This window comes from Hippopotamus amphibius, chromosome 12 (assembly GCF_030028045.1).
Source record: "Hippopotamus amphibius kiboko isolate mHipAmp2 chromosome 12, mHipAmp2.hap2, whole genome shotgun sequence".
Lineage (NCBI taxonomy): Eukaryota > Metazoa > Chordata > Mammalia > Artiodactyla > Hippopotamidae > Hippopotamus > Hippopotamus amphibius.
Genome location: NC_080197.1, coordinates 73,573,846 through 73,626,890, shown reverse-complemented (window position 1 = coordinate 73,626,890; position 53,045 = coordinate 73,573,846). Strand labels below are relative to the sequence as shown.

General features: G+C 37.9%; 1 protein-coding gene and 1 long non-coding RNA gene across 5 annotated transcripts; both read left to right on the top strand.

Moving 5' to 3' along the window:
- Positions 1-2,489: 2,489 nt before the first annotated feature.
- Positions 2,490-34,627, top strand: RIMKLB (ribosomal modification protein rimK like family member B). 4 transcript variants are annotated; one of them, XM_057701874.1, is made up of 7 exons: positions 2,490-2,548; positions 2,817-2,898; positions 13,855-14,090; positions 28,553-28,783; positions 30,668-30,754; positions 31,949-32,152; positions 33,136-34,627. In XM_057701874.1, exons 3-7 carry the CDS (start codon positions 13,916-13,918, stop codon positions 33,597-33,599), a joined length of 1,161 nt encoding a protein of 386 aa, XP_057557857.1. In that variant the 5' UTR covers positions 2,490-2,548; positions 2,817-2,898; positions 13,855-13,915; the 3' UTR covers positions 33,600-34,627. The 4 variants fall into 4 exon arrangements, with proteins under 4 accessions (XP_057557857.1, XP_057557854.1, XP_057557855.1 ...); XM_057701872.1 differs by lacking the exon at positions 2,490-2,548 and adding an exon at positions 3,949-4,048 and having other exon boundaries at positions 2,763-2,898; XM_057701873.1 differs by lacking the exon at positions 2,490-2,548 and adding an exon at positions 12,022-12,106 and having other exon boundaries at positions 2,875-2,898.
- A 3,062-nt stretch (positions 34,628-37,689) lies between these two features.
- Positions 37,690-43,722, top strand: LOC130832873 (uncharacterized). The gene is made up of 3 exons (XR_009048391.1): positions 37,690-39,948; positions 40,365-40,516; positions 42,948-43,722. It is a non-coding gene; the product is annotated as an uncharacterized LOC130832873 (long non-coding RNA).
- Positions 43,723-53,045: the final 9,323 nt, after the last annotated feature.

The window sequence follows — 53,045 nt, the reverse complement described above, 5'->3', positions numbered from 1 at the left end:
CCCTCATTACTTCATACAAAAATATGAAGTATGAATTTGATTATTATTCATGTAAATATTATCTTATACAGGGACATATCATTGGCTTTGTATTTTACCTTTTTTTTTTTCTTTTGGCACATGGGCTTAGTTGCTCCGCGGCATGTGGGATCTTCCTGGAGCTGGGATCGATCCCATGACCTCTGCACTGGCAGGCGTACTCTTAACCACTGCACCACCTAGGAAGCCCTGTATTTTAAAATATACTTCTCGGCTGCTTTGTTTGTTTCCCTGACTAGAAAAGTGAAAAGCAAAGTTATGGTTTGTGTTACGAATTTCTTAGGATGTGTCTGGCACATAGTGACAGTATATTGAATGACAGCATTTTTTAAGAGACAAGCAGCCTGTTAGTTATAGTCTAATACTCCCTATCCACAGTTTCACCTATACAGCCTGGTCTTCTTGGGCAGTGCATGGTTACCATGAATTGGAATCCTCTTCTGGGCCTGTCTGAGACCGTTTCTCTGTGCCAGTTTCCCTTTGTATCTTGTGCCAGATTCTCACTGTGCTCATATCTCCGTGATCAAGCTTTCTTGATCACAAATGATTCTCTTGTTTTCCTCTTTAAGTTGAAGGGAAGTACTTCATGTTCCAGGCGATAATATCAGAGTGGAATAAACAGCAACATTTTAGTTCTGTAGACCTTTCCACCTTTCTTCTGAAGGTAGTATATCATTTAGCACTTTTGTATCTTTGGTGAAAATAGTTTACTCTCCTAGGTTACGCTCAGTGTCATAACATGTGGTATCAGCAGGTAAACACCCTAACTACATTTCTCAGTCAGCAGACTCTCAGTCCCCTGAAGTAAACCAGCAAAAAAAGTAGACCCTAAAAATTGGGAAAGGAATGCTGAAAAGAATATGCTGGCTTCGGGGACTGAGAAGCAGTTGTGATCTGCAAGAAGGCAAACTTGTTAGGACATACTCTCTCACATCTGGGATATCTGGCTTAATAAATGACTAACGTTATTTGGAGATGAATCATCCACATAAAGTATGGTTTATCAGAGGATATGGAATATAGTTCTTCCTTGTGCAATGCAGTAAGACCTTGTTTATCCATTCTATTATATAGAATGCACCTGGTACTCCCAAACTCTCAATCATCCCTCCCCTAAGCCCCCTCCCCAAAGTCTGTTCTCTATGACTCTGTTTCTGTTTTATAGATAAGTTAGTTCATTTGTGTCAGTCATATTTTAGATTCTGCATATAAGTGATATCATATGGTATTTGTCTTTCTCTGTCTTGCTTCACTTCACTTAAGCCAGATAATCTCTAGGTCCATCCATGTTGCTACAAACAGCATTATTCCATTCTTTTTTATGGCTGAGTAATATTCCATTTTATATACATACCACATCTTCTTTACCCATTCATCTGTCGCTGGATATTTAGGTTGTTCCCAACATATTCGTATTCTTACCCTCCTTTTGGAGGAGATTTTGGACCTTCCTCACCAGAGGGAAATTACCAGCAACATCTTAAAAGTCTTCTGCCCCTTCTCAGCCATACTGCAAAGAAACACTAAAGTGAACATTCCTTTTTACACACAGTTTGAGAATTTACAAAAATGCTTGTAAGTATATTATCACCTTTCATTCTCACATCAATCTCTCTTCATAACAAAGGATCCCAGGATGTTAAGTAACTAATTTTGCCCAAGGTTACAGTGGTTTGTTTCTAAGTGGCAGAGTTGGCTCTATCAAGGTGCCCCGCCTGTATCTTAACAGCTGCCTAAAGCCTTGAGAATCTATGATGTAGCTTAAAAATTGGCCTCACAGTATACAGAGGCATTGTCCTTACTCTGTACACGGAGAAGGACCTTATCGGTATTTACTACCTTTGTTCCCAAACCTTTGGCTCCGGAAGGGAGACCACGGTTTGAGAGGGCTCGGGGGGAGGCGGTCCTCCGGGCTGCGCGGGAGGTGGGCGGGGCCCGGCGGGAGGTGCAGAGGCGCGGACACGCACACCGCACACTGCGCCCCGGAGGCTCGGTGGGCTCGCGTCCGGGTTCAAAGTGTGGATGCATGGGGCCCGAGGAAGGACTGTGAGGGCGGGGAGGATGTACAGCGGCAGGGATTCACCACGCGGTTTCGGGATGGGAACAAACCTCGCCCCGCCACCCGTTTCCCTTTCTCAGAGAGGACGGTTTGGGGGCGGGTGGGGAAAGCGCGTCCTCGAGGCGCTCTCGCGCTCCCCTTTCCCTCCCGGCGCGCGCGCGCGCTCCATCGCCTCTCCTCGGCCCCAGAGGCCGCGAGGGCTGCGAGTGGGGACGCGGCGCCTGGAGGGGGGCCGGGTCCCGACGCAGGTGTCAGATCCGCTCGGCAGGGTTCGGCTGGCTGATTGGCCGGGCCCCTCGCTCGGCCGGCCGCCCCGCGCCGCCCGCTGCGCCCCCGCGCCTGGAGGGCGGGGCCGGGGCGCGCGCGGGTCCTCGGCACGCGGGCGGGCGGCGCGCGTTGCCTCGGTCTGAGGGAGCGAGGGGCGGCCTCCGCCGGCGTCGCGCGCGCTGTGTGAGAGCGGGGTCGCGCGCGCGCAAGCCAGGCGAGTGAGGGAGTGTGAGGGAGCGAGTAGCGACCGTGTGTGTGTGTGTGTGGGGGGGGGGTGAGTGTGTGTGGGGTGGGGGTAAAGGAGAGCCACAGCGACCGCGCGGCTGAGAAAGGGGGCGAGTGGGCGAGGGCGCCGGGCCTGGCTGCGGGAGCCGCGGCAGCGGCGGCGGCGAAAGGAGGCGGCTCCCGGCATCCCGACTCCCTCCCCCTCCTCTCCTTCTCGGACTTCCAGCCCGCCTGGCCGCCCGCGCTGCCCTCGGAGGCCCCAGCGCGGCACCGCCTGCCGAGAGCGAGGGAGGAGTCGCCCCAGCCAGGTGAGCGGGACCCTCGCGTCCCTCCCCAGGGGTCGTGGCGAGAAGCGGAGGCGCGCCCCCCCTCCCGCTGCCCGCCGCGGCGGAGTTGGGCGGAACGGGCTCCCGAAGAGCGGCGTAGGGGCCGGGCCGGGCCCGGGAGGGGAGGGAACGGGACCGGACCGTGCGCGGTCGGGGCCCGGGGCTTGCGGAGGCCGGTGGTGGCCTCAGAGCCGGGAGCGGCAGGGCGCGAGGCGGACCCCGGGTTGGGCGTGCGCGCCGGGAGGGGTTGAGGATGCCGGTGCGGAAGGCTGGAGGGAGGCGGCGGCGGCCTCTGGCGGGGAGCAGTCTGGTCCCCTTCTCGGCGAGGGGGTGTGGTGACCCTGGGATGCGCGTCGGAGCCACAAGCGAGTGGCGCAAACCTGCCTCGGGAGCGTGGTGATCTCTGCCGCCCCTGCTGCCATCAGACAGATTCCTGTGGTGTCCGAGGCGGGCGCGGGTGGGGTCGGCCCCGCAGTTATTCTGTTTTAATTCCACGTTTTCCTCCTTACGTGTACATTTTAGGAAGAGTGATAGAAGTTCCTGTTTCCTTTGACAGCCCTCTGAATAAGATAGGGTGACGATGATTGCTTGTCTGGTTTGATATTTTTTTAAAAGCATTTGACCATGGTGCAAATCCCCTCCCCCCACCCCCCCATAAATCCAAAATAGTAAGGGGATAACAACTTAAGGTTTGCCTTACTAATTTTTCCTTATCTCTGGCAGATTTGTTACCCCCTGTATTTTGTCCCATTTGTGTTTATGAATAGAGGTGGGGCGTTATTTCTCTAATGTGAGTGGGATTGTTAAACTCGCCGTGTTGAATGTAACCTCGATATAATTTCTTTCATTGTGCTATTTTCCCATTAATTACAGGAATTGTTCCCACATCTTTGTGGAGCTGGGTAAAATTTGAAAGCTGCAACCTAATATGGAAGATTTTCCTTTTGTGGGCTTGATATTTTGATTATATTTATGGACGACAGTTAAAATTTTTAACTGTTACTATTAAAATGTAAATGTTACTTATTTTAGATCTCACATTATTTCATAACATCGGATAGCTTGAAGGTCATTTAAAAAACAAAACCAAAAACGATTTCTTAAAGAAATGACTGTCTCCGAATACTTTCAGGTAATTCATTTGGAATAAAACACCCTGAAATTTCAGTCATGAAGATTCACCATTTATTTTCTAACTTTTGGAATGAAAAGCTCGAATATAGTCATAATATGGTCATGGTTAGGTTTTTTTGGTAATGGTTACTAGATTTGGTTAGTGTGTCAAAGGGGGAGGAGGCCTGTTTTGTTTTGACGTAATCTTTTGTTTATTCCACTCTATCTTGGTTAGCTATTAGTTTCCTTCTTTCATGTCATAGATGTTAGTTTTTAGTTTGGCGACATGGCTGTTGATGTTTTTCTCTTTCTCTGTCTTCCTTGTTTTCTCTCTTCTCTTAACCCGGCCAGGTGCTGGAGTCTGCTTGTCGGGAAGGGGGGAGTCTGTGATTCTGAAAACAGAGCCAAGAAGGGGAACAGCAAATTGAGAGTCACATTCAGTCCTCTACTCAGTCAAGAGCCACTTTTCTCTTCTTCCCTTTCCCCCTGCAGGGGGTAAGGAGCTGTATATCTAACCTTTAGACTTTTGGCTACCAGTTAAAATTGCACTTAACTTAGTTTCTGGTTGGATAGCTTTAAAATTTTCTCATGTTTCCTTTTTTTGTTTTTCCTTCCTTCCTTTCTTTTTTTTTTTTGCTACATTGGGTTTTCGTTGTTCCCCCCAGGTTTCTCTAGTTGCAGTTTCTCTTCATTGTGCTACCTGGGCTTCTCATTCCCGTGCTTGCACAGCACAGGCTCTAGGCGCCTGGGCTCAGTAGCTGCCAACAAGAAATTATCCTTTTTTTTCTTTTCCTTTCTTTCTGTCCCCTCTTCCTCACCAGAGGGAAATTACCAGCAATATCTTGTAAATCTTCTACCACTTCTTAGCCATATTGTAAAGAAAGTTCTAAAGTGAACATTTTTTTTTAAACTCTTTATTGGAATATATTTGCTTTACACTCTTGTACCTGTCTCTGAGGTACACCAAAGTGAATCAGCTGCATCTACACACATATCCCCATATCTCTTTTTCTCTGAACACAAACCAAACTTCACACATTACTTTGTTGGGGCTCAGGATGAAACATACCTTTTAAATTATCTCCCAACTCTGTCTTTCCCCAATTGTATTCACCTGGGGTTTGCTGCTGGGATAAGTCACTAGACTAATCCCTCCAATCATCTCCCCTCCTTATGAGCTAAAGACTGAACACCATGAAAAGTGGAACATATTAGGGGAACGGGACAGAGCAGTGAGTTGTTCCACACTTTGGAACATAGCTTTTATCATCTTCCCTTGGGGAGTAGGCATAGAGACCTAAACACAGAAAATGGGTGGAGGAAGAACTTGTGTACCCACAAACAGCCCATGAAGAGTGAGAAAACCAAACATAAAGTAAGGAGGGCGAGTTTTATTGTATGTTGGGTGCTGACAGCTGTTTTTTGGGTGTACTTAAGTAATGTGGATTTGTAGAGAAACTTCATGCCTGGTTAGTTTACAAAGAATATTCTCTGCAAGTCATAAGCATTTGAGAAAAGAGCCTTTAGAAATTACAATAGTTATGCTCTTTAATTGAGGGTACATTGCAAGATCAGTGAAGAAAGTTATATTTTTAAATGTTGGCTATACTGGCATGTGCAGTTGTTTCAAGAGAGGTTGACTAGGGGAGATTAGGTACAGATATTGGGTAAATTGTCCTTCATTACCTGAAAATTTTCCTGCTTATCATATTAAGGGTTGTTAAAAAATAAGATGGTACCCTCAAAAATATCTATATGTAATAGATTTTAGATGCATGTGCCATGTGTATCTGTGGAAATGTTTGGTTTGCAGAAAAGGACTGATTTTCTGACTTCATGGTAACTGATGCCATGGTGTTATTTTCAGTGTTTTCTTTTCCAGTGTTTTTTCCCTTTCAGAATTGGCTTGGAGGACAAAAGCCACAGAGCTAGCCAGCTCTACTCCCTTAGAGCCTGGTCTGATTGGAACCCATCTGCTTAAGTCTTTTTTCCTCTCCTTACCAACCCTAACCCTAGCCCCCACTGTAATTGTTAACAGAAGTGATTATTTAAAGATCAGGTGTATAATGATGATGGAAAGTAGCAATAGGTTTGGGTTGTTTCTTTTTCATAAGAAACTGGAAATGTTTTTAAATTTTAAACAACTGCGTTTAGATATTATGTGGTACAATTGGCCTGCTGTTTAGTTTTGAAAATAGCTGTGGTTTGTTTTTGATATTCTGTTATAATTCAGCATAACAAACTCCTTTAAATTAACTCCTAACCCTTAACCATGGCCTTTCTGAGGTTTTATGCTACCCATTGGGGATAATAGTAGCGAATTAGACAGATGAGGATTCTGTCCTCATAGAGTTTACTGTCTAATTTCATTGGTCCTGTTGTTTCAAGAGAGATTGAGTAGGGGAGATTAGGTACAGATGTTGGGTAAATTGTCTTTCATTACTTGGAAATTTTCCTGCTTGGCCCTTTCCCCTGTCAGTCATTTCTCCCAGCAATGTCTGGAGGTATCTACTGGATTGTGAATTGATGAATTAGCGAATTTGTATAAATATTGATATGCCAAGTTTGTTTTTAAAACTACCTTTCTCCAAAAGTGGCAGCACACCACCAAGTTGTGATAAAGAAAAAAAAAAAAAAAAATCCAAACCCACCCTTCTCTCTCTATTCAGCTCCTTAACATTCCCCACCCCCCCCACCACTTCTGATACTAGCTCTTATTCATGTTCTTAGAAATATCGAAAGAAGGTCTCCAAGGTAGAGCATGGATTTGCTATGTAAGATCAGACCGGTTCTCTGCTCTGCTGTGCCATATTTTGGCAGTATTTCAGACTTTGATACTTTATCAGTAAACTACATCTTGAAAATTCATGCACGCTTGCCCAAATATAGCAACCTTGGAATTCTTCCCTGGTGCTTTGGCGTTCTCAGTTGTTAGCTTATTTCAGCGTAGTGTCCAGAAAGAAAATTTGGAAGGAGGGCCCAATATTTAACATGTTAAATATGATGAACTTTGAGCTGTAGTGCGCATTGCATCTGAGGAACATTTTTGAAATTTTGTGCCACGTTCCAGAGATACTCTGATGTAACATTTCTCTGTTAAGTGAAATCATTAGAAATGTTATTTGCATTCCAGAGAATACTTAGGTTTGGTTTATACCACAGACTGTTTTAGGAACTTTGGTAACAAAGCTACAGGTTATTTAAGTAAAGGTAACATACTTTTCTGACCCTTAAGTTGTAAATGTGTAAACGTTTGCATGTTAATTTGCTCATGACATTTTTTTCCTTTTCCAGTTTTCTTTTTATTGTAAAATACACACAAAATTTGCTGTCCTAAAAAGTTAGTGGTATTAAGTACATTCATAATGTGCAACCATCACCATATCCATCTCCAAACTCTTTCTATTAGTCCTGCATAACTGAAACAATGTATGCATAAAACAGTAGCTCCCTAAGCTCTCAATGCCCCAGCCATTAAGGACCATCATTCTGCTTTTTGTCTTTGTGAATTTGAGTACTTTAGGTACTGGAGTATAATGTCCTCAAGGTTCACTCATATTGTAAGCATGTATCAGAATCTAATGCCTTTTAAAGGCATTATTCATTATTTATTCATCTGTCAATGTACACGTGGGTTGCATCTACCTTTTAGCTATTTTGAATAATGCTGCTCTGAACGTGTGTACAAATACCTCTTTGTGATCAGCTTTCAGTTCTTTTGGGTATATACCTAAAAGTGGAATTGCCAGATCGTATGGTGATTCTATTTTTAATTTTTTAGGAACTGCCATACTATTTTCCACAGCAGCTGCACCATTTAACATTCCTACCAACTGTTTGCAAGGCTTCTCTACATCCTCCCCAAAGCTTGTTATTTTCTGTTTTCTTTCTTTCTTGATAGTAACAATACTGTGTGAGGTAGTTTCATGTTTTTATCTGCATTTTCCTACTGCTTACTGATGTTGAGCATTTTCTCTTACTCATGGCATTTTAACATCAGGTCATTTTTAGTTCCATCGGGGCTGGGGCTTCGTCTTTGTTTACCATGGTATCTTTAGGTGCATAGTAGGCAGTCAGATATTAATTGAATGCAATTGAATGCTTAGTTTTGGGTATTTAGTAGTTTATCTTTCTTGACTATAATAATAAAGAATCCCCAGATATCATTGAGTTAGAAATTTATTTCTTCCTCATGAAAAAGAGATAGTAGGGCTTCCTAGGTGGTGAAGTGGTTAAGAATCCGCCTGCCAATGCAGAGGACATGGGTTCGATCCCTGCTCCAGGAAGATCCCACATGCCACGGAGCAACTAAGCCCGTGTGCCAAAAAAACAAAAAAAAAACAAAAAAAGAGATAGTAAGTAGTTTAAGGCCAGGGCCCTGCGCAGTTGTCAGCTATTCAAGTTCTTCTAACATGTAGCTTGTGCTTTTCCAAGGGTTGACTTATGTCCTCAGTCCAGATGGTTATTAGAAGTGTAGCCATGACATTCAGACTCCAGGTAGCAGGATGGAGGAAGGGCCAAGGAAGAGTATATCTCTTTAGTATGCTTCTTGGAAGTTGGAATGCAGTACTTTGACTCTTTGACCATATCTAGTTGCAAGAAAGCCTAGGGAATACAAATACAGTCTCTTAGTACCTGTAATTACTCAACGTGAGTTTATTTTCTTTTTCCAAATTCCCTTTGATATCTTTAGGTATAGTAGGAAAGAGTACAAGGGATCCTATTGAGTGTGTATAGGAAAATGGTTATCCTCTCATTTTTTACCCAAACTGATGTATATATAGCTTTTTTTTAAAATTGGTATCATAGGTGAAAGTTGTAAGGAGAGAGTATGAGTGAATGTGTCATGTAAAAGTTTGGAAAATTAGATATTTGCTGTTTTTGAGGTATTATCTTTCAAGAATAAAGAGGGGACTGTCATACATTTTCTGTTGCTGTAAAGTGAACTTTGATTAATACCTAACCTCCTGCTCCTGCTTTCACAGCATTCCAGTCTACCTTCAAGTTCATGTGCTAAGGAAAATGGCACCCAGACAGTTAGGTTTTTAAAGTGACATTGTAGTTAAAGGATGAGATTGTAGAGGAACTACCTGAGTTTCAAAGGGACATTCTTTGAGTGAATAAGGGGGTAACAGGTCTAACACTATAATTGGTTGTTTCTAAGACTTTTATTAGACTTTCATTTTATCATTCATTTTCTGCATCCCCCCCCCCCCCCCCCCCCGCACCGCGCGCGCACACACACACACACACACACACACACACACACACACACACACACACAATGAAGTGTTTCTCTTTCTCCCATCTTTGTTCTTAAAGCGTTTGTCCCTCTGCCTCTTAATTCTCAATTCTTTCTCATTTCTAACAGGAATCCAGAGCCATCCCCTAAAGATACTTTGGATAAGACAGGGAAAGGAAAGAGGATAAAATTTCATATATATTCCAAATTGTGTTTTCTTGTGTTTTAGATTTTGGGGAAGGCGGGGAAGCATTAGAACTTATTGAGAGAAAAGTCCTGATAAGCAGATTCTTGTTTAAAAACTTTAAGCATAACAAAGTAGGTGTTAAAAGGTACAATTAAAGTCAGTATAGGCACATAGTATGATTTGGAAGGAGACTGTTGGGACTTAGAATCAGAAAATCTCTGGAAATACAGGCTATGCTATTTACTATTAATTAGTAAAAAATTTTTAAGGTGCATTTCTTAACTCTCTTAACCTTTATTTCTTAATCTGTAAAATGGTTACTGTAATATTCAGGGTTTAATTTGAAATAGTGTTCATTCAACTTATGAATGTTCATTCAACTATATTTTAAAAGAATTTTATTATATAATTGATATCCAATAAATTGCATATATTTAAAGTGTACAATTTGATATTTCTTATTAGTCATCTATTTTATACATAGTAAAAAATATATTTAGTAGGGCAATGATAGTAGCTGAAACTGGGCTGAGAATGACTTTTCTAGAGAAAGGAAAGAAGGGTTTAAGAATGAAACCCTGGGGGGGCTTCCTAGGTGGCACAGTGGTTAAGAATCCGCCTGCCAATACAGGGGACACAGGTTCATTCCCTGCTCCAGGAAGATCCCACATGCTGTGGACCAGCTAAGCCCGTGTGCCACAACTATTGAGCCTGCGCTTTAGAGCCCGTGTGCCACAACTGTTGAGCCCATGTGCTGCAACTACTGAAGCCCATGCGCCTAGACCCTGTGCTCTGCAACAAGAGAAGCCACAGCAACGAGGAGTCCGCGCACCACAGTGAAGAGGAACCCTCACTCACCGCAACTAAAAGAAAGCCCGCGCACAGCAACGAAGACCCAACACAGCCAAATAAATAAATAAATAATAAATAAAATAAATTTATTTAAAAAAAAAAAGAAGAATGAAGCCCTGGGGATTATTATATACAGGAGGAAAGCTGTCAGGAGAAAAGAGTTACAGAAAATAATAGGGAAAGAGTACCTGTTCACACATTTATTATTTTTCTATACAAACCTGATCCACACCCAGGGCAGAATGAAATCACTGAAAGCACATGTGTAATAATTGCCAAATGGAGTAAATTCTAGTTTTTATATTTAAGTATATATATTTTCTCCAGCGTTTTTTCAGTCTTTTATTCTGAGTTCATTTTGTATATCTTATCTGGAATAAAGAATTTTTCTAGTAGTAAGAGATGCCCTTAATATCATCAGGTGGTAGATTGTGATTTTGCTTTTTCTGTACCAGAGTAATTACCATTGGGAAGGGGCCTCACAAGAAATCACTTTATGATTCTCATTTAAGTAGCCTTGCCTGGACTGTTTGAAGATGACAGTCATAAAAATTGGTGTGCTTATCCAGAACTTTTCATGGGAAAACTATCTCTAATATTAAATTTTTTAATAAATTTCTCTATTTCAAAGAGGCTACTTCAGCATTTATTTAGTATCTGATGTTTATGTATTGTTTTCCTTGGTACTTTTGGAGAAATAAAAAAAATAGAATTAATCGATTTGATTGTATATTCTAAGAGGGAAAATAAGCTCCTGTGTATATATGGACATTTACAAATACTGTGTTTATCTTACACTTGGAGAATAAACTGTTTTCTTACAGATACTTTATAGGGTAGCCAAACCTACTACATTAAATATCAGGGGAAAAAAGAGGAACCATTTTACTTTACAGGGGACTCTTTACTGTCATTGATTGATTGCTATGCGGTGGGGTATGTGGAATCTTAGTTCCCCAGCCAGGGATTGAACTCGTGCCCCTGTAGTGGAAGCACAGAATCCCAGCCACTGGATCACCAGGGAATTCCCTTCTGTCTTTTAAAATAGTGGATATGATATGAACTTCAGTACTGACCTTGGCATACTTTGGGCTCCTAGGCTGTGTAGATTTACTATTATGCTTTTGACTTTTTATTAGCTTTTTTGTTTTGTCTTTTTCCTTGACATTAACAGATGGGGGGAAAAAGAAACGTTGATGTTTTAAAATAATAGGGGAGGAAATACCAACCTGTTGGTCTCTGCCTGGCTTATAGGAATACATTGGCAGCCTCTCAGGCCAGGAGGGCTGTTGGAGATGCACAGCCTCTGCCTTTGTGTCTGGTGTCTTCGCCTGACTGCTTCCTGGTTATTGTTAGATGTGAATCCCAATGGAACAGCCTGAGAAAGGCAAACAGCCAACTGCAGTAGCATCCCTGGGCACCAAAGATGGTCAGCCACTTATCCTCTCTTGGAAACTGGAGTGGCCCATTGGGCAGAGAAGAGGTTGTGCCCTTTCACTCCCTGGAAATAAACTGGTCTCTGGAGATGACTAAAATTATAGTAGATAAAAAATCTAGACAGGTGTCACTTGAAGATAACAACACCAATGGAAAAGTAAGCTGAGGGTTGTTAAGCACACTTTGCGTTTTATAAACTGGTGATGTCATTTACTTGGTGTACAGGAAGACTGAATTGGAACACAATGTCACATACCTCTACAAATCTTTACAGGAAAACCAGAGCATAATACAGAAATCTTTTGAAGGTGATAAGTATTCTACATGATCAAACTGAAGACACCTCAGTTCAGGACAAGGTGACAACCCCCATGTTGCCTGCCACTTCTTCTGCAGGGCAAGAGCATTCTTCTAATTCCAGATTAGGGATGCAGGCATCCCCCCTGAAAAGGATGAGGTCCAGTTGTGGCAAATGATGAGCTCTCTACCTTTGCTTCACCTCTCCCAGACAGAGAGGGAAGATCATTTTCTTTCTTAGAACCCTAGGTTCATGAAGATTTAGAGCCCTTCCATTGAAAAGAGAATGAAAGGACATGGGGAGCCATACCTGAGCCAGTAGTTAGTTGTTGGTTGCATGTCAGTGTAGAAACACCCAAACTGTCAGGGCTGTAACTGTGAAGCCAGACAAGATGGATATGCCCACAGGCATCATCTCTCAGGAGTTGCTGCATGACTGTTGAGATTGCAGCCCTGGAGTGTTCTTATTGTCTGGTTATAGAATCACTGAAAACACCATGCTGTGTTACTTTGTTGCCTGGGCATGTTCCTGAAAGCTGACATGCCATAACTGCTTCCCAGTTGCCAGTAGCTGTAACATTCCATCCTGATTTCTAATGGGGCCACAACTGCAAGGCAGTAATCATATGAACAGATGCTGGTCAAGGGGAGGCACAGACGTGGCTTCAGAGTATTGGAGGTCAATGACAGGTTGTTTCAAAACCTACCCATTGTAAACAATTTAAGGTCATTTTTATAGTTCCCCTCTCAAGGGAAACTGGGCGTCTCTACATTAGAGACTGTGGTGTGACTTGTGGAGCTTTTCCTTCTGAGTGAGACCCTTTCTTAAGGCCACATTCAGTGTTCCTGGTGTGTAAATGGATCTCCAAGCCCCTTTCTTGTGTGTATTTCCCTGCTGTCCAGTGACTGATGCCTTTGAGACTGTAGGTCCTGGGGCAGGTGGGTGAGTGTGGTAGGCAGAACAGGTCAAGGTCTTGAGGGAGGGGGTGGTATGTGTGTATGTGAATGTGTGTGGTAGTGCCTCTGTCCCATGATGTTCTGCTCTTACTGTGTGCATCTGTGGAGCAGGCCCTTCTGGCTGAGACTGTAGAAGGCACGTGAATGGTGCACAAGAGACCAGTTCCAGCTGCTGTGATGCTGGAAGCTGTCCATCTGTATGGCCATTGCTTCCTCTATTCCTCGCCCTTGTCCTTTCCTTCTGTGTTAGTTTTGTCGTGTCATCTGGAATAATACTAGAAATCACCTATTATGCTTGTTAGTAAAAGTTGTAATTTTTTGCTTTTCATGAGAATGGTTTTCAGAAATAGCACTCTTTTTTTAACTGGTGGCATTCTAGTAAACAAGCTGTGTTTATGAAAAATTCTATTTAAAAATAGAATAAAAACAGTGAGTAAGAACATACTGTCTCCTGACTGAAAAACAAATTTTAGCTTTGAACTTTGGCATTTATTTTGGTTCTTTAAAATTTTTTCCCCACATTCTCAAATTACTTATTTTGATTACAGTTGCTGTGCGAATGACATCATTGTTGATGCTCATCTAATAATATAGGTGTTACCATTAAACATATCTGTAAATGTTTATAATAAACTATATGTATACGTGTATGAAATAAAGGAAGATGATTGCAATAACTACAGATACATGAATATACATAATTTGTTGGAGTTTATAGTGATGGAAAAGATGGGGATAATAGGTTTTTTTTCATATTTTTTATAATTAGTATATAATCATGGTGTGATTTATGTGAAAACAAAAAATTGAGTAGATTTTTAAATTTACTTTGTATGTATATTTTCTTTTCCAGCTAGAAAGAGTCTATATTCAGGAGGAAGTAATCCCAGAAAAGGGAGAACAGGCAGATCAAGATGTGTAGCTCTGTGGCTGCCAAGTTGTGGTTTTTGACAGATCGTCGAATCAGGGAAGACTATCCGCAGAAAGAGATCTTACGAGCATTAAAGGCCAAATGTTGTGAGGAGGAACTGGACTTTAGGGCTGTGGTGATGGATGAGGTGGTGCTAACAATCGAGCAAGGAAACCTGGGTAAGTCTATAGTTAAGTAACTTTTTGGATATTTACTTAGTATTTGGTGACTGCACGTTTTAGGAATAATTAGGGCAAAGGATTTGTTAATAGCCTTATTGCTAAGTACTATCTAGTCTAAAAATCTAGTATATTTTATGGAAATAATGGCAACACCAGTATTTGTTAAACTCCTTATTGTATTATTTAGGAAATAGTTGGGGAGGAAATTAAAGATAACCTACTAGTTTTCTTCCATTATTGTCTTTAAAATGCCTTGTTTATAAGGTGCCTCTAGGGGAATTTGCACCTCATCAGGGTCCTTCTAGTACATTAATCAAAATCCATGTGTAATTCTTATTTTCTTTTTTCTTTATAAGGTACTTTAACTAATAGTTTTTTTATGGATAAAAGTGTCTGAATGATTTGACTCAATTGGTGATAAGTATTTTTAATGTTTTCAATAGTTCATATTGTTTTCCGATTACTAGGGGACGCTATTTTGGAAATGTGTAGAAATTCTTTAGGATTGACTTCCAGGAATCTTTACATCTTTGCTTTGGAAAATTTAGGATTTGTTACAGCTCAGTTGGTCACTTCTGTCAGGGAGAGGTGGTTAGTCTGCTGTTGTAGGGTAATTTCACTTATGGATTAGTTAATAGATGCAGAATCTTGCCTGATGAATAACATAATATCATGGGTTTAAGTAAGTAGAATCTCTTAGCAAATAATCACTCTATTCTCTGCTCTCTTAACATTTTTTATTCCTTTCTCAGTATCTTTCAGCAGTTATTGTTGCTTTATAAATAACTGCTTTAGAAGTGTTTCTAAGTTGTTTCACTTATAAGTAGTTACTGCCTTTATAAGAAAGATGTACACTTTTATTTTCAGTCCAGTTCTGTTTTTGTTTTTGTTTTTAAATATATGTGCCTAGGTACAACACTTACTCAGATTCACAATATCTGGGATAGAGCCTGTTTGATTCTTTCGTTAAATGTTGAGTACTTACTATTTGCTAATTAATTGGTATTGTGTGCAGAATTAGACATTAAGATTAATCAATTGATCACACAAATGTAAAATTATTATGAAAGGAAATGAATGTCAGTGTACCCTTCTGCCCTTGTGACAGATCAAATCATCAAATCAAGGCACATAATTTATCTGCAATTCAGTATTTATTACATGCTTTTACAAGCTTTTCATTTTAAGTGTCCCTATAACTGTTGTTGAAATCTGAGTCAGAAACTCAGACACTTTGTTGTGTTAGAGCCATGCTCTTCTCTGAGTGAGATCCCAAGGAGAGTGTGGTACAGTCGCTCACTAAGCACGACTTCCACAGCCTTCTAGTGTATATTTCTGAGTTTTAAAGCTTGGCATATCAAAGGCTGCATTTCTAAGTGTCCCTTGTTCTCATAGCTTCTGTCAAAAAGACACTTCACTGGAAGATTTGGGAGGTGTAAAATGGGCATCTTTAAGTTTTAAAAGTTTCATAGGTTGAAAACCATTGTGCTTGATTTTTTTTCTTAGGTGCCTTACTTTGTTCTCAACTGTTGTTTCCATGCTCATCTGTCAGAACGGAACCCTTATTTTCCCCCTAAAACTGTCACCTTATTTCAGTTTTTCTATGTCCTTTTTGACCTTATTCATCCTTAAGAGCCATTTATGCCATAAAATTTTGTTGCTTTTTCCCCCCAAGCTACAACTATTGCTATTCTACAACTTCTTATACTATTTCTTCTGTAGAGCTTCTACTTGTCACTGTCGTGGGTCAGAATCTTAAGGCCCACAATTTTAATGTTGCAACAGCCCTCTCTAGCGCTTTCTTTCATTAAACACTACTTTTGTCATGTTAACATAATAAAACCTTTAGAAACTCTCTACTTCCCCATAACATTAAATCTAATTTTATTTTAGACTTTACTTTGATGCATGTCCTGTAAATCCAGGAATTTCCAGGTGTCTTTTTTTTTTTGTTTCATTTTGCGTATTTTGAGCTATTTAAATCTCATACCATCTTGTAAGGAAGGGTAATATCATTTTACAGATGAGGAAACAGACTCTTGCAGAATTAAGTGGAGAAATTAGAGAAAATCCCTCTTCTATCCTATTTTTAGCTCTGCTATAAATGCTGCACATAGACTGTTTGTCCAACCTTGTCTCTTATTAGTCTGTATTCTTTGCTTTTGATCAGTATGTTAACTACGAAAGCTTAATGTCATTTATGTTCATTGCTGTTTCTTTGTCTTTGCTCATGTATTTCAATATGTCTTAATATTTTTGGACCACAGTTAACTGCGGTAACTCAATCTATGGAAAGCAAAACTGTCGATAAGGGGACTGCTACACATTCTTAGAATACTTTGTATTTCTGTAGAATCCATAGAATCCCTCTTTCATTTCTGCGTTTAGTAACTTGCCTTCTCTTTTTCTCTTTTTCCCCTTAGTCCATTTGCATAAAGTTTTGCCAATTTTATTGATCTCTCATGTATCAGTGTCTTGTGTGTAGCTGACATTTTTGTTAGAAGTCTTTACATTCTTTTTATTTCCTTTTGTGTATAATACTCTAATTTGAATTTATACCAGCTTAACTTCAGTAACATACTAAAACTCTGCTTCTTTACAGCTGTCTGCACCCCTATTGTTGATGTCACAAAATTACACCTTTATTCATTTTGTGACCAAAAATAAACTGATAAGCCTTTTAAATGTTGCATAAGTATCTTCAGTTATGTAGAAAACAAGAGTTGGAGTTAGAAACCGAAGTTATAGCAATGCTAGCTTTTATACTACTGATTGTTTACATTTTCTTGAATTATATTACTCTCTAAATTCTGAAGTATAGTTACAGACTATTATTGTTACAATAATGTTAGCTTTTCTAATTGCCCGTTTATTTACCTTTATTGAGATGTTTATTTTTCCATATGACTTTAAGTTACTGGCAGATATCCTTTTATTTCACCTTACAGGTTCACAGACTCAACTTTTGCTTTTCTCTGTGTTAATTTCTTCCTTTTCCAGAGTTTTGCTGGATATAGGAGTTTTGTTTGGCAATTTTTCTTTTAGCATTTGAGTGTATTAGCCCTGTCTCCTGGTCTCCTTTCTTCTTGTGAGAAATCTGCTGAAATTTTATTGAGCATCCTTGGAATGTGAGGATTTGCTTGTCTCTTGCTTTTTTCAAAATTCTCTCTTTGTTTTGAAAGTGAGTATAGTGTATCTCACCGTGTCTGTCTGGGTTCATAAGGTGGAGATTGTTGAGCTTGTTAGATGTTATATTCATGTGTGTCATCAAATTTGGGAAGTTTTCAGCCACCATGTCATCAAACATTATCTCTGTGCTGCCATGCGCACACCTCTCCCCTGCCCCGCCATCTTCCGTGGGCTCCCACGAGGCATAAGTTCACTGATTTTTCTGTCTGCTCAAATCTGCTTTGAATCTGTCTAAATGAATTTTCATTTCTGTTATTGTACTTTTCAGCTCCAGAATTACTTATTGGTTTCTTTTTATGTTTTCTGTCTACTGGTATTAATACTTTGTTCACATTGTTTCCTTGCCTTTCTTCACATCTTCCTTTAGTTCTTTGAGCATCTTTAAGGTAGTTTCTTTTAATGTCTTTGTCTAATCTCTTTGCCATTAGGACTTCAGGAATGGTTTCTTTCATTCTTTTTAGTGGCCATAGTTTCTCGTTTTTTTGTATGTCTTGTGAGTTTGTGTTGAATTCTGTACATTTGAATATAATTTGGAAAATCTGTAAGTCAGTCTCCCCCTCCCCCAGGGTGTGGGTTTGCTTTTGTTTTTTGTTTTTTTGTGTTTTTTTTACATTTTGTTTGTTTGTTTTTTTTGTTTTTTTGTTTTTGATTGCTGTAGGTTGTCCCTGTACCTGGGATCAACCTAAGATGCAATCTTAATGTCTTCTAAGGTCTTTCCTGAACCTTTCCCTAGGCATGTGCACTCACTTTTTAAATTTTACCTATATATACAGTTGAATGTCCTAGTGTTTAGTGTGTGGATCCTGAGAGGGGAAAAATGACAAAGGAGATAGGGGATGTTTGAAGAAATAAATAAACTCCCTGGAAGTGACTTCAGCTAGAAGGGGAGGGGCTTGTAATAGTGGGAGGAGTGGTGCAATAAAAATGGCTACTGGCCTTTTTGTTTGCAAGTCTGTGATCAGAGCAGAGATCTGGATATTTGTAGGGCAGGGTCCTTATAGCCCAGCCTGACTCCTGCAAGGTATGTCAGCTGCTTCAGAACCAAGTGCACAGTGTGGCTAAAGAGTAGAGGATGGGTAGCTGCTACTGTTTTGGTTTAAGGAAATGTATGTGCCCAAGAGACCTTATTTTGAGATACATACTGAAAACCTACTTGATAAAATACAACACTATTAAAAGTGAAATTATTGTTAGGAAAAAGGGCATATAATATGGTGCCATTTTCCAAGGAGAGGATAGGTATGTGACTGTAACTTTTGCTGGTTTAAAAAATAGTTAATAGGATGATAAACCATAATTTTCCAAGTTTGTTTACCTTTAGGGAACAAAAAAGGTTCAAGAGGACAGGAATGAGCTAGACTACTCTGACTCTAACACGGTTGGCCATGTAATGATAATTGTTGAAAGTAGGTTGAAAGCAGGAAAGTACATTGGTTTCATTATAATATTTTTATTTTCCTTCAAAAGTTAAAGTAGGTGTACCTCAAAAAAAAAACATGATTGAACTTGGTGTACCTCAGAAAAAATAATAAATTAAAGAATTACTTAGAGTGGAAAAAAAAAGTTAAAGTAAATGTAGAGAACATTTGAACTGATGAAAATTTTTGACTCAAGGATAGAACGAGAAAGTTTAGAATTTAGTCATTTTTGGTATGGCACCTTGATGAAATCATAGGTTGTTTCCTGCTCAAGTTAACTAGGGATATTTCAATTGCTTACAAATCAAATAACCTTCCCCAATATAGAAATTAATTCCAGAGAGCATGTTGCCGAAAATAGACCTTCAGAGAATTGTTTATGTGGCATAGACAGGGCAGAAAGCAAGACTACCTGTTTTATTTTCCAGAATAGGAATTTAATAACCTATGGTACACAGTGGTGAAACTGGTAATTAAGTAATTACTTTTATGCACTTGGAACCATGGTCTTTTTGAAGATAAAGCTTTGGTGGAGTCTGTTAGGTATTGCTGTGGGAAACTTAAGATTACGAGGGATTTGGAAACATGAGACTGGAATGGCCTTCGGAAGGCATTGGGAAACTTAAAGCAAAGGAATGATGAGGAGCTCAAATCTCTTCCTTCAAGGCAAATAACAGAATTCAGGGGCTTTCCAGTATTTAGGATGTAGGTCTAACCTAACCATTAGATATATTCTTGCAGAAAGGAGTCTTCCAGCTATCATGCTGCTAAGGCTTTGGAGGGAATTCATGTGACATAATGAAAAGAGCTTCTGATTTAGATCTAGTTAGATCTAGTTATACTGGCTAAACTGTTTTTTGCAGTTGGTCAGACTGGTCGTCTTGATACTGCTAAATCTGCTGATAAATTCTCTCCTTTACAAGTAGGAATAAAAATCAGGAGTCCTGCTCTATAATGTGCTCAGGATTACTTGAGATGTGTATAAAATGCCCTGGTAAATAATTGGTATATGATATTATACTATTATTAATTGATGACAGAGAAACTTGATGTTCTTTTACTTTTTGTACACAGTACTTTTTTTGAAAGTTGTGAAATTGGTGATTGGAGTCCTTAAAACTTCTCAGAGGTACCCCAATGGCAAGTCATCAAAGAAGAACTTAGAATAGCAAGTGTAGTTACAGAGTTGAGCTTGGAAAATAATTTATTTTGCTTTAAATATTGTATTTCTTGGGGGGACTTCTGTGGCAGTCCAGTGGTGAAGACTCCCTACTTCCAATGCAGGGGGTGTAGGTTCGATCCCTAGGATCCCACGTTGGGTAGCCTGGCCACCAAAAGAAAAAAATTCTTTTTACAAACACTTATTAGTTTTCTAGGGACCAACTTTTAGCTTGGCTGCTCTTTGCTTTCTAGTTCATTAATTTCTGCTCTTTTTTTCCTTCTGCTTAGATATTAATATGATTTGATTTACCTCTGGAGTTATTTAGTTCTGGAGTTGGCTAGTTTTGCTGCAGTATGTGCAAAGACGATCCTGTTTTAAGCAGTATAGCTTCAATTCTTTCGTAATTGAGCATCTACTGTATGCCAGATAGTGCTGGGGAATATAGCTGTGAACACAGTAGTATATATCTCCTACTCTCATGGAACTTTCTGGTTACTTTAGCTCTGTTTCCCTTTTACAAAGGGGAGGTGGATGGCAGAGTTATTAAGTGCTTATTATGGGCCAGGCACTTCTGTACTAATGTTAACCAAGTTAATCCTCAGCACAACTTTTCTTCTGTAGAGTTTTTAAAAAAAAAAAAGTTTTTTTTTTTTTTTTTAAAAAACTATTTCAGTATAGATTGCTATCTTATGGGGGAAGAAAATGTAATAGGTTAGATATAGTATTTCATATATGGATAATAGTAAGGGGAAAAATAGTAAGGGAAATCGTTTCATGTTAAGTTAACAAATATATCTTCTTGCTTCTAATACTAAGACCTTATGCATCTATCATCAAATAAACCAAGTTTGCTTGAGAGTTGAGAACAAAAGGAGATAAAGAATCAAGTTCGCAAAAGACGTATTACTAATAACAGTTACCACATGTGCCGTCAGCCTACCCCAACTCACCATTGTAAACTAAGAGTAATTGATAGCCACTGACAATTATGAAGCACTTACTATGTGCCAGTCTTTATCAAATACTTAACATGTGCTTTTCCCTTCCATCCTCCTCAAAACCTCTTTCAAACAATTTTATTTATTTGTGTTTTTTGGCCACGGGATCTCAGTCTCAGCCACTGGAACACCAGGGAAGTCACCCTCCTCAAAACCTTCTAAGAGGGACTAGAACTCAGAGTATCTTAAAGTAGATGCTCAGTGTTTTTTTGTTTGCTTGTTTTAAATAAATAAATTTATTTATTTATGTATTGGCTGTTTGGTCTTCATTGTTGCACACGGGCTTTCTCTAGTTGCGGTGATCAGGGGCTACTCTTCATTGTGGTGCGCAGGCTCCTCATTGCCGTGGCTTGTCTTATTGCGGAGCATGGGCTTCAATAGTTGCGGCACATAGGCTCAATAGTTGTGGCTCATGAGCTCTAAAGCACAGACTCAATAGTTGTGGCACATGGGCTTAGTTGCTTCACGGCATATGGGATCTTCCTGGAGCAGGGATCGAACCCATGTCCCCTGCATTGGCAGGTGGATTCATAACCACTGCACCACCTAGGAAGCCCAATGCTCAGTGTTTTTCAGTGTATAAAAGAATGAATGGATGAGTCCTTTAAGGGTATTTTATCTTTTTGTTTGTTTTATGAGGTATTTTGTCCTGAGCCATTTTTTTTCTATCTATAGAAAAGATAAAGAGAATATACATGCGGCGCTTGCAGCCATTGGACAGTTTTGATCAGCGGGATTAGAATTCATCATTCACACTGTTGTGAGGTTATCTAATAGAAATATGGAAAACACATAGAATGGAATATTATTCAGCCTTTAAAAAGAAGAAAGGTTGGCAATATGTGACTACAGGGGACATTTTGCTAAGAGAAATAAGCCAATCGTAGAAGGACAAATACTTCATGATTCTACTTACCTGAGGTATCTAAAACAATCAGACTCATAGAAGCAGAGTGTAGAATGGTGGTCTCCAAGGATGAGGAGATAGAAACCAGGAGTTGCTAATCAGTGCATATAAAGTTTCAGTCATATAAGATGAATACATTCTAGAGAGCTGCTGTTCCCCATTGTGCCTATAGTTAACAATATGGTATTGTACACTTAAGAGGGTAGATCTCGTATTAAGTGTTCTTACCACAATAAAAGAAGGAAAGTAGACACAATAAAATTTTTAAAAAGAGAAGAGAGGGCTTCCCTGGTGCAGTGGTTAAGAATCCATCTGTCTATGCAGGGGACTTGGGGTCAATCCCTGGTCCAGGAAGATCCCACATGCCATGGAGCAACTAAGCCCATGTGCCACAACTACTGAACCTGTGTTCTAGAGCTTGCGAGCCACAGCTGTTGAGCCCATGTGCCGCAACTGCTGAAGCCTGCGTGCCTAATGCCAGTGCTCTGCAACAAGAGAAGCCACTGCAGTGAGAAGCCTGCACACTGCAACAAAAAGTAGCCCCCACTTGCCGCAACTAGGGGAAGCTGCACACAGCAATGAAGACCCAACGCAGCCATAAAATATTTTTAAAAAAAGAAAGAGAGAGAGGTTAGGTAGGATTCTATTGCTGTAGTGCAAGTGAGAGATGGTAGCGAAGTCTGAGACTACAGTGATGTATTAGTTTCCTGTTGCTGCTATAACAAATTGCCACATACTTGCTTAAAGCATTGCATGTATATTATTACCTTACAGTTCTTTCTTAGGAAAATAAATTTAAAAAAAAAGAAAAGAGGCAGAGCTTGAATGCCAGCATTTATAAAATTTAAGGAGATGTATTTAGCTAGTGACATCACGTTTCTTTACATTTGATATGTGCTACCTCCTTTTGGGGTAGAGTTGGTTATCTTGACCCCCAGATTCTGCATTTTTTTTAAAGCTCTTTATTGGAATATAATTGCTTTACACTCTTGTACCAGCTTTTGAAGTACACCAGAGTGAATCAGCTGTATTTATACACATATCCCCATATCCCCTCCCTCCCACGACTCCCTCCCACCTTCCCTCTTCTGGCCCTCTAAGGCATCACCCATCATCAAGTTGATCTCACTTTGTTATACAACAACTTCCCACTAGCTATCTGTTTTACAGTTGGTAGTGTATATATATTTATGCTACTCTCTCACTTCATCCCAGCTTCCCCTTCGCCCCCCACCCCCCTAACCCCGTGTCCTCCAGTCCATTCTCTGCATCTGTATCCTTATTCTTGCCCTGTCACTGGGTTCATCAATACCATTTCTTTAGATTCCATATATGAGTTAGCATATGGTGTTTGTTTTTCTCTTTCTGGCTTAACTTCACTCTGTATGACAGTGTCTGGGTCTATCCACCACATTACATATAGCTCCATTTCATTCCCTTTTATGGCTGAGTAATATTCCATTGTATACATGTGCCACATCTTCTTTATCCATTCATCTGTTGATGGGCATTTAGGTTGCTTCCATGTCCTGGCTATTGTAAATAGTGCTGCAGTGAACATTATGGTACATGTTTCTTTTTGGATTATGGTTTTCTCTGGGTATAATCCCAGTGGGATTACTGGATCATATGGTGGTTCTATTTTTAGTTTTTTAAGGAACCTCCAAACTGTTTTCCATAGTGGCTGTACCAACTTACATTCCCACCAACAGTGCAGGAGAGTTCCCTTTTCTCTACACCCTCTCCAACATTTGTAGTTTCTAGATGTTCTGATGATGGCCATTCTGACTGGTGTGAGGTGATACCTCATTGTGGCTTTGACTTGCATTTCTCTAATGATGAGTGATGTTGAGCATCTTTTCATGTGTTTGTTGGCCATCTGTATGTCTACTTTGGAGATATGTCTATTTAGGTCTTCTGCCCATTTGTGGATTGGGTTAATTGCTTTTTTGGTATTAAGCTGCATGAGCTGCTTGTATTTTTTGGAGATTAATCCTTTGTCCGTTGCTCCATTGGCAAGTATTTTCTCCCATTCTGAGGGTTACCTTATTGTCATGTTTATGGTTTCTTTCGCTGTGCAAAAACTTTTAAGTTTCATTAGGTCCCATTTGTTTATTCTTGATTTTATTTCCGTTATTCTAGGAGATGGGTCAAAAAGGCTCTTGTTCTAATGTATGATGTCATAGAGTGTTCTGCCTATGTTTTCCTCTAGTTTTATAGTGTCTGGCCTTACATTTAGGTCTTTAATCCATTTTGAGTTTATTTTTGTGTATGGTGTTAGGAAGTGTTCTAATTTCATTCTTTTACATGTAGCTGTCCAGTTTTCCTAGCACCACTTATTGAAGAGGCTGTCTTTTTCCATTGTATATTCTTGCCTCCTTTGTCAAAGGTAAGGTGCCCATATGTGTTTGGGCTTACCTCTGAGTTCTCTATTCTGTTCCATTGATCTTCCTTTCTGTTTTTGTGCCAGTACCATACTGTCTTGATCACTGTGGCCTTGTAGTATAGTTCGAAGTCAGGAAGCCTAATTCCACCAACTCCATCTTTCTCTCCCTTCTTTTTAATAAGAATTTTAAACAAAAAGTTGAAAGACTAGAATTATGAACAGGTATATTCTTGCTACCTAGATTTGAGTGTTAACTTCTTGTCATAGTTCTTTAATATCTCTTTCTCGTAGTATGTATGAACATTATGTACATTACACACAGCTTTTTGAGATAGTCATTATCTTTTGAATACAAGTAACTGTCTTAACATTACTTCAGGCCTAAATATTTAAGTATCTGAGGCCAAAAAATATTGTTCTATATAAGCCAGCACAATTAGTACACTTAAGAAAACTAAACTCTTTAATATCATCTAATATATACTGTAGAATCAGATTGTCACAGTTGATTCCAGAGTACCTTTTTCAATTACTCTTTTCAAATCAGGCTCTGTATGGTTCATGCCTTTTATTTGGATGTAATGTCTACTTCTTTCTAATTCTAGAGTATTCTTCCCATCTTTATTTCTAAAGTGACATCAACTTTTTGAAATGATCAGAACATGTCTCACATTCTAGATTTCTTGTAATGGTTGCCTCCTAAAGCTTCCTGTGAGTTGGCATGATGAGATACAATTTATGTTTTGTGCACACAGTTACCTCTTAGTTGACATAGTACTTCATAATGCATCCTTCCAGGAGGCCCAAAATGGTAGTCTGTGCCACTGTCAGTGATAAATTTGATCACTGGGACAGGTAGTGTCTGCATAATCTGTTACAAAAATCTGTTTTTGTCTTTTGCCTAGTAATTCTTTGATATTTTGGTACTATACAGATATCCCCTCCACCTTTCCTTATTAATTATATTTTGATATTTCATTGGGATGTACAAAATGGCATTCTTCTCCAAAGAAGACCTTTTCCTACTCGTGATAAATATAGCTCCTCCTGAAATGGGGGCATAAATGTAATTTTTCCTCATTATTTACCAGTTTTTAGAATACAGATTTGTGTAAATAGTTCCTCAAGTGATAGCATCATTATAGGTTAATGAGTTGGTTTTTTTGCATTGTTTATATATACATATATGTATTTCTTTTTTTTTGATGATCAGATCATCTGAAATTTGGCTAAGTGGAAGCCTTTTCAGGCTGTCTCCTGTGTTCTAATAACTCATTGTTTTAATCTTAGAGTAAGTACATCCTTGATTTTTGGCACAGAGATTGTATGACTTTTTAATTGTACATAAATAGTACCTTCACGTGAAACTTCCAGTTAAAATTCTTAAAATTATGTTAGCTTTAAAAAGATTCTAGAAGTCCTGATAAGTCCTCTATAACACTAAAGGTTGGAAGAAAAATGCCAGTCAGCAAGGAGCCTATTAGCTGTCTGCTCCTTATTTCCTGAGAATAAAAACACCTAGTACTTAATCATGTAGCCAAACTAGTTTCAGAAAGCACAGGTGTAGGCTACAGGAGAGATTTCCCATTTAATTACTGGCTAAGAGATTATTAATATCCCAACTTTGCCTGGACAACAGCAGCAGCCTTTTAATACACAATACATTTTTATCTAAAAAATATAGGAACAGAAATTGTTCCCAACCCCATTGCTATTCTCAGGTTAACTCATTACTATCCCAGTACAAAACCAAAGTAGATGAATAGTTTCATAAGTTGCCATTTAAGATGATGAGCAAAAAAGACAATATACACTTGAGAAAGTGGAATTGGAAAGCAGAGGTAAGAGGTAGCACATTCCATTGGAATAGCTGTTTTCACAGTGAGTAGAGTGGAATTGTGCATGTGTATAATGAATAACAGGAGTCTAAGGAAAAGAGTAATTCTCCCTATACTTCAGTTTTATAAGCTGTACATCAAAGATGAGTGGTGTTTACTAAGAGTGGACTCAAGATCAGTAGTACTTTGCCTTTTTTGGCTCACATTCATCTGTACTTGCCCTTCTTTCTGGGCAGCCTCGGATCATCTTCTGCTTGTACTTGTCTAGAATAGTGACGTGTCTATTACTGTTACAGTAGGCATTGAATTTCTTTCCATCCTCAGTAATGCCCATATAGTGTACAATACAGATCCGACTGTGCTTTCGATAAAGTACTCCCATATTCCCAATTTCCAATGGCAGCAGACTGAGAGTGAAACACTTCTATTGCCTTCTCTATCCACTTTCTTAAAAGGAGCAAAAAGTGTCTCCATTTTAGGAAAATGAGGAGATAACGTCATAATGGACAAATTTTCTCTTGACAATTGACAGCGTCTCTCTTCCAAAGTCAGTCTTTGTTTTACCTCTGTTTCATTTAATGAATTTGATTATTCTTTCCAGGTAACACTGACTTTTGTTACTTTTCATACTACTACTTAAAACTAGATTTTCCTAGTTACTTGACTGATTTTTTTCCTTGGGTTTTTACTTCCTTCTTGTGTCCTTTAACTGAGATTCATTAAATCTTGCTCTTAGGAATTTCCATTTTTTCTTTTTTTTCCCATCCTATACACCCCCATTTCTTTAGGTATTAAGTCTTGGGGCTGATTCCTCCTATAAGCACATACACACTCCACACTTCCAAATATGAATTATATATACACATATGTATAGTTCCTATCCATACTTCAACTATTACAGAATAGTTCTTCTTTGATGTCCTTATGTTATCACCAGAATGTTTCATATCTACATCCAGAGTCAGCATCTTTTGCCCTAAAGTGAGTTCCCTTTTCCCCTTTCTCATTTTTCATGTCCACTTTTAACTCCCAATTTGATCGCTAGGCTTTTTTCTGATTTCAAGTGAAATGCTGTTTAGAACTGCCTGTTGAGGCAAGTCAGTGCAAAAGCCAAGGAAATACTTCTCTTTGACCTTTAAAATTTTGTGTAATTCTCTCTCGTTGGAGTCCCACTGGCAAAGGAGTGTGGGAAGTGCTTCTCGCCCCTGTCATTTGGGAGGCAGGAAAGATAGGCATGGTGTGAATTGTCAACAGGCAATACCAAACACATAACCTCAGTTCCCTTAATCAGAACAGATATAATCTATTTTGGCTCAGAATTGTGGATCCAGCAGTTCTGCTCCTGAATATTATCTGAAGGAAACGAAATCACTAGCTGACCCCCATGTTCACAGCAGCATTATTTATAATAGTTAAGACATGGAAGCAAAGTAAGTGTCCACCGATAGATGAATTGTATAAAGAAATATGGTGTACACATAGACACACACACACACACACACACACACACACACACACACACTGAGTCACTATAAAAGTCCTGGGTATGTAATGTATAGCATAGTGACTAGTCAAGTACCTTATCTGCCTAATTTACCAATATATTTCCAATTTTTAAAAAAGAATATGACACATAGTAATAACTTAATATTTATTGAATGAATGAATGTGTATGAGTAAGGGATTGATCATACGGTATATCTTTAAATATAATTCCATTGAGCCCAATAAAGCTATATATGCACTGACTTAGAAAGATGTCTGGTATAATTTTAAGTAATGAGGGAAAGTGGCATAAAATGATATAAAATATCTCATTTGTCTAAAAATTACGTAATTTTCTATACTTAGATAATGGTGGAGAAAATACGTACTATTAAGTATGTAGGATGTTGGATGGGAGATAACTGTTACAGTTTGTATTTGAATGTTCTAAATAAGTGTATATATATATTGTTTTTTAATGAAAGTAGGTTTTAGTAGGAGCAACGAGTACTTTTATCATTTGGGACTTCTTTAAAAATATAGTGGTATTGGATAAAACTCAAGAAACTGCTCTTTGGAAATTCTCTTTTTGGTACTAAATTCATATATCCTCACTTACAGACATAAAGAAGATACAGAATTGCATGGAGCAAAAAGTTCCTTATTCTACCTTTCTCTTCCTGCCTTGCCACCCATGCTCAGAGAAAGCCATTTGTATATAATTTCTGTGCATATGTAAACACAAAAGTTACATTTTTTAAAAAAACTTAACCGTATGCATCTGGACATTTTTTCCATCTTTGAACACAGAGGTTTATGACATTCTTTTTAATGGATGTAATATTTCATTGTATTGACCTGCACTGTAATTTATTTACCCAGGCATAAATTCTCATTACATTTTGTGTTTTCTTACAAAAGAAAATTATGTAAGGAGGACTGTCTCTCCGTTCCAGTGAAATGTTAGCAAAATAGTACATTTTCGTTTTGAGACCTAAGCTTTGGTATATATTTATTTCTCTATTTTGTTGTATATTCCTCTTTAATGGTTATGGTTTCATTCTTGTATATTTCAGGTCTACGTATCAATGGAGAATTAATTACTGCCTACCCTCAGGTGGTGGTAGTGAGAGTACCAACCCCCTGGGTGCAGAGTGATAGTGACATCACTGTTTTGCGCCATCTAGAGAAGATGGGATGCAGGTTGATGAACCGACCTCAAGCCATCCTGAACTGTGTTAATAAGTTCTGGACATTTCAAGAGTTGGCAGGTCATGGTGTTCCTCTGCCAGATACTTTCTCTTATGGTGAGTTAATTAATAAGAATTTATAGCCTAAATTTTAGAGCACCGGTAAGTTTGAAAGCCCTACTAAACTAATAGGGTTATGTGATATAAGGACATTTGTGAACATGGACAAACTTTTCATATGAGTGATTTTAGGTTTTAACAAACTGGGCAGGAGAATTATCAATCTGTGTAGTGTATGGGTAGAATGGAGTTATCTGACTTTCTGTAAAAGTCCAAGTAATAAATATTTTGGGATTTCTAGCCCATAAGTTCTATGTTGTGCCCCTCAGTAAAGCTGTTGTATTGTGAAAGCTGTTGTAGACAAAGCTTAAACAATGTGTGGCTGTTTTCTAGTAAAACTTTATTATACAAAAAGGCAATGTGCCAAATCAGTCCTTAGTTTGGCAAACCCTGAGGTAAAAGAATCTAATATCTGCATTACCATTTTTGTGATAATGCTTCATAATTATTTCCATATTTTTAAAGAAAATGACTCTATACCAAGTATGCTTTAAACCATTGCATCAAAAATCATCTGTGGTCAGGACTTCCCTGGTGGTCCAGTGGTTAAGACTCCAAGCTCCCAATGCAGAGGGCACGGGTTCAACCCCTGGTCAGGGAGCTAAGATTCCACACGACCATGACACATGGTGTGGCCAAAAAAATAAATAAAAATAAATAAATAAATAAATAAAAAATCATCTGTGGTAGAGGGGACCCCACCCACTTCTTTTTTTTTCAAAGACCAGTTTGTTGTGGTTCAGTACGCATAAAGTACTATATAAAAATATCAGAGCACTGCCAGATTGCTTTCTTGTGCTTTACTCTCTTATGTTTATCTGGACACATAGCAATAGCAAAGAAGTCACAAACAGGCAGGACCACACTTGGAGAGCACTGCTATAAACAGTATTATGTTAATATATTTCCTGCTTTTCCAGTTCTTCTAGTTTGAAAAGAATCAGACTTAGTATAAATCAGTACAGTTTTTCATAAAAATATTTCTTAAAATGTCCAGCAGAATGCTTGGAGAGTTAATGAGGCTTTAAGCAGAAATTCCTGTCCTCTTACAGTTTGAGAGTTCTCTCTTCCTGATGCTTTTGAGACATTATATAGCTTATAACATCATTCTACAATTCTGATTTTAAGACACTGAAAAGGAGAAAAAGTATATTAACCAAATTAATGAATATTAACTGTGCTCTAATGTTTACGGTTTAAAATTTGGAGACTGGATTCTCTTAATTTCTCTAAGCTGCAAATTCTGATATTGCAGTTGTTTAATGAACTTTTTCCTGGTCGGATTATTCTGTGTCATCATGCTGATTTTTTGCAACTATAATCCGTTTTTGCTTTAGCTTTATTTCTGTATCATTTGTTCCTAGAAATCTAAGAAAGAGCAAGACATAACCCGTGGGGCACTGAATAGCTCAGTGTAGAAAGAACTCTGATTTATAGTAGAGATGAGAAATATTAATTTGTATATTTGATGAGCAAGAAATAGAGCCACATGCATGCAGCACCTTTTCAACTTTGAATAAGTCTTCACAATTGCCTTGCTCTTCTGTCTCTTAATCCAAGTAGAATTCTATATAATAAAGTAGATCTTGGGGCTTCTGTTACTTGCGTGGTAGAGAAATAACTGATAAAAATAAGAAAAATGTTATAGAATCAGGAAACTTTGTTTTAATTTCTTTGAGTTGGATATTAGGCTGTAGTTTAAGGTACTTTTAATCTGTTTTAAAAGGAGTGGTTGTTTTAAACTGATACTTAACTAAAGACAAAACTTAGCCATCAGTTTCTTACTTTATACCTTCATTGTCTTGCTGACTTTAGTGTAGATAAAGTTTATCACAAAACACCTCCATTGCTGTTTTTAAATTTCTTTTTTGCTCAAACCAGGTGGTCATGAAAATTTTGCTAAAATGATTGATGAAGCAGAAGTGCTGGAGTTCCCAATGGTAGTGAAGAATACACGGGGTCATAGAGGTGTGTATGAGTTGTTGCTACCATACATAATATTGAAATTACTCTTGAGAATTAATAAGTGATTATACAAAATAGATTTTTTTAAAGCTTAAGTTAGATCTTCCTTATATTTGCTCATGGTTATTGACTAGACAGTAGTCTTGTCAATTGAAATTTATAGCTTTTGAAACAGAGCTTATGAAGAGTTACTATAGGGAAATTGCTAGGTGCATGGTACCTCAGAGTTATAGAAGGCTTCTGTGAGTTGTTCTGGAAGCTATTTCTATTTAGTGGTTATCCTGGAGACTTTAAGATGCATGCTTAATGTAGAGTCTCAAGCTAATATCTTTATCTTTCTTTTCAACAATGCAAGGATTCTAGATCACCAATTCCATCATCCCATCCCAATTTATATAGTTTGAAGACAGTGTGTGAAATATCTTAATAAATTCAGATTAAGGCATAAAATGATTCATAAATCCAAGTACTTCCCAAGGTTTAGTGCTTTGACAGAGATAGCTGGATCGGGGTTCAGCTGGGACTTTTGATTGCACTGTTTCTACTTGGCTTCTCCAGTACGGCAGCCAAGAAGTCTCAGGGCTCTTACAGTAAATGTTCCAATGAAAAAGAATCTGTGTGACCCTTTACAGTGTAGCCTCAGAAGTCAGAATTGATTGTTCTGTATTCTGTTGTTTGAAGCAATTATATCCCCTCTGAGATTCAAGGGATGGAATACAGATTCCCCCTCCTCTTGATGAGAAGAATGTCAAAGGATTTATAACCATATTTTAAAAACAGACGTAGATGTAGTAACATGCTGCTATTTTACTATATGCAAATATAGTGTCTTAATATTGTATAATAGATAAAACATGTTTTAACTCACAAAAATGTTTTGTTTATAAGTGAAGCTAGTATTATTGGCTAACCTGGAGGAAGACAAATTTTAAAAATAAGAACCCAACCTTACAATATATACTGAAATAAATTCCAGATTCTGGTAAGAGTTTGGGGAATAAGGGAGTGATAGAGAGGATTACTGACTTTGTCTTTATGTACATTTTTACATTGCCCTGCTAATTACCATAACACTATTACTTTGGTTAAAAAGCAGTTGGTTCTGAAAAAGTAGATTGGGACACAAGAAAATGCAGATAATAGATATCAACTGCTCATAGGTTGATGACTTACATTTTTATTCTTTTTCGATTACAGGCAAAGCAGTTTTCTTGGCCCGTGATAAGCACCATTTGGCTGATCTAAGCCATCTTATTCGCCATGAAGCTCCATACCTGTTTCAGAAGTATGTTAAAGAGTCTCATGGGAGGGATGTACGTGTCATTGTCGTGGGAGGTCGTGTGGTTGGCACCATGTTACGCTGTTCAACAGATGGGAGGATGCAGAGCAACTGCTCACTAGGTAAAAGAAATGCAAGTCTCTTTCTAGGATATAAAGTAATATTATTAAAGCTTAGTAAGTATTTGTGTATAACTTAGATCTTATATGTTGAAAAATGTATCTTTCACATGTAAATGGACTTTCACATGGTTAATAGATTTACCATGAATATAATAAATGTATTAGAGTTGTTTTTCTAGTAATGAAGTTGGATTTCTCTGAATCATAAATTTGCTTTCACCCAGGCTTAATTTGTATCCCGGTTTGCACATATATGAAATATCTAATAGATTCCCTCTTTGGTCATATACTATTTTGTGTATAATTGAAGATCATTCAGACTTTCCTAACCCATTTTATCCATTGGTCCAAAGATTATTGCTGATTTTGATTTGCTTAAGTGTGTATCTTCTGAGACCCACTATTGAATTGCCTCAGAGCTTAGTCTGGGTTTTTTCTTTTGTTTATTTTACTTTCTTAGTAGTCTTATCTAGCTCATGGCTTTAAATGTCATCTATATGTTTTATTATTTTCACATTTATCTCTCCAATTTAGGCTTTCTTCCTGAACTCCAGGCTCATGTAAATCACTGCCTCTCAATACCTCCATGTAGATGTTTGTTAGACCTTTTAGTCTTTTAACATGCCCAAAACTGAGCTCCTTGTCTAACGCCTCCTCCCAATATGTCCCATCCACAGTTTTCTCCTGATTGTTTATTGGCAGCTGTATCTTTGTAGTTTAGACCAAAATCCTTGGAGTCATTCTTGATCCCCTCTCTAGCCTAACACCTCTTATCCAAACTCCTTGAAATCTCCACTCCACAAAATGCATCCCTAATGAAGAAATCTTAAGACTTCAGAGTCCCAGTTTTACGCTAGAATAGCGCTTTTGCTATTCTAGTGATTTAGAAGAGAGCGTTAGCCTTAGAGGCTAACTTTAAGGTCAGCTTCAGTTTTACTCCAAAAATTCATCATTTTGGTAACTTTTTATTTCTCTTTTGCCAGGTGGTGTCGGGATGATGTGCTCATTGAGTGAGCAAGGGAAGCAGCTAGCTATCCAGGTGTCTAATATCCTGGGAATGGATGTGTGTGGCATTGACCTATTGATGAAAGACGACGGCTCCTTCTGTGTCTGCGAGGCCAATGCAAATGTAGGTTTCATCGCCTTTGATAAGGCTTGTAATCTAGATGTAGCTGGTATCATAGCGGACTATGCCGCCTCCCTTCTGCCCTCTGGCCGGCTCACCCGGCGTATGTCCCTGCTCTCCGTGGTGTCCACGGCCAGTGAGACTAGTGAGCCGGAGCTGGGTCCCCCAGCCAACACTGCTGTTGACAACATGAGCGCAAGTTCCAGCTCTGTTGACAGCGACCCTGAAACCACGGAGCGAGAGCTGCTCACCAAGCTCCCAGGGGGCCTATTCAACATGAACCAACTGCTAGCCAATGAAATCAAACTCCTGGTGGAGTGATTCCACCAGTAAATAATTAACCAACAAAACCCTTGTAAAACTTTCTTTTTCTTCTTTCCTTTTCTCCTTTCTTTTTTCTTTTTTTTTTTTTTTTAAACCAACTTGCAATGCTGTTCATGGAAAATGCTCAGGAAGATGAGAAAATTGAGTAGGATTAGTTGGGAGGGAAGATAGACTAGACCTCTGCTATTAAGATGTTACTGACTTTGATTTACAAATCCTGTAGGTAGAGAGGCAGAAGAGGTGAGATACAGAAAAATGTCAGGCGCTCGTAGTTACGCTTTTTAATTACCCAAAAAGTAGGCTCTCAGGTCATGAAGAACATAATTTTCATGGTCTCTTGATTTTGTTTTTGTACAGTTGGTACAAATTTCAGAGTAGTGTAACTTCACATTGTGTTGTAATGGGTGAAGAAGACATCTACCTAAATTATAATTTTTTTTATACAAATTTGAAAATTCATCCTATACACTATTATCTAGCAGCCTTATGTTCATAGTTATGAAATCTTGAGGGGTTCTTTTATTGACTTTTCTCCCCCTTAATTTGGGTGGGAGGGCAACGTGAATGTGACCCAATAAATGTTTTTTTAATGATTAAATTGGCATATTTGCATGATAAAATGAACAGTATTGCAATGTCTGGCACACAAAACATTTACTCCATTGTAGATAAAACTGCACTAGTTAAAAATATGTGCATTGACTTGTATTTGTTAGTGTTTTAGCCTTTTTTGAAAGATATATGCTATGTTAATGTTGCATTTTTTCTTTTAATACATGCTAGTCTTAACATTCCCTGATCTATGCCTGCATCTTTAACAATGGCCAAAGTGAAGAAAATGCTACCTTTTTTGTTAACAAGACACTGACTTGAAACATGTGCATTTAAAAGCCTTTTATTTTTTTCCTTTTTTCATTTGGTGGTTGGGCATTTAAAGAATAAGGGCAAGGAAAAATATTTTTGGGGGGAAAATCAAGGGCCTATAAGTTCCTAAGTATAAAGTTGAAGTGATTTCTAATACCAGCGTTATATATCTGCATTTTTCACATTTTAGGAGGGGGTGTGAGTGTGTGTGTGTGTGCGCGCGCGCGCTCGCTTGCATGTTTATATGTGTTTTGCTTTTTTGTTTACACCAACCAATCAAAGAGGATAGTTTCTAGAAAATGGAGCATGATGGGAAACACATTTTTTTACTTAAAAAACAAAAAACAATTGAGTTGTTTTCATAACTGTAATCTACTGGGTAGAGTACTCACCTAAAGACATGAGGAGAGGAGAGGAGATGCTTCTTAGGCTTTTGTGTATATGTATGTTGTTTGCTTTTTTTCTTTGGTTCTAGACTGTTCAGTGTATGATTTATTCCAGGCTACATGCTTTTCCTCTGCTTATTGCTGTGCATTTTCTCCTTTTACACATAGGTTTTGGGATTGGGTGGAGTGAACATTTTTGTTTGGGGACTTTTTTTTTTAGCAGTATTGAGTCTCTTATAGCCCTACTCTGAAGCCTTCAATATTCTATTCTTTATATTACTTTATTTCTGAATTTATCAAAGCCCCAAACTGCATATAAAACGAGCCTTTAAACATGGGTAAAGCTATCCCAATGAATGGTTTGGAAGGTGTGTTAAGAAATGGAGATGCTCCACAGCTCAACGTAATTTTTTTTAATCAGCAAGTTCCATCTCCCTACAATCCTCTGAAGCTTTTTACCCGAGTCCTTTCTTGCCTCTCCAGTGCTTTTTTCCTTCAGATGGACCTTAAACATAATTTCTTGGACACTACTAGAGAGACTTCGAGGCAATAAGATCAGTATTAACCAGCTCTAACAGAGGTTTGATTGTGCTTACTTGTACAGTTTCCCCCCATTTTAAAAAAAGGAATGTAATAAAACTTGTTTGTTTTTTCCATAGAATTAAATAATATTGAAATGGAGTGAAAGGTTGATTGTTGACAAATAGAATAGTACCTCTGATCTGTGCAGTGTCTCATTTTACCTTAGAAAAAGATACATAAGAGGAGTTTCTAATTTATTTTAGGATATTCTAATCTCATCTAAAAGAATCTGACTTGTACAGGGTTATTGTGCAACATATTGTGGAATTTATAAGTACCTCTGGCTCACTTGGTACTTATTTTACTGAATGACCGTACTTTGGAAGATGCACACTGTTTGGGATAGAGAAATAAACAAGGGAGAAAGAATCACTTAATTAAATCATCATTCATATGTGTGTAGAGACCATCTGGTTGCCACATAGATTATGATACATATACTTTGAATAGTTACATATCGCATGTATATAGATTAGTGAATTTTAGAACACAAATAGAACACCCTCTATTTGATGAAAAACTCAAGGTTTCTGTTGGGTGGGATAAGACACCAGGAAAAATGTAGGTAGCCTTTTAAAAAAATTATCAAATTAACCAAGTACATTAGAAGAAATATCTGAGATTATTTCACCATTAGTTTTACTCATTATCCACCTTTCGTGCATTCACACGACATGAAAACATAGGCCTACCAGGCTGTTTCTGCTTTGTACACTGAATGGACAGGAATGGACATTTTAGAGGTTGAAAACATGAGTATCCTTTTGAATTCCCTCAAAAAGTAAGGTAAAGAAATGAACAGACCATACTGAAAGAACCCAAATAAAACAGCCCAGATATTTAAGTGAAAGTTGAATATATTTTCATATTGTTTAGTAACTTTCTTAAACTCTGTTGCTATTATGAGAGGTAAAAATGTGTATTTATCAAATATGTATAGTTATGTGAAAATCTGAATTATTGTAAAACTACTGTATATTGTTAAAATTGTAATTCTGAGTTGTATTTAAAAGTAATTTTCTGATATTGTTTTTATGTCACCCATGATGAAAAGTGGACTCTATATATATATACACAAACACAAATATGAACTATTCCATTTAAAATTTTTAATAGCTATTGTCTTTTGATTGGTTATTTCTACTGGCTTTAACTCCACTGAACTTTGAAATATTTCTGTATGTGCTGTCAAATAAGAAAATACCCTGGAACATTAGAAAAATCCATCAAGAGACTTGCTTTCATCAAGCACTTTATCAGACTTTTAAAAAAGAAAAGTATTGAAGGCATTGAAAGAAGTAATTGACTTTCAAGATCATCTCTTTTTCTCAAGAAGAAAACAAAGGAAAAAGAAATTCTCTTCACTCAGTGAATCCCCAGTTTGGGGCCTGGGGCGCTTAGAGACATTGTGAAATCAAATCTTGTGTTACATTTTTCTCCTGGCTCGCTCTTTTTGAGAAGGTTTATGGGCTATATGGCTGGTGAGACACGATCCCCTCCTAAGAAAATGTAGGTGCTCAGACAGGTAACCTCTGCTGCTACTGTTTTTATTTGTTTGTTTGTTTGTTTAATTTCTTTTAAAATTTGTTTTTGTTGTACTAGGATATTTTTAAATGTTATATATTGCAGGATTTATAACCAGGTTCACTGCTTTCTTTCTTTCTTTTTTTTTTTTTTTTTCTTAAAAAACAAAACAAAACAGTTTCATTTAAGATACATTTAGGCGCCTTTGAAGCTTGGATTTTGGAATGTTTCAGTAGTGGACAGAAATCTGCTGTTGGAATCTTCTAGTCTTCCAGGTTTAATTTGAAATGTTTTTAGTTTTGTTTTGGATTTTTGTGTGATATTTTATTTCCTTTATACCAGTGCCCTTTTGCCATGCTGTTTTGGGGTGGCTGCCTAACTCTAGTGAAAATTCTTTCTATATTAACGAAAATGTGGTGTTTTAAATTCCTTAATGTTTTGCATTTTTAAAATTGTTTTTAAAGACATATTCTAACTGCTTGTACTGTTACTGTTCTTTGCCAGCCTTTTCAGGAGCCAAAAAAACAAAAACAAACAAACAAAAAAATACCCAGAGAAAAAACTTTCCTTCTTCCCCCTTCCTGATGATGAGTGAGAAGTATTGAGAACTTTCGGGGTCAGTGCCCTTCTAAACTCCCCTTCCCCCAATAATGCAGCTGTAGAATGAATGGTAAATGCAGCGGTTTGGATTCAGGCACAGCCCCAGCCTGCTGGCAGGTAATTTGATTCTTTCTCCTTTTTTTCATCACAAGGCTAACTTCACTTTCTTTTTAAAATTTCCTTTCTTTTGTGTACTTTGAAGGCACCCATGGGTTTGTAATAACTTTCATTTCAAAAAGAATCTATAAATATATCTAGCAAATAATTTGGTTATAGAAAAACTTTGGGGGATAAAGTTTGAATTGGTTGGGGTGAACTCAGGACTTTGGGGATTTGCTTTAGCCATTTAGATATCTCCGTTCCTTGCATATATGTCTATAATTATTTCAGAGTGTGACTTTTTTTGGCTTTGTTTTTTGGGTATGTATGTTTCTTCCATTGTGCTACTCTGGCTTAAGCTTTTTCAGGGGTTGGTGTTCCGAATACACAGTGAGCTCACAGTATAAAGACATCAATTAGGAGTTGACAGGTATGGAAAACTAGAGTTTTGAAAAGGTAAAATTAGGTTCTAGGTTATATACATGATAAAAAAAAACTCACCATAGCCTTCACTTGACCTTAGTAGTGCTTCTCTTTCTGTGACTTTTATAAAAGTGAAAAGTAATGAGACAAAGATAAATAGCATTTCAGTTATTTTAGGAGCAGCATAATTTCAGGATTAATGATTTTAGCATTTCTGAGACACTAGTTCTAACAAAGAGGTAGATGTCAGCAGTTCGAGATTATCATTAAATAATGGTTTAAACATTGGAAAGGTATAGGCTTGCATAGGAGGGCATTTCTGAAGCATAAGATCTTAAAGCAGAATAATTAAGGCCATAAAACAAAATTAGTGGCAGGAATAGAAATACAACTTATCCATTTTAATAGCCTTCTTGTTAGTTAATATACTATCCCCTCCTGCCTCCTCCTGTCTACCTACCCTTTTCCTCCTTTTTCCTCTCCTTCCTAAAGTTGTAGCTCTAATGTGAGTTGTTATCATTTTGGGAGTTAATCCTCTTTCTTATAGGTAGAATTTTAGTGACTTTTAGTCAAGACCTTTTCAAGGTATATTTCTCTTTGGTGTCCTATTCAAGGAGGCTGGCTGTAAGTCCAGTAACCCAGTAGTTAGGGCACAGGAAATCCTGGCTTATAATGCTATTTCCACAGCTGAAGGCAAAAATTAAGTCATCAACTTGTTTTGTACTTCAGCTCACTCATATGAGGTAGGGACAGTCATTCCTCTCAGCCTCTTAAGATAGAGATATTTGTCTCTTGAACTGAAATTTACTAAGAGAAGAATCCTGGATGCCCTCCTGCAATAATTTATGACGTATAGAAGGACCTTATTTTATTGCTGATAAGAATGGCCAGCATTTGTGTGTGTGCTCTACGTGGTTGTGTGGGATGTGGAGGATTTATGACCCTACATTCTGCTGCTGCTGCTGCGGGCGCACGCCACCCCCCCAAGATCACTGACAGGTTGAGAATGATCTTGCTTTCCGATTTCACCATATTCAGACTATATTAGATGGTCCTTATATAGCATATAAATAAACCTGGCTGCTACTGTGGGGTTTGGGAACATGAGGGGTGGGGTGAATTGTTGTTGTTTTAGGTTTCAGTCAGACAGCCATCCCTGTGCCCCAGTTCCCAGAAGCACAGCAGGCCTCTAGGAGCATCCGTGGGAACGGCGCAGTCCTGACATCACCAACTCTCCTGCTCAGGCTCATCCCATATACAGAGGTCAAAGGGTGGGGCTTGAGACGGGGGAAGGAATGAGAAAGTAGAAACAATGTCACTGCAGTGCCACTGTTGACTGGCCTTTGGTGCTTATGTCAGTGTTTATTTTATTTTTTAAGTTCACAGAGTAAATTTTTATTTGGGGTAAAAGTAGTGGGAGGGTGGAACAAAAACAAGCCATTATTACTAGTTCATCATCACTAGCTCATTCTTGCATATTGTTCTTTAGTAGCTAATAAAGAATGAATTTGAAAACTAGACCTCAGTTAAGAAAGAGAATGGGAGTAGAAATGAATCTCAGGATATTAAAAAACAAAACATTTATGCGGTATTAATTTCCAGTTCTACAACAGCTGTTACATTTGTCACTTTCCCTTTTTTGCCCTAATTCTTCTATATATGTGTACAGTTTGAGGAAATGTGCGTTTGTGGTCAGTCCTTTTAAAAGGACCTTATGAAATTACTAGTCTTTTGCAAAAATATACCCATTGCTTGTATGGGCATACAAATGCTACCCTATTTTAAATGTAGGTGGCGTATGTGTTCGTGTTTTAATGTATTCAGAGCCATTGGGCAATAAGCAGTCCAGAACATGAAAACACAAGCAGGTAAAGCACCTAACACCCTTAGTTTCTAGAATTATTTTAAAAACTCCTTTATTGCTGCATCTTCCACAAGCCTTTTGGTAGTCTTGGAACTTAAAATTTGGAGGAGTTGTAGACTACCTCATTAAAATATTTAGTTATGCATTTATTATTTGTAGGGACAGGTGAAGAAGGAGAGAATAGCAGAAAAGAAATGGCTGCTTGAGGTGGCAACTGCTGAGTGTCTAAATCTTTCCCTCCTCCAGCCTAGCATGAATATTGATCATACATGTTTTGATTTTCTCTGAGATTTTTGTTGTTTTAACTGTTGGTGGGGAGGTTTTGGGGAAACAGGAGGTGAAAATATGAAGTGTTAAAGGAACTTTTCTATTTAATATGATAATAAGCAAGAACTTTTTCTATATACTCTTCTGCTGCAGCAGAGAAATAAACTGGTAGGTGGCAGCAGAAGAAGGAATTCTTCAGATTGATGGCTACTGACAAAATCTGCATAGGAGAAGAGATAGAGCATGACATACCACGTCAAGCAAAAGGGGCAAAAATGGAAACAGGACTACAATTGCTCTAAGTGGTAAGTTAATTTCAAGGATGTGGCATCAATCCAATATCAGTGTTCCATAACTCACTGTGGTGTGTAATCATGAATGCCTATAAATTCATACCTAGGATGAATTTGTCCTAACTGAGGTACTATCATTCTTTAATTTGGAAAAAAATTAGCAATATGTAAAATTAGGGATTTCCAGTATATTGATATATGCAAACCTTTTTTTTTTCCTTCAGCTCTATTGAGGTATAATTGACAGATAAAGTTCAAAGTGTACAACATGAAGATTTGATATACGTTGTGAAAGGATTCCCGCCATCAAGTTATTAACATATCCCCATATGTGGACATTAATGATGGCAAAAATTATGCTTACTGTAATCTGCATGCTAAATGAAATACTCACTGTTAATCATTTTGTAAAAATGAAACTGCCCTCTTTTAGTGTAAGCACTGGGGGGATAACTACAGAAGTATGTAACTTGACAAAATTTTGCAGTAAAAATGATATTTTCTTCTGGTTATCTCTTTCCTTTCTAGTTCCATTTCCTTGTCACTGAATCTGCCCATCAGTTCCATTCTGCATGTGCACCTTTCTCTCTTATCTGTCTCTGCCCTTCCTCTCTTCCTTCTTCTCTTCCACTTGCTTTGGTTGTGCTTCTGCTTTCCTGGTTTGGTATCTCTCTCTGACCTCAGTCATTCAGTCCCTATGGACTTTACTTTTCCAGTGTTGCCATTTTTCATCTCTGCTTACTTACCTATTTCTCTCTGTGTGTATCTTCCCATTTTCATTTGTGTTCTCTTTGTATTTGCTCGGTAGATAGGTTTATTTCCTTTCTATCAACAGCTGCCTTCAGACTCATACTCATGAATCATGAGTGTTGTGATTCTCTACATTTTAGAATTTGATGAGGCTGAATAGAAGAAATTAAGTGATATTTTGAAGTCCCTAGATTTAAAGACTTAATTTTCAGTTCTTTTAGTAAAATGCAGACCTGTTTAATCACTCAACTACTTGTTTCACTATAATATCTGTTACTAACAGATTGAACTACTGGCCTACAGAATTTAAAATTTACTTTAGCAGTTTTTAAAGTGGAAAACTTAGAGGTCATATACTATAATTTTGGATTTGCTGATAAGGAAACTAAAGTTCAGAGAGGTTACTAACTTAACCAAGATTACAGAGCCAGGACCACAACCAGAAGTGTCCTAACAGCCAATATGCTGTTTGCATTATATGCTATGCATCCTTCAAAATCTGCTGTAGTACTGAAAAGTAAAGTGCTCTGCAGTGAGACCACTGTGAGTTAGAAAGGAAATAGTCACTGTTTGGGCTTGTGGTTAGGATATTAAAGCAAGCTATGGACAGCCATTTTAGGTGGTTTGTTTGTAGAATTAAGGAGTACATCATTTACAAGGTTTGATAATTAAAAAGTGTCCCTTGTTAAGATGCAAAGAGATTCTTTGCAATTTCTGGTCAAGAGAGTAGAGAAATGGGTTTCTTAGATCTATTATGCCACTAATACTCTACCTCTCCTCTGGCCTACCTTTTATTTCTATTCTGGAAAATGAGTCAATCTGCAACAAAGATAAAACATTATATTGTTCTGAAATTTTTTTTTCAGACAGATTTTTAGGCTAGCAATGGGCGAAGTAGATAGTTAAATGGACTTACTGTATATACTTGGAATAAAGGATTTATAGTAACATGAAGCTAGAATAACTGATAATGTTTAAATACATAGTGAATTTTGTTTTTTAAAGAAGTATAAAAAGAAATCACCTTCTATTAAATAATTGTTTAATTCTAAATACAGTTTTATATATATTAATATGGAACAAAGAATACCCGGCCTCAGTTAATATGGTTAGAATTTCTAAATTTTTAAAATTTTTTGTCACAAATTTTGGTTAGTATATGGAGATGTCAATGCTTTCGAACTGATAGATGAACAGCTTGAATCTGAATGTGAACCAAAATTTGTTACTTATTGTATAATTTATTGAAGATGTAGTCTAGACCACTAAGAGAAAGAACACTTAAGTTTAATTTTGTTCAGGCATTTTGCTACAGTAACTCACTGTGATGTTTTAGAAGAAATGTTCTTACGTCAATTTTTTCCTCTTGGTGCTAAAACACAATTGTCTATATTATAGGATTGTATTTTTTAATTAATATAAAACTGTCTAAACTTGGGTTGACTTTTGTAAAATCAGTTTATAGTTTATCTCTAATACAGTTTAAATCACTAGGAAAATATGCTTATCTGGTGGATGTCTAACTGCAATGTCACAACTCCCAATGATAAAAGCAAAAATTTTGGCCAATCTAGATAATTTGTAATTTTTTATTGTCACATTAGTTGATTTTCTTTATTTTTCTTTCTCTTCCTAATTATAAAGACTGTTTAAATCTGTGATTTAAGTGAGCTGTATGTGTTTTTCCTCCTAGGTTCTTTTGATCTCACAGAATGAATAAAGACAGTATTTTCTCATATGGAAGATAGAAATACACAGAACAAGGAAGCAGTAGCTCTAACCTGTTTAATTCAATGTGCTTTCTAAAATAAAAACACCATAGCTGGAAATGAAAGAGCATGGAGTATGATTTGTTCTTTTGTCAGTTATTTCTACCCACTCCATTTTGTATGAGTTCACTTCAGTATGTATATCTAGACTTGATGTCTAGCTCCACATGGGTCATTTTTTTTTTCTTCACTTTTTGCAAGATGAAACTCCTTGGTTCTTGCCAGACTGATCTCTCTATAATATATTCTGATATGATTGCTCCTTTTGGCACAAAGATAGGTACTGAAATGTGTATTATGTGGATTTTCTCCTGCCCTTTTCATCTCAGTTTATCCGTCCATGCTGAATAATTGTTGCTATGTTTTTATCTCTGAAGAAATGCAGCCTTTTTTCTGCTTCACTCTGACAAGGCTCTGGCACACACCTGTCATAGCATTGCTCACTAAATTTTAATCTTGTGACTGGAGACCATGTCTGACCTAGTTTATTTGAACTGTGGGGCATCTAATAATATACATGTGTATACAGAGGCAGCCTTAGTACTTTTGATAAAGTGCACTTTGTAAGCAGATGCTGATACAAATTCTGATTTCATTACTTACTATTTATATGGTCTTTGGACAAGTCACCTTCTGCAAGTCATAAAGGAGTGTTTATTAAAAAATGGAAATAATTGTACCTACTTTACTGGATTAATATGTAAGGATTAGCTAAACTATAATACATGTATAATTCTTAGTACATAGTTGAATATTTAATAAATTCTAATTGTCCTTTAATTCTGTAAATTTTGGTTATTGAAATCTTATTCAAGACCTGCTGAATCTTTTTTTATCTCAGAATTGAAGTCTAAGGTTTTTCTTGATTTCCTTTCAGTTTTCTTATTTAAGCTCCTTTCACATGATCTTTTGGTTGGATCAGGGGTGTGTGTCCTAATGTAGACGGATTGTTCGTCATTCCCACATTTCATTGGCTGAGGAAGTTTATTTTATTTTTAAAGCAAATTTACTTTATTTTACTTATTTGTTTCTTATTTATTTATTTTTTTTTGGCTGCGTTGGGTCTTTGTTGCTGCGCACAGGTTTCCTCTAGTTGCCGCTAGTGGGGGCTACTCTTCATTGCAGTGCTTGGGCTTCTCATTGCGGTGGCTTCTCTTGTTGCGAAGCACAAGCTCTAGGTGCTCGGGCTTCAGTAGTTGTGCCTTGAGGGCTTTAGAGCGCAGGCTCAGTAGTTGTGGCACACGGACTTAGCTGCTCCGTGGCATGTGGGATCTTCCTGGCCCAGGGCTCGAACCTACATCCCCTGCATTGGCAGGCAGATTCTTAACCACTGTGCCACCAGGGAAGTCCCTATATTTTTTTTTAAAGAAACCTTTTATCTCATTTTTTTCCAGATTTTTTCCCTTGTCAGCTCATAACAAAAATATTCTTTTCTTGCTCCTAAATGAAGATAATTAAGTAAGGAAAGTGAATCCCATGTACCATAAGGAATAATTTAGGATAGTATGACTTGTTTTCCCAAAAATGATTTGGGGAGACTTTAAAACAAGCAGATTGGGATGAAGCCAAAAGGTGAAAAATGGGTTAAAAATGCATATTCATGCTAGCAGATCCTGTACATTTGCTTTCAGAGAGGTTGACAATTGTCAAAGAGTTGAATAAAATGAGAAAATTCACAGTAACCTTAAGATGTATGCAGAGGGCTTCCCTGGTGGCACAGTGGTTAAGAATCCGCCTGCTAATGCAGGGAACATGGGTTCAAGCCTTGGTCCAGGAAGATCCCACATGCCGTGAAGCAGCTAAGCCCATGCACCACAACTACTGAGCCTGTGCTCTAGATCCCATGAGCCACAACTACTGATCCCATGTGCCACAACTACTGAGGCCTGCACACCTACAGCCCATGCTCTGCAACAAGAGAAGCCACCGCAGTGAGAAGCCTGTGCACCACAACAGAGTAGCCCCCATTCGCCGCAACTAGAGAAAGCTCGCGTGCAGCAATGAAGACCCAACCACAGAAAATAAATTGAATGAATATTTTTTTAAAAGAAGTATTTCCTGATCATGAGATGTCCCACAATGCAAATCAGTAACATGATACTAAAAGTCCAGTAAGAAATCTTTTTGATGGTCTGAGCTGATCCAATGATAAAATTTTTTAAATTTTCTCAGAGTGACCTAGAACTACCTATATCATAATCACATCAGTTATTTGTTAGATTCCAAGGTCCTAAACCTGAATTTTTGGGTTGCCAGGAATCTGCTTTTTGACAAACTCAAGTGACTTACTCATAATAATTGAGAACCACTGCCCTAAATCTCGTCAGCACCAGTGCCTTTAAGAAACACTTCTCCTTGGAACAGTGATTTTACTCTGAAAGGATGAAGTATTTTTGGCTTTACCATCCACATATAGTCTGTTACTTTAAAAACACACAAACAAAAAAACGCTTTAAAAAAGTAAAACCATTCTTAGCTCATAGGTTATACAGAACACGCTGATCCTTACTCAAGAGGAATGGGTGGAATACCTTAGGCAATGATCCATAAATTTTACTTCTCTAAACTGAGGCTTTGTTAGCAGTAGAGTTTGAGGTTATTTGCTGTGATAGGAAAACAGATGTATTGAAATTCTTTGCAGTGAACCGAGAATGGTGCTTTGGTAGTTATGGAAGGTGGAAGAGTTGATATTCTCAATAAAATTAGCCTACTAGAAATACCAGAACAGAATATTCTTTTGAAAAAAAAAGTATTAAGACACTGAATCCTTCAAAGTTCTTCAGACTTGAAAGTTCAGTAAGTAAGGACTTTAGTACTACAAACAGACGGCCTTAGTGGGTTCTTTAATTTTTTAGTGATGTACACAGGAAGAATCCTTTAAAGGTGAGGACTTTGTGAAGCATGCTTATAAGGGTCACATGAGTAGTCAGCTGTTCCATGATGTCTAAAATGTACATGGTATAAATTTGAGAAACAGCATGGAATAAGCAATTGAAATCTATGTTACTGAATGTTGTGTGAAGTCAAGAGAGGTGGATGGTTTTGGATAATCTCGCCCACTTACTTATTGATTATTGCAATTTTAAAGTTTAGTTAGAGCTGGAGACTGTGCATCAGGATTTCTTTTTTAATCAGTATAATGAGATATAATTGGCAAATCACATTGTATTAGTTTAAAGTGTATAACAATGATTTGATGTGTATATATATTGCAAGATTTTTACAAGTTAACATCCATCACCTCATAGTTATAATTTTTTTCTTGTAATAAGAACTTTTAACATCTACTCTCTATCAGTAAATTTCAAATAAAGAATACCATACTGTTAAGTGTAGTCACCTTGTTGTACATTACATCCCCAGAACTTATTCATCTTTTAACTGGAAGTTTATACCTTTTGAACACTTTCACCCATTTCCTCCCATCCCCCAACCCCCTGCCTCTGGCAACCACAAATCTGATCTCTTCCTATGAGTTGTTCATTTGTTTTTAAGATTTCACATATAAGTGAGATCATACAGTATTTGTCTTTCTTTGATGTATCTTAGCATACTGTCCCCAGGTTGCCACCATGTTGTTGGAAATGGAAAGATTTCCTCTTTTTATGGCTGAATGTTTTTCTACCTCATTTTCTTTATCCAGTTATTTCTTCAGTGGACACTTAAGTTGTTTCCATGTCTTGGCTATTGTAAATAATACTGCAGTGGGCATGGGGATGCAGATAATTCCTTGAGAGAGTCACTTTGTTTCCTTCAGATATATACCCAGAAGTGGAATTGCTGGATCATATGGCAGTTCTATTTTTAATTTTTTTAGGAGCCTCTCTAGTCCATAGTGGCTGCACCAATTTACATTCCCACCAACATGCACAGAGCTTCCCTCCACATCCTCACCAGCATTTACTCCCTTCTTTTTGAGGATAGCCATTTTAACAATTGTGAAATGACAGCTCACTGTAGTTTTGATTTGCATTTTCCTGGTGATCAGTGATATTTTACACCTTTTCACATATCTGTTATCCTCTTGTATGCCTTTGGAAGAATGTCTAATCAGTCCCTCTGGTCATTTTTTTATGTTGGATTGTTTTTGCTATTGAGTTGTACTTATATTTTTTCAATATTAACCCCTTGTCGGACATTTGATTTGCAAATATTCTTTTCAGTATGTTGCCTTTTCATTTTGTTGATGGTTTCCTTCACTTGTGCAGAAGCTTCAGTTGGATGTTGCTTTTGGTGTCAAATCCGAAAAATTATTGCCAAGACCAATGACAAGAAGCTTACTGCCTATGGTTTTTTCTAGGAGTTTTATGTTTTCAACTCTCGAAGCCTTTAATCCATTTTGAGTTAATTTTTGTGTATGGTATATGTGTATAGTTTAAAGGTAGGGGTTCAATTTCAGTCTTTTTGCATGTGGCTGTCTAGTTTTCCCAACACCATTTATTGAAGAGACTGTCCTTTTCCCATTGTCTGTTCTTGGCTCCTTCATTGTAAATTAATTGACTATATATGTGCGGGTTTATTTCTAGGTGCTCTGTTCTGTTCCATTGGTTTATGTGTCTGTTGTAAAGCCATCACCATACTGTTGTTTACTATAACTTTGTGACATAGTTTGAAATCAGGAAGTATGCTGAAATCAGGAAGTCTGCCTCCAGCTTCTTTTTTTTCACATCATATTTCCTTGAGATCTGAATGGCACACCTGTGGCAGCCACATTCCACCTCTAATATATGCTGCGCAGATCTCTTCCCATATACGTTTGGGGAGCAGCTCCTCCACAGTTCCATGAGCCTCTGACATAAATTGCTGCATTGCATCATTTTCCACCAATGGTACCTAGAATACCATAAGGTCCACCAGATTTTATGACCCAACTTGCTGGGCTACTTGCATCACCTCCTGAGTCCTTCAGAGCCCTTTCATACTCCAGGCCCTGCTCAAATTTAGTTGCAGTTGCCTTTCATACCATCCAGTATGTAGGCTGGGACAGTGTTCATAGGCAAAATGTGTTGCCTCCATAATCTCGAGAGATACGCCAGGCATGGTGCTTGTTTCCATGTAGCAGGTGATGTAAACATAACAAGCTGTGTTTTACTTTGTAGGGTATGCTCCAGATGCCTCTTAGTACAGGTCACCTGAAAACTTTATAAGAATGGCAGATCCCCAAATCTTTGTAGAGTTTATTTCCCACCCTCTGGAACATGTATCTCAGCAAGGCCTCTGATATGCTAAGCTTCCTTTTGCTCATTTGTCCAATAAGCATGATGTCATTGATGTAATGCATTTGTGTGAAGTTCTATGGAATGTCCAGATGGCCTATAATTTAGATTATATCATATCCTTGGAACAGAACTAAATGAGTATTGTCCATTCCATGTGGATGAGGACTATTTCTAGTCTTTCCTGATGGAGATCAGTGGTTGTATATTATGTACCTGAGCCCTAGTACCCGTGCTGTATGCAGTCATTGGCTAGGAGTAAACCAGGAAGAGAGTGGTCTTGGTGCAGAATACTGAGGTAGATCCAACAGAGTGGTTGCTGGAGGCTGGCAGGCCAACTACATTTTTCACAGCGAGTTATAGGAGAGGTCTGATTGGTAAACTTGTGTGACTGCCATAGTGCTCTTGGTAGATTTTAGTTCTCAAGGGGGGAATAAACTGAAAAGAAAAATCCACCAACCTCTCCCCCACTCCTGACCTTCTTCCCTAGAGGGAATCACTGTTAATATTTTCTTGCATATCCTCCCAGAATTTCTGAATTTATTTATAAAGATGTGTCTTTTCTTAGCCCAGTAGGATTATGATATAACAGTGTTCCATAACTTTACAATATATGATATTGAATATCTTGCCATACAAGTATATATACTACCTCAATTTTTTTAAACAGCTACATAAAGTTCTATTTGCTTCTACCATAATTTAATTCCTTGGCTTAGTTACCTGAAGTAATCCAGTATTCTTCCAGTAGACTTTCCTTCTTTGTTTAAATTTATTTTTGTTACACGCAACCAAAGAATTCTAATACAGGAAAGGAGACAGAACAAGAAAATAAATTGACAGATTTTTCTTAGGATAACCAATTGAAAATAATTTGAACACAAATTGTTGCTAGAAGACCTAATCTTTTGGGGAGGGGAGCGGAATATGTATACTAATGCTAAAAAATAAATAGTACCTGGAAACTAGAAACTATAGAGAAGCTTTCCATGGTTATATTCAAAGCGAATCCCACAATTTGATCATGAGATTAATTACCAAAGGATGGGAAAAAAAGACAGTTGATTTTTAAAAAGTAATGGCTTGGGCTTCCCTGGTGGCGCAGTGGTTAAGAATCTGTCTGCCAAGGCAGAGGACATGGGTTCAAGCCCTGGTCTGGGAAGATCCCACATGCCAAGGAGCAACTAAGCCTGTGTGCCACAACTACTGAGCCTGTGCTCTAGAGCCCTCGAGCCACAACTATTGAGCCTGCGTGTCACAACTACTGAGCACATGTGTCTAGAGCCTATACTCCACAAAAAGAGAAACCACTGCACTGAGAAACCTGGGCACCATTTGCTGCCCGTGCACAGCAACGAAGAAATAAATAAAATAAAAATTAAATTAAAAATAAAATAATAATGACTTGATTCCACAAACCAGGCAGAATCTTGGATTGGCCTAAGTGACACTAGAGCTGATGGAGGACAGCTGGCCCACGATAGGGATGTGGTAGAATTAAAGAATTGACAAATCTAATTAACGTCCAGGGACTATAAGGTGCCAACAAGAATAGTGAAGTCATTTATACCAGTTCAATAAAATCAATTGAGTATTTAAACACACGGGGAATATTTTCAAAATCCATATTTGGTGTAATTAGTGTATCAGATCATAATAAAAGAAAAAGTTGCCAACCACCTCAATATTTTGAATACAATTTTTATAATCTCTAATTTTATTTCAGTATATACTACATCTCCAGGAAAACCTGTTTGAGTGAAAACACATGCCAGCATTAGTCAGAAACGTTTAATATATATTTACTGGCACAGGTAATAAACATTTTATAAATTCAATTTATGTGTAAGCAGATGAATTAGCATAATTCCAGACACTTTTAGTAAGGCATCTCTGCCAAAGAGCCTGCAATATACTAGGCCTAGTCTACATTGGATCAGACCTGACTTTGGATAACATGATTACATTATGCTCAGAGTAGATCTATACATATTTCCCAGTTAAAGGAATTTGCAATGAAGTAAACTAATAAGACCAGTCAAGCCTATGATTTGTCCAATAGTCTCTAATAACCCTAGCCTAGTCATTTGACAAGTATTGTCAAAGTCAAGTTAGATCTGAGTCTAAATTTCAGCATTGCCACATGCTAGTTCTGTAATTGTGGGGAAGTTAACTTCTCTTTGCACCAATTTTTCTTTCTGCAAAGATGATCAATGAGAAGTCTTTCTTTGATTTAAATAACATTTGGAACATAATTGATATTAAATAAATGGCTCATCTAGAATGTCTCTCCTTTGCATTGAGGACAGTAAAAACTATAAGTGATAATCTTTCACTAGCCTATAATTCAGCTGGGAGATGGGGAGAAGAAAAAAAAAACTTGTGAACAATTTTAAAAGTTTTGCATAATAGCAACAGTAAAAAGGTAACCCATGGAATGGGAAAAAATATTTTCAAGCCTGTATCTGATAAGGGATTAATATCTAGAATTAAGAATTTCTAAAATGCAACAGCAGAAAAAAAATCATTCAGAAATGGGCAAAGGACTTGAATAGACATTTCTCCAGTGAACATGTACAAATGGCCAATAAGCACATGGAAAGATGCTAACATCACTAACCATTAGGGAAGTGCAAAACAAAACTACAATGAGATGTCCCCTCAGATCCATTAAGATGGCTAATAAGTTTTGGCAAGCTAGATCAGCCCCTCCTAGTACATAATAGGATGTTTCCCACAAGAATAAAGGGGAAGGGGGAGTACTTCCCTGGTGGCTCAGTGGTTAAGAATCTGCCTGCCAATGCAGGGGACACAGGTTTGATTCCTGGTCCAGGAAGATCCCACATGCCACAGAGCAACTAAGCCCATACACCACAGCTACTGAGCCCATGAGCCACAACTACTGAAGCCCTCACACTTCTAGCCTGTGCTCTGCAACAAGAGAAGCCACCACAATGAGAAGTCTGCACAGCACAATGAAGAGTAGCCCCCATTTGCCACAACTAGGGAAAGCCTGCGTGCAGCAACGAAAACCCAACACAGCCAAAAATAAATAAGTAAATGAATAAATAATAAAGAAATAAAAGCTGAAGAAATCAAAAAAGGAAGGGGGTGGGGGGGGGCAGTTTTCTTCCCTAAAAAGATAGAAGAGACAATGAATGGAATGAAAATAGGGAATGTTAATATAGACTATTGTTTTACTGGTGACATAGTATTTGAAAGATTAAGACAGATTTAGAGGATTTAAGTGAGCTTCCAATGGTTACACAGTAGCAAAGCCAAAATATTAAAAAAGTACTCTTAGGTTAACTCTTAGTCACTGTTCTCAGAGTGGGGATTTCAAGCACTTTGGTCTGTTTTATGATGATCTGGTAAAGGGAAACTAATGGGAATAGCTCTGGATATTCAGGAAGTGGAAAGGATGATAGATCTTCTATTAGACCCACAAGATTCCCATCTTCTGGTATACATGCTCTATTTCACTTTCTTTAAATGGGAGCTTTTGAGTATGGTGGAATATTTTGTGATTAGGTTATATGACAAAGGTACGAGCATTTTGCAACTATAAGACCTCTAATCAGTTGGCTTTTAATTAATCAAATGGTAGATTGTCCTTGTGTGCTCAACCTAATTGGGTAGGCTTGTTAAAAGAAGCTCTAGAGGACAGTGAGGAGAAATTGGATTTGAAGCAGCAGAGATGCTCCTGTTGGCCTTGAAATAAACTGCCATATGGAGGGGAGAAGAGAGGGAGAGGAACAGTGAGTGTCCTCTGAGAGTCAACACCTTCAGTTCTACAATCACAAGGAACTGACTTCTACCAAGAATTTGCAAGCGGAGCCTGAGACTCAGATGAGATTGCAGACTGCTGACACCCTGAGCAGACCTGCGTCCAGACTCCCTACCCATGAAAACTGTGAGATAAGAGATGTGAGTTGTTTTAAATCCCTAAACTTGTGGTAGTGAGTTATACAGCAATAGAAACCTAATACAAGTACTTTTACAGTAAAAATATGTGTATAAAATAAACATATACTTACTATTAAATATTTTATGTAAATATTTACATGTATTATATCTTAATACAAATAATGTTTTAATATAATGTATAAATATATTTTATTCTATATAAATATTTATAGTATATAGGCTCTGTAGCAGATTTGTGCTGCCTTGTCTGGTGGGATAACATGTACTTGGCATGCCTTATAGCTTCACAGGCATACGTGTCTAGTATATTGAATGATTTAGGGCAGTAGCATTGTGTAATGGAAAGAGCAGTGGATTGAGAGACAGGAAATAGTATTCTGTGCTGCCTCAGCCACTAATTGAGTAACCCTAGATAAATCACCTCCTTTTGAGAAGCTTCAGTTTCCTCATCTGGAAAAGGAAAGAATGAGACTGGGTTAATTCTGATGTCCCTTCTAGCTCTAACCTATATTAAATGTGTCAGTTACATTGTACATAGGATGTGGTTAAGCCTGGAAGGGAGGATAAGCTTTCCAAAGTGGTGACACAAAGACCAGATCCGAGAAGAAAAGCAGCAGAAACAAATTTATGAGAAAGATGAGGCATGAGGACAGGGAGATTTATAGGGAAAGGATGGAGAGAGACAATCTATATGAGCCAAGTGTGAAAATAAAGGAAGAAGTGAGTTTCTCCATGCAGCTGGGATGTGAGTTGTGAGAAACTGAATGTGCCAATTTATGGCCACTCAAAGGATGACAGGCAGTAAATATTGTGTACCTTTTATAATTCTCTGGCCTAAATGAGAATACCAAGATAATTACTATCCTGGAAAGCAAAAAA

Excerpts from the sequence above, each read along its gene's own strand:
- RIMKLB (XM_057701874.1), top strand. The coding sequence starts at position 13,916 with ATGTGTAGCTCTGTGGCTGCCAAGTTGTGGTTTTTGACAGATCGTCGA. Across the intron at positions 14,091-28,552 it reads AATCGAGCAAGGAAACCTGG|GTCTACGTATCAATGGAGAA; the intron begins GTAAGTCTATAG and ends TGTATATTTCAG. Across the intron at positions 30,755-31,948 it reads GAATACACGGGGTCATAGAG|GCAAAGCAGTTTTCTTGGCC; the intron begins GTGTGTATGAGT and ends TTTCGATTACAG.